Source organism: Haliotis cracherodii, unplaced genomic scaffold, assembly GCF_022045235.1.
Source record: "Haliotis cracherodii isolate W230 unplaced genomic scaffold, xgHalCrac1.p SCAF_11, whole genome shotgun sequence".
Taxonomy (NCBI): Eukaryota; Metazoa; Mollusca; class Gastropoda; order Lepetellida; family Haliotidae; genus Haliotis; species Haliotis cracherodii.
The window spans coordinates 21,088,977-21,161,065 of NW_027266266.1; the positions used below are offsets into that span (position 1 = coordinate 21,088,977).

Here is a 72,089-nt window from a genome sequence, read left to right on the forward strand (position 1 = left end):
AGAACATTCCGAATTCCAATCCGGACAAATATGAATATCACGACTACAATTATCACGTGGTATGTTTGAGCAGGTGACAATAACAGTGTACATACACTGACACTAGGGCCATGAAATTAACAAATTGTCGTCATACACCACGTGACCACAGTTTCCTGACACCTATATCCTTTCGCGTGAAATATGCAATGATCTTCGGACATACACCTGGCGTTTCCATAGAAACCATCCGGGATGTGTCAACCGATACCACGTTCATCATGAAAAGCACGAGAATCGTGCCTGGGGTTTGACGTCTACGGCTTGAAGATGAGTGACAGGATGATATTGACAAACTGGTGGACGGAGTCACCTGACGACATGCGGTAAGTGGTAGTTCCTTCAACGGTTTGTTTATAATAATAATAATAATAATAATAATAATAATGATTCTTTGGAATAGGCCCGTATACAGTTTCAGACGTATCCAGGCCAACAAACCTGATTTTGTCCTTTTTGATAAATCCAATGAATGACTATTATTGAATTTTCTGTCCCTTTTGACACTAATATGATTGACAAGATTCGGGAAAAACATTGCAAATATGCAGACCTCGCTTTCGAAATGTCACGCTTGCATCCCAAGTACCAAGTTGTCCGACTCCCCATTGTTCTCGGTGCCTTAGGTTTGGTACTTCCCAATCTGTTGACTGGCATTGAGAGTGTACCCGGGTTTGCTACCAGGAATACGACCCTTCTGAAATCTGGGTGATGCAGAAGGCTGCAGTGTTAGGGAGTCTTCACATACTCCGAAAAGTTCTCCGTGTGTTTGAAGAGGCAGCGCTTCCTGGGAGAAGTCCCATTCGCTGTCTGGGCTGCGTGTAGAGGGGGCTAGGGCCCTGAGCAGATGATGAGCCTAACCGGCCTGACTGTGCCAGGATCACCCAAACCCTCTTTGCTGCATTTTTTATTTTAATCTGTACACAATAAAATGCAGTAACAACTGCTTACATAACCATACACGTCTCGGAACAGTGTATGTAAATATCAATATTATATGTTGGAAGAGGGCATGTAGGCAGAATTGGTTAAAGCGTTCTCTCGTCAAAAGTCCCGAGCTCGAGTCTCCCCATGGGAACAATCTGTGATTACCGTCTCTAGTGTCCCCCGGTGGAACAGCGGCTTAATATGCTCGTATACTCACTTACAGCTGTTGTTTCACCCAAGTGCGATTAGAGTGTTGGCTAAAGCGGGGAAAGGGTGGTTCAAAACAATATTTTCTTGGCTGTATTCCTACCTCTAGCATTCGCTTGTCAGGCAGAAGGCCCGGGTCCGATTCCCCACTTATGTGAAGTCCATTTCTGGTGTCCCCCGCCGTGATATTGCTGGAATATTGCTTAAGGCTGCGTAAAAGCATACTCACTCACTCACTCACTCACTTGCTCGCTCACTCACCCACCCACCCACCCCCTCACTCACTCACTCACTCACTCACTCATATGCCGAGGAGAGTTGTTCATTCTGTTAACCACTAATTTGTCTGGCCCAGACACGAACACCGGTAGGTCGTCGTGATTTACTCAATGACTGCATCGTAAACAAACTCTACTCACTGCCAATCAATGAAGTATTCGATTGTTGGGGTTTACTTGGTTATGTATATAGGCTTGCATGCCTTTGTATAACTGTGATATTGATTACTTTGGCGTAAAACAACATTCACTCACTCATATTCAAATACAGTTGTAAATACCATAAAGACCGCCTCCACAGTCTAGTGGATCTAACCAGAGATCTAGATCCCCTGGCGGCGTCTCGCTAAAAAAAGTATAAAAGATAATTTTTGTTTCCCTGCCTGGTGGCCAGCATTAAGGGGCTCAAACAAGGACTGGTCGGCATTATACTGTATCTGAGTGGGGTATCTACGTTAAACTGTCGCATGGTATCTGGTACAAGTAGCCACACCCCCTAACGTACAAGCACAACACAATATATAAGTGCAATAATCTTGAACGCGACGTAAATCCCCATTCCACTTCAGTTCATAGGGTTGGGAGGGGTATACCAACTATTCTCTCAGAGTGAGTATGGTCTTACGCCGCTTTTAGCAATATTCCAGCAATATCACGGCAGGGGATTTATCTCAGAAAAAAATCCCACTTTAATTTTTTAAATTTTTTCTTGATTTATTTAACTGAACTAATCCGCATTAATATGTATCATATGAACAATGAAAAATACGTAGAAATCTTTATTTTTAGCAGTAAATTAAACAAATATAACTCCAATGGTAGCGGTATTTGCTGTATACCAATTAAACATATTACACTGCTGCTAAGGGTTAAGAACCTCTTGGTAACCGTAGCCATGTTCAAACAAAACATTCAATACACGATCGGTTTAAATACGCAGGGCAAATAAACTGAGTCTTAACCTCACGGCGAACGGAACAAGTGGCGAAACAAACTAGGGCCGTTTATAATGCGCTAACGCAATCTCAATATCAACACCCTATACAGGTATTTGTTTGCCGATTTGCTTACAGTACTGATAAGAACATTGCGTGCACAGAACATGATACAATGTAACTTGGTAATACATATACCGTTATGTGTATGCTTGCGCAACAGGATACACGTGGTTCGGGGTACCGCGGCCCGTGAAGATCCGGGATAGAATAGGTCTTCAAGCAAGCCATGCTTGTCGTAAAAGGCAACTATGCTTATCGTAAGAGGCGACTAACGGGATCGGGTGCATGGTCAGGGTCGCTGACTTGGTTGATGCATGTCATCGATCCCAATTGCGTGGATCGATGCTCATGATGTAAATCACTGGATTGTCTGGTCCAGACTCGATTATTTACAGACCGCCGTCATATAGCTGGAATATTGCTGAGTGCGGCGTTAAACAACAAACCAACAACAACCAACAACCGTGGTAAGACGGTGGAGAAACCTCGTGGTTAAATGTTCGCTAGTCACCGGGTTCGATTCCCCGCGTGGTTGCACTGTATGAAACCCTTTCTGGTTTCCCCCGTCGTGATATGGCTGGGATAGTGCTAACAGCGGCGTAAAAATACATTCAATCTACGCTCACGACGTGGCCACAATTTCCAGTTGGAGTAGTGCTTCTTAGCCCTGCTCCAGGATCCACTGTGTATTAATGCCTTCCTCTGTCCCATTTCCCCATACCCAGGAATAGGTGCAAACGTGTTGATGCTGCCTAAAGCACTATTTACCCACTACTACTACTACTACTACTACTACTTCTACTACTACTGGGGCGGTCGGGTAGCCTAGTGGTTAGAGCGTTCGATCGTCAGGCCGAAGACCTGGGTTCGATTCCCGACATGGGTACAATGTGTGAAGCCCATTTCTGGTGTCCCCCGCCGTGATATTGCTGGAATATTGCTAAAAGCGGCGTTAAACCATACTCACTCACTCACTCACTCATTCTACTACTACTACTACTACTAAGCAAGGACTGGGCGGCCTCGGTCAGTATGCTGTTCTGGGTATCCATATATGTTAGTAAGTAAATTAGTGAAGTTATACGCCATTTTTAGCAATATTCCCCCGCCGTGATATTGCTGGAATATTGCTAAAAGCGGCGTAAAACCATACTCACTCACTCATCATGTTTTACCAATGACGCTTATTGTTAGAGTAAATATTTTAGGATTACAGACGTTATTTTTTACTTAAACTATAAACCGCCTGTAAATTGATATGGCGAAATGGAAAACATGCAGATCTGTCAAGAAGTACTGTTTGTAAGGACCGGGTGCTTGTTTTTTTTATTGCGTTCCATCAACCACTGTCCAGTCGTAGACTTGCGGAATGGCTCCCTAACCGAAACACACTAACACAAACTGTGAACAACACCTTAAGCCGACCCAGTCTAAACATTTCCTTCACATACAAGCTCTACTAGTATTTGAAGCAACGTCATGAACTACACGCGCTACACGAAAACCCACGGTTTTAAAAACGTCACAGCCAACGTGACACCGACGCCATAAAACCACCTACCCTGTTTCATTAATCAGCGTTGGGGGTCTATGGTCGTTCTATTAGCCCGGAAATAGGCTCTGAAATTTGGTATTAATGATTGGTCAATGTTTAATGGCAATCGATGACGATCTATTTCTGCCAACCCTCTCAAGCATTGCAGTGGTCTTCTCGCTGACCTACGTTGTGACGGATGATGTTTAAGCGTCATCTATCTGGCAATAAACATGAAATGAACAAGACCTTCTCGCAATCTATCACGGAAATACACACGAAATGGACATTAATTACTCAGGTATTAATCACATGCGAGGGAAATCGACCATTGTTAAGATAAGGGGTACAGCAAGCGAAGCTCTCTGCTTAGCGGCATAGAAATCTTGTTTTAACTATTCTTGACTGGGGCCGTTTTTTTGCCCTGACGGAAATGTTAACGATGCTATTCCAAGTTAATTTGCACACTGTGGGATATTTGCTCTCGATGTGCCATTGAGAATCCGATTGCATTTTAGAACACGTAGCGACTCGACAAACAAATATAACATTAATAGTATTTTGTTCGCGCTGCAAGCAGTGATCAACCATAGTAAATTATGATATAAAAACCTTTCCTTGTAGTCAGACCAGGTTAAATTGATTAGTAGATCTGTATGCATTTTTAATTAAAACAAGTCATTTTATTTTACATATAGAGGGAGGATATTTGTCTCTGCTTGGCAAATTAGCATATGTCCATGAATAGTCTTGTAACTTTTTTGAATAGTGACTTACATTTTAAGGTCCCATCGGCAATATTTCAGCCTTAATGTGACTAGATAAAGTAATGAATTTATATTTTCTAGAAATCCGTCATTAAAAGGCAGTAAAATAACTAGTAACATCACTGATTTGTATTAAAAAACGAGTTTAAAAAGAATATCAATAGTACAACACAATATAAAACTCAGGTCATAGATCACAAGCAACCAACAGAAGGCCACGTTACTTCATAGGAGACCAAGGGCAGAGATACAGACAAGCAGCGTATTTGCGTAAAATCCCCCCCAAACTATTTAAAACTCAATTACTTTCAAGTACATTTTACCTTGCGCACAGAAATGCATGCATTAAATGAAGTATTTTCGGCATGCGTTCAACGGAGCTAATTTCCGAAATACAATTACGAGCTAATTTACTTTCCGAGTCAAGCCTATAATTAGGACCGTTATATACATCTAAAACAATATTTCATTTTTTTTTAAATCTCCAAATGCTTACTCATTTTGGGGAAAACCCAATAGAGTAATGAACAGAAAAAAAATATCTGTTACCCGATTAAAAATGTTAAAACCCAATTAAAATAGAAACCTTCGAGTATAATCTCAATTCCTCAAAACGTTATCTGGGGCTCTGCATGAGGACCCACGGTACCTCTGTTACCTGCATCTATACCAGTGGGATTCACACCATACCTCTAGCTGCTGGCGATTGTTTTGCAAGCTAAGCCAAAAAAATGAGAGAGAATAAAAACTACTCATTTTATTCACCACAGTCAACAAACTACTCATTTTATTCACCACCGTCAACAAACTACTCATTTTATTCACCACCGTCAACAAACTACTCATTTTATTCACCACCGTCAACACACTACTCATTTTATTCACCACCGCCAACAAACTACTCATTTTATTCACCACCGTCAACAAACTGCTCATTTTATTCACCACCGTCAACAAACTACCTATTTTATTCACCACCGTCAACAAACTACTCATTTTATTCACCACCGTCAACAAACTACTCATTATATTCACCACCGTCAACAAACTACTCATTATATTCACCACCGTCAACAAACTACTCATTATATTCACCACCGTCAACAAACTACTCATTTTATTCACCACCGCCAACAAACTACTCATTTTATTCACCACAGTCAACAAACTACTCATTTTATTCACCACCGTCAACAAACTACTCATTTTATTCACCACCACCAACACACACACACACACACACACACACACACACATATTAAAATCCTGATGGCTCCCTTATTCTCGCACAAAATCGTGTGCATCCAATCCTCTCTTTGCACTGGGAACTCAACGGGTAAATAGGACAGATAGAATTAACTGTTTGTTTGTTTGCCGCACTCAGCAATATTCTAGCTATATGACGGCGGTCTGTAAATAATCGAATCTGGACCAGACAATCCAGTGATTGACATCATGAACATTGATACATGCAATTGGGATCGGTGACATGCATCAACCAAGTCATCGAGCCTGGCCACCCGATCCCGTTAGTCGCCTCTTACGACAAGCATAGTCGCCTTTTACGGCAAGCATGGGTTGGTGTAGACCTATTATACCCCGATCTTCACGTGTCAGGATTTACTGTGACTACACTAGCTTGGGAAGGGCGAATGTTTTTCTTCTATTATATATGCCCTGGTCGAGATTACTCATGATTTTGTTTTTCATGTTATTTTTCAAATTACATGAGCTGAATTCAATGTCATTAAGACGGAGTTAAACTGTGGTTGCGCATGCGTGCAGTATCATATCGCGATGAAGATAGTTATTACACGTGATTAGTTTCACAGTCCTTGAAAGCTAGAAATGAAATTGTCGAATTAATTATTCATCTCTGACATATGCCAGCAAGACGTCAGAGCCAAGGACACCGAAGGTCGTTTCCCACGATAAACTCGCATATTGATTTTGAATTTGTTGAGAACACATAGGTCAACCCAGCAACGTCCCCAGTCTCGATACCGTATTTCTGGAATTTGCTGGGGGCATGGGCGACCCAGTCGTTCGAGGCGCCGCAATTCGTTGTGCAGAGTTGTGTCCCTTGTGCACGCCAGAAACCTATGATCGTGGGCTCGAATCCCGGTTCGCCCCGATTATGTTTCTAGGTTTTAACCAAAGTGGTGAACGTCTGAGACCTGCATCACTTCGGGCTTTCCTTTCACATCAAGCTGACACGCCGTGGTATAACTGGAATACTGTTCAAAGCGGCGTTTAACCATTTCACTCACTCACTCTGGAATTTGCAACCCGTTTTCAAGAAATCAGTCAAATCAGACGTCGCATATTGATTTCGTTGAGAATCTGAAGGTGAATATGGCAAAATACCTAATCTTGATAATGAGTTTCTACAATTTTCTATCAGTTTTCAAGTCGTTGTCAATGACATTGTGTCATTGTTTTCTGGCCGTTTCCGTAACCGTCATTAACATTTGAGTGAGTGGGTAAGTGAGTTGGGTTTTATGCCTGTATGCAATATTCTAGCAATACCAAGGCGGGTGGACACCATTCAGTGAGTGAGTGAGTGAGTTGGGTTTAACGCCACTTTTAACAGTATTCCAGTTATATCACAGCGTGTCAGCTTAATGTGGGAGGAAAGCCCGAAGTGATGCAGGTCTCGGGCGATTACCACTTCGGTGAAACCCACGAGCACGGGGATGGACACCATTCTGTAATGGGCTTCGGGGGCACGCGGGGCCCAGTCGTCTAAAGCGCCGCGATTTGTTGTGCAGAGTTGCGTCTCTTGGACACGCCAGAAGGATTGTGAGTTCGAAACCCGGTTCGCCCCAATTATGTTTCAAGGTTTGTCAGCACCATACCCGTGCTCGTTGGTTTCACCGAAGTGGTAAACGTCTGAGACCTGCATCACCGGGCTTTCCTCCCACATTAAGCTGACACGCCGTCATATAACTGGAATAATGTTAAATGTGGCGTTAAACTCACTCACTCACTCACTCACTCACTCAGTAATGGGCTTCACATGGGACATGTTGCATATTTTAATATGTATTTAATAATAATTATGCTTGAAAGGTCACAGCGAAACCCCGTTAAATCGGACAGCGTTGTCGTCTGGAAGAACGAGGTTCTCAATTAATGGTTCTCTAAAAAATAATAATGTTTGTACCGTCGTCATCAAAAAGTATACAAAACTTCGTCATACCGGACGATATGTCCGGATTCACATGGTTCTTCTGTGAAGGAAGTTTCTCCGCCACATTGCCTTCAGCAGTAAACACACGGAATATTGTTAAAGCGGACAAATATCCGGATTGGCAAGGTATATATTATTTGACGTCCATGCACCACGTGTATGTCTTTACCTTCCAGTCGGCAGTAAACAAACACGAATCGTTAATCCATGACCCGAATTTCACAGGTTACCTCAGTTCCTTGGCCACGACGGCGGCCCATCACGCAACGTCGCTCATTGACTTGTGTGCACTATCCACGCCGCGACCCCGGCTCAGCATTTCCGTTTACCTAATTTATAGATGGACTACTGGGTACAAAATGATTAGATTTGATCATTTTCGGATTAAGGCTTGTCAGATAAAAGATCCGCCTGATTGCTTCACTGTTTTAGACGTGATCCGGACGGGGATAATCAACGAACCAAATTACATGAGAACATATTTCGGGTTGTAGTTTGTGGTTTTAGTTTTGAGCGGCGCTCGTTTGGGGGATATTTTTGAACTTTTGAAATTCAAAACACTTTGTTAGAGGTTTTTTGTTTTCCAGTTCCAGCCGTGATCATTGGCTGATCAAAGTAGTAAAACCTTTGCACGGTAAATGTGTCATTATATGATTATACATAAGTGAATGGGTGAGTGCGTTGTGTTTAATTCCTCTGTGAAAAGTTATACTTTTACACGAAATGGTTAATTTGGAAGAACCCATAAGGTTCCCTGACAGTGGGTTCGAATCCCAAATTCACCCTGATTATGATTCTTGGTTATCAGCAAGGGACACAGGTGGCCCAGTAGCCCAAGGCGCCGCAATTCCCTGTGCAGAGTTGCGCCTTTTACGCACGCCAGAAACCTATGATCGTGGGTTCGAATCCCGGTTCGCCCCGATTATGTTTCTAGGTTTGTCATCACAGTGTTCGTGGGTTTACCGTTGTGTTTGTTTGTTTGTTTGTTTGTTGTTTAACGCCACACTTAGCAATATTCTCGCTATATGACGGTGGTCTGTAAATAATCGAGTCTGGACTAGACAATCCAGTGGTGACATCATGAGCATCGATCCATGCAATTGGGATATGATGACATGCAGCGAGCCTGACCACCCGATTCACTATTGTGGTAAACGTCTGAAATATGCATCCCAGAAACCTATGATTGTGGGTTCGAATCTCGGTTCGCCCCGATTATGTTTCTAGGTTTGTCAGCACCACACCCGTGCGCGTGGGTTTCACCGAAGTGGTAAACGTCTGAGACCTGCATCACTTCGGGCTTTCCTCCCACATTAAACTGACACGACGTCATATAACTGGAATACTGTTAAAAGCAAACTCACTCACTCACTGAAACAGGCATCACTTCGGGCTTTCGTCCCACATTAATCTGAAAGCCATGATATAACTGGAATACTGTTAAAAGTGGTGTTAAACCCATCTCACTCACTCACTTGACCCGTGAAGATCCGGGGTAGGATAGGTCTTCAGCAACCCATGCTTGCTCTAAAAGCGACTATGCTGGATTGTCTGGTCCAGACTCGATTATTTACAGACCGTGGTCATGTAGCTGGAATAGTGCTGAGTGCGGTGTTAAACAACAAACAAACAAACACTCCCTTAGGTATCAGCACCATATGCTCGTGGAACTCACAAAGTGGTTAACATCTGAGACTTGCATCACTTTCATCAAGCTGACACGCCTGAAATACTATAACTGGAATAATATTCAAAGCGGGGTTACACCTAACTCACTCGCTCCTTCAACTGATGACTTGTTGATGTCATTGTTGCACCAACCACATCCATAAAGGTCAAACATTAATACTGTGGGTTTGAGCTCAGTTAAAGACCAGTGCCCACTTTCACAAACCGACCATACTTTAACATAAGCTTACAATACTCTTAGCTCTAAGATCGCTCTGTGCAAGTAGACCCATATTCTAATGACACGCACCCTCGATAATCACCGTTTTACTACGATACTATGACTTTGTTCAGGATGTTTATCCCCCATCTCTTTTACTAGTAACTTTGCAAGGGATGTCTCTATCTCATAGAATCTATATTATATAGATATACATACTAGGTATATACGTCTTTGGTTCCGGGGGCCGGTCGGGTAGCCTAGTGGTTAATGCGTACGCTCGTCACGCCGAAGACCCGGGTTCGATTCCCGACATGGGTACAATGTGTGAAGCCTATATTTCTGGTGTCCCCCGCCGTGATAATGCTGGAATATTGCTAAACGCGGCGTAAAACCATACGCACTCACTCACTTGGTACCGGTAGCTGGAGTCGACGGCTATATTAGGCGCGTCGTGCTCCTGGAATCGGTTTCAAAAAGATACTGTGGTGGCTAGTAAATAGGTACTAGTAATTGTCATAATAGAATGGGGGTATAATCACGTGACTCTGGATGATCAAGGGTGAACGCACACCCACACCTATTCTCTACTATGTCGGTAATTTAAAAAACCAAAAACGTTTCCTGATTTTTTTTAAAGACAGGCAACACATTGTGAACCATCTTGAAAGTTTCAAAAGTAAATCCTCCATGAAACGAGTAGGTCTTGAAATCAGAAAACAAAAAGACCTGATAATCACGTCACAGTGTAATCGCTATGCGTCATGTTCTCAGGCCTTTGTTGTCGACCTTGTTATATATTTTAATACATATCATTAAAAAATATTTATTAAATATATTATTAAATGTGTGACAAATACAATTGAATATAGATCTAATCAACTGACTGACTGAGTATGGTTTTACGCCGCGTTTAGCAATATTCCAGCAATATCACGGCGGGGGACACCAGAAATGGGCTGATCTAATCAAACAGACATGTCTATAATGAAGTGAAAGAATGACAGTAATTTAACGTATTCATCTGGAATAAGAAGTAAAACTATTCATAATTCAGTTGAATGATTGCTTCTCTAATTGACAAACTGAGAAACACGAGCATGTTATCGCCATCTATCAATTATTTACGGCCTGTGAAGATGAAAAATAAAGATGGCGACGAAACCGGATCGTGAAACCGAAACCAGTTCCAAGTGAAATTGAATCGGCTATCCACCCAACGGGATGCACAAGATCTCTTGACTTGTGTGAATAATTGATACTGATCACCGAAAGCAGAATCTCGTATTCCATAGTTAGCTGGGATACCAAGCAGCTAAACACGGACAAATAGCGGGGCACGTTGCCAGGTTCGAAAACAGATATAGGGGAAAATATTGTGTTCTCGTTAGAAACAGAAACCCAGAGAGAGAGGAGAGAGGCAGTCGGCTGTATTCTCTGATAAGATTTAGTCGTCAGTTACCATCTGAACTGAGGTATGTAAACGCTATACATTGTGTAGTTATATCAGAGACCATATAATAGATTATATTCTATTTATGGTCTCTGGTTATTTGAAGGTGTGTCCTTAAATGTTTTTTGAAAATATTAATTGAAAATATTATTTCAATCTGGAAAACAACTTATTGTATCAATGACGATTCATAATTTAAATGTATTCGTAAAAGTTGGAAGCACGGAATCGAGAAATGATTGAGATATTATTTGTTTTATCCTTGTCTTGATTTTTGGTGAAGAGAAATATGTTTATTTATTAATTATGACTTTAGTTCAATATGTGACGACTGTTCAATATGTCAAATTAAACATTAACATTGTCAGTTATAAATTTGTTAGTTGTATTAATTGTGTATGAGAGAAAAATATGATTAGCTCATGAATGACACATTTATCAATGATCTGGTGATTTTCAATTTGGTTTAATTCAGTCTTTGAATAAACACAAGACAGGGTATATTCTTCCTAACAATAACCCACTAACTGGTTATGATGTTGATAGCTCGCTCATCCATTTATATCAAGCAGAAATAATTTCGTTTAGATATTTCAGAAGTCAATTTTCAGAAGACACCCAGACACCATATACCTAGGCTATATAATTAACTACATTCAATAACATCGCGTTGTCATGGCAACTGAAACTCGAGTCTAGTACCTATGACTTATTGACTATTAATGATGATGAAATATTCACATGTATATAGAATATTTTCACCAGAGAGACATGGATACTAATACTGTTCAGGTTACTTGTCTTGATTTTGCTTCTTTGTATAATTCATGCAGTAATAACTATTTCCACAATACAAATGATTTTAAGAATCACGGAATTTCAAGTAATATTAATATATTTAGTTTTATTCTTTAAAAAAAATGTTTATAAAACTATTTAAAATAATTTGCACAAGAACCGACAATGGGAATCCATTTGACATATTTTTTAAAAGGTTTAGTGGCTGGGATTTTTTCAAAAGACACTGTCAGTCTCCGAACTTCATAGCTGTAACTAATTTGATATGCTGTCGCATGTTCAAATTATATTTGTTATCGATTACTGGGCCTGAGACAGTATTACTGAAATAATTTGATTAATTAGTTACTTTAAGGTGGCCACAATCTATCATACTCTATCTTGTAGAGTAACGTGTTGCAACTCAAAATTGCAAGTCATTTTCAAGATCAAAATAAATTATGTTCATTTTTATGTTCGTGTAAATATTGCGTCAGTTTGTTGTTAGAAAACACAGGAAGGCGTCAAGTGCATTAGGGGGAGCCAGCATTCTCAAGGACCATGAGAAAGTTCAATGTTGGAAAATAAATCTTAATTCCTTACGGGTGGGTTGTTGACTATCATAAAGCCCATGGGAAAAAACTTATCAGACGGTTAACTAACAATAATTCTACAAGGATACCCTCACACATTAGGGACCCTCAAATCTAAGAATGGGACGAGTACAGGCTGCTAGAGCTGAGAATGGGACAATTACAGGCTGATAGAGCTGAGAATGGGACAATTACAGGCTGCTAGAGCTGACAAGGGGACGAGTACAGGCTGCTAGAGCTGAGAAGGGGACGAGTACAGGCTGATAGAGCAGAGAAGGGGACGAGTACAGGCTGCTAGAGCTGAGAAGGGGACGAGTATAGGCTGCTAGAGCTGAGAAGGGGACGAGTACAGGCTGCTAGAGCTGAGAAGGGGACGAGTACAGGCTGCTAGAGCTGAGAAGGGGACGAGTACAGGCTGCTAGAGCTGAGAAGGGGACGAGTATAGGCTGCTAGAGCAGAGAAGGGGACGAGTACAGGCTGATAGAGCTGAGAAGGGGATGAGTATAGGCTGCTAGAGCTGAGAAGGGGACAAGTATAGGCTGATATAGCTGAGAAGGGGATGAGTATAGGCTGATATAGCTGAGAAGGGGACAAGTACAGGCTGATAGAGCTGAGAAGGGGATGAGTATAGGCTGCTAGAGCTGAGAAGGGGACAAGTATAGGCTGATATAGCTGAGAAGGGGATGAGTATAGGCTGATATAGCTGAGAAGGGGACAAGTACAGGCTGACAGAGCTGAGAAGGGGATGAGTATAGGCTGATAGAGCTGAGAAGGGGACGAGTATAGGCTGATAGAGCAGAGAAGGGGACGAGTATAGGCTGATAGAGCTGAGAATGGGACAAGTACAGGCTGATAGAGCAGAGAAGGGGACGAGTACAGGCTGATATAGCTGAGAATGGGACGAGTATAGGCTGATAGAGCAGAGAAGGGGACGAGTACAGGCTGATATAGCTGAGAATGGGACGAGTATAGGCTGATAGAGCAGAGAAGGGGACGAGTACAGGCTGATATAGCTGAGAATGGGACGAGTATAGGCTGATAGAGCAGAGAAGGGGACGAGTATAGGCTGATAGAGCTGAGAATGGGACAAGTACAGGCTGATAGAGCTGAGAAGGGGACGAGTATAGGCTGATAGAGCTGAGAAGGGGACGAGCACAGGCTGATAGAGCTGAGAAGGGGACGAGTATAGGCTGCTAGAGCAGAGAAGGGGACGAGTATAGGCTGATAGAACTGAGAAGGGGACGAGTACAGGCTGCTAGAGCTGAGAAGGGGACGAGTATAGGCTGCTAGAGCAGAGAAGGGGATGAGTATAGGCTGATAGAGCTGAGAAGGGGACGAGCACAGGCTGCTAGAGCTGAGAATGGGACAAGTACAGGCTGATAGAGCTGAGAAGGGGATGAGTATAGGCTGATATAGCTGAGAAGGGGACGAGTACAGGCTGCTAGAGCAGAGAAGGGGATGAGTATAGGCTGATAGAGCTGAGAAGGGGACGAGTATAGGCTGCTAGAGCAGAGAAGGGGATGAGTATAGGCTGATAGAGCTGAGAAGGGGACGAGCACAGGCTGCTAGAGCTGAGAATGGGACAAGTACAGGCTGATAGAGCTGAGAAGGGGACGAGTACAGGCTGATAGAGCTGAGAAGGGGACGAGTACAGGCTGATAGAACTGAGAAGGGGACGAGTATAGGCTGATAGAGCAGAGAATGGGATGAGTATAGGCTGATAGAACTGAGAATGGGATGAGTATAGGCTGATAGAGCTGAGAAGGGTATGAGAATAGGCTGATAGAGCTGAGAAGGGGATGAGTATAGGCTGCTAGAGCTGAGAAGGGGCGAGTATAGGATACTAGAGCTGTGAAAGGGAGGAGTATAGGCTGATAGAACTGAGAAGGGGGTGAGAATAAGCTAATAGAACTGAGAAGGGGTGGTATGGGGTTGGTTTACAGGTCTAAACGTCTTCCATCCATCTTAGGGAATTACAAGTCCATTTCAATATCAGCTCTGATCGTCAAATGTTACTCAACGGCGTCTCAAAGGTATAAACTCAACAACCGCGTAAGCTCTGACTTACCGCCATATTTATGAATCTTCGTGAAATAGGATTCGCTTTACAAAATATTTGGATTGTTTTATCCTGCACTGAACTTTTGAACGGTTCCCGAAATACACACGTACTCTGTTGAACAGAGGGTAACTCTACACTAAGTGCCTCTCGGCGACTGCGTTAATAAATTATTAAGATTCTCAATGAAATTTGAGTAGCCACTAAAGTACTTTAATGGCTTAGCAAGCACAGCAAAATGAAATGTCCTTTAAGTAAACCATCCGCGGTATATATCAAAACAATATGTATGCATACACTGTTAAGGAGGCCCTGAATTGTTAAAAATAGGACTCACAGTGAAAATAGACCGTACAGTGAAATCTAACAAACAATAACTGACGTGGAATAACGACAGCGCATGTCCGCCATGGACCGTCATCCACAAGATGGCTTGGTCTTCAAATACTACTGGGTCTTAGGCGTGTAGATAACGGTAATACATTTATAGGTATGTCTGTTTCTATCAATATATTATGCTAAATTTATAATTTGTAGGTCGGAATCGTCCTTAAGTCTACCTTAATAGCTTATTTTTAGACGCTTGATTGCCTGTCTTGCTTGAGAATGACTTGCATCCTATACGTGTGAATGTTGGTCTGTTTCGAAGTTGGTATATATTGGATTGTATTGGATATGTATTGGATGGCATATAAAATGTCAAAAATGTTAGAAAGTGAGTGAGTATGGTTTTACGCCGCTTTTAGCAATATTCCAGCAATATCACGGCTTCACACATCGTACCGATGTCGGGAATCGAACCCGGGTCTGAGGCGTGACGAGCGAACGCTTAAACAACTAGGCTACCCGACCGCCCCTGTTAGAAAGTCATTGGGTGTTTTTCAACTAATTTAAAAAAACACTGTGGGAGTTGTCCCGTAATTTCCGTTATCAGCTAATCCTGCTAATTTACGATAAGTGTTAATAAAAAAGTTTCAATTACTAGTTTGCAATGCCACGCGTCATGTTTTATTGGTATAGCCTTCGAGTGAGTGAGTTGGGTTTAACGCCGCTTCAGTTATATGACAGCGTGTATGCTTGATGTGGAAGGAAAGCCGAAACTGGGGCAGGTTTTAGACGAGCTCGAGTAATGGTGCTCACACACAGAAACATAATCAGGACGAATGTGGGATTCGAACCTGCAATCCCAGCGCCTTGACTGGATACTATACCCACGTGTGAGTTAGTTTGGTTTTACGCCGCTTTTAGCAATATTCCAGCAATATCACGACGGGGGACACCAGAAATGGGCTTCACACATTGTACCCATGTCGGGAATCGAACCCGGGTCTTCGGCGTGACGAGCGAACGCTTTAACCACTAGGCTACCCGACCGCCCCAATAATGAATAAAAAAGTGTAGCTTTAGACGTCATCATTTATGTGAATTTAACTTATTTGTTTGGTTTCAGACAAGCAGCATATTTGCGGGGCAACGAATCTTTCCAAAATGGCACCATCGTGGAGGAGGATGCTCCCCAACCACTGATACTGCTTCCTCGCTGTGTGGTCCCAGAACACCTGCCAGCCATGACCAAATCCCCACCCCGTTCAATCTCCAGAGACAAGGTGCTTCTGGGGATCACCCCTGTCACCCATGAGTACTACAATCAATGGGCACGAAATCCTAAACTCCTGGACTCCAGTTCTTCAGACCCGGGCCAAAGCACATCGGAAATGACCGTCAGTGAAACTCGGGCCAAAACGTCTCTACCAAGAACTGGAGGTCGTATGACGATGAGCCGATCAGATCTGAAATCAGCCAATCCTCGGGTCATCACGTGTCGGTCCACCATCCCGTCGGTAAACATTGAACTTCCGCCAATGCCGTCCTTCCGTCGCTCGGTGACGGTCGTTGGAGGGGAAAGGGTTGCTTCTGTGTGTGCAGACAGATCAAGCTCGGTTTTCCTACCAAAGAAGGTCCTGCCGAGCAACCAAACCTTGCCAATGAGCCAGGCGGTGTTTCTTTTTAAAGGAGACACGTTCATCCACAATGCCCCCTTTCTAGGTGACCCGAACCGCCCTAGTCGGTCAATAAACAGGTACCCGTCGTGCGTTAGCTCCAGCCAAAGACTCCCATCTACCAAAACTCCCGGCAGGGTCACGCTGAAAGGGGAGGTAACTCGCTCAAACGGTTCTCCTCCGGTACAAGTGGCTAAAGTTCAGTTCATTGACTTCTCCGATGTAAAATCGTACGTTAACACACGCCGAGATGTGGCCCGACCCAAGAAGCAGCAGAAGGACAAGCAGTTCCTCCCGCTCAGCATCCCCTTTGGGATCAGCATCTCTTGAGGCGGTGCAGCCGAAACTTCAAGTGCTATCAATGTTGTAAAACATCGACCGTGGTGATATTTTTTCTGTTTAGGGGAACTCGGTGACATCATGACTTTTGATCCGTGGTGCCAAAGTGCGTTTGTGCATTATATCAGTGCTCTGCATGAAATTATCTATATAGGTATAGGGTAACTAGTTTGGAGTAGATCATCTAAATACAAAACGCCAATGACAGAGAATAATCAGTCTCGATTATCTGCCGAAATAAATTCAATTGTGCGTAAAGGGCAAAATAGCAGTGACATTTATATGAATGGATCATTCAAAATCAGTGATGACGCCATGTGCTCGGTGAACAATTGTTGTGCATCTTCCCGAGACATAGGAGTTAACTGACTATAAAAGTCCAGTTTCCACCCTTGTCGAACTAGACTAGAATTTCTGGGCTCGATATTAGCGCCACCAGTGCTTATTATGAGTTATGTCCCTCTCCTATTGACCAATCAGATTCGACCTCTTGTAATCACTTGCATTTACTTCAAACAAAATGGCGGCGCCCATTCAAGACGATGTGATCAATAATCAAGATCTATATTGTGATAAAACGGGTCTTACATCGCAAAGTGCATAGAATCACGTGAGCACCTTGATTAAAAACATGAAAAGATTTGGAAAATAACTGCTGACGCCGAGTTGGCAGTGTACATCGTTTGCAAATCCTGCAATCGACTGAAATCTGCATGACAGTTTACAAACCCGATTTCGATTTCGTTACGCGATTTTTGATTGGACTATGCATAGACTTGTTAGTCCAGCCAAAATATAACTCCATAATATCAGCCTAGTTCGGCAAAGGTTGAAACAGGACTTTTAAAGTCAGTTAACTCACTTGCTTCGGGAAGATGATTGTTGTAAAGAAGCCCGGTGGTAAAGTGTTCGCTTGTCATGACGAGGATCGGGTTCGATTCCAGACAGTGTATAAGACCTTCATATACTTCGTGTCCCTGTCGAGGTAATGGTGAATATGACTCAAACAGGCAGGGGATACATCAGTTGTGGTTATTTACTGATTGAGTTGAAATCTGCTGACATTGCATATTGCATGATCGTGACTCTATCATTGCAGCTATGGCAACCTTTGTACTGAATTTGACAAATTATTACCAATATCTACACACTGAAAACAATCATGGAGGTAACAGTGTAGTTACACATTGATGTGTGGGCCATGCCTTGGCCGTTTCAAAGACGTATGTAATGGGCAGACAACTCCAAAATGATGCTTGTGAACTGTTTGAGTTATTTGGACATCAGGCATGTCAAACAGGCTACAATCTGATTTACTAAAAGGACGAGGTAGTATAAATATGAGTGGGTCCTTGGCCCAAGATTAATGTTTAACCATATGTTTGTAATGTTTTTTTTTTTATGTACTTCTGTGAACATCAGCTTGGGCCAAAGATTAGTTCATATTCAAATAGTGGAATTTTGTAAATGAAAACCTCTAAAATAGTCGTTTTTGACAGATTTTAGCCACATGTGTTTATCTGACCACGTAAGAAGTCCAAATCCCAAACAATTACTGAAATAGAGTTAGTTCTCATTCATATGAACATATACCTGATAATCTTCATAACAATTTCTAAATGTTTTGCTAAATTCTTAAATTATGCAGATCACGTTGACCCAATATAGGCCTTTATCCTACCTCGTCCTTACAACCTAATGGACACTATGGACTTGAATTGTGCTTAAGATTCAGTTTCTCCTTAATAACTGCAATGCTCATCAAATACATTGTCATAACACGCATACCTATTAATGAATGATAGAACTTCATCTTTCTAACATGTTCATAACATTCTATATGACGAAACCAAAGATTTCATTGATGTCCTTTCTGTGCTTGACCAGTCGGCAGTACCTGTAGCCGTAACAATGCTAATGTGTTACTTTCTGTGCTTGACCAGTCAGCAGTACCTGTAGCCGTAACAATGCTAATGTGTTACTTTCTGTGCTTGACCAGTCAGCAGTACCTGTAGCCGTAACAATGCTAATGTGTTACTTTCTGTGCTTGACCAGTCGGCAGTACCTGTAGCCGTAACAATGCTAATGTGTTACTTTCTGTGCTTGACCAGTCAGCAGTACCTGTAGCCGTAACAATGCTAATGTGTTACTTTCTGTGCTTGACCAGTCAGCAGTACCTGTAGCCGTAACAATGCTAATGTGTTACTTTCTGTGCTTGACCAGTCAGCAGTACCTGTAGCCGTAACAATGCTAATGTGTTACTTTCTGTGCTTGACCAGTCAGCAGTACCTGTAGCCGTAACAATGCTAATGTGTTACTTTCTGTGCTTGACCAGTCACCAGTACCTGTAGCCGTAACAATGCTAATGTGTTACTTTCTGTGCTTGACCAGTCAGCAGTACCTGTAGCCGTAACAATGCTAATGTGTTACTTTCTGTGCTTGACCAGTCGGCAGTACCTGTAGCCGTAACAATGCTAATGTGTTACTTTCTGTGCTTGACCAGTCGGCAGTACCTGTAGCCGTAACAATGCTAATGTGTTACTTTCTGTGCTTGACCAGTCACCAGTACCTGTAGCCGTAACAATGCTAATGTGTTACTTTCTGTGCTTGACCAGTCGGCAGTACCTGTAGCCGTAACAATGCTAATGTGTTACTTTCTGTGCTTGACCAGTCAGCAGTACCTGTAGCCGTAACAATGCTAATGTGTTACTTTCTGTGCTTGACCAGTCGGCAGTACCTGTAGCCGTAACAATGCTAATGTGTTACTTTCTGCCGTAACAATGCTACTTGGCTACTTTCTGCTCTAACAATGCTACTTGGCTACTTTCTGCTCTAACAATGCTACTTGGCTACTTTCTGCTACAAGTATCCTAATTTGTTACGTTCTTCTATAACAATGCTACTTGGCTCCTTTCTGCTGTAACAATGCTAATGTGTTACTTTCTGCTACAAGTATTATTATGATTTGGCTCTTTCCGCTATAAACAATGCTACTTGGCTACTTTCGGCTATAGCAATGCTATTTTGCTACTTTCTACAATAAGTATGCGATTTATTTACTTTGCGTTGCTTTATCGCGCTAAAATTCGCCAAATAATCAAGGTGTATGCATTGGGCAATCACAAATTTGTTTCATGTTGAAATATATTGCAATTGTTAAGCTTTTTGTTTTCTTACTAAATGTACAGTTACAGTAACAATTTCTTCACAGAGCCTATTAAAGTGCATCGACAATATCACAGCGTTAAAAAAACAACGTGTACAGTGAGACAGTAAGGTAAATATCTCTGATTTATCAACATGGATGCACATAGGTCAGATGTGTGACATCCTCGATTATCCAGGGTATTATAACTCCTTTATGTTATGAGAGAAACCCAGAACCCATACGTTAATTAGCATTAAAACTGTCACCCGCGACATTTACTCGCTGTTGGTGGTAACAATGCGCTTCTATACGTTACAAGACGAATTTTGGAATGTAAAACTATTATTTGTTAAATAGTTCACTAATAAAATATATTTTAAAATTATGTGGCTAATTTCGGCACGAAAACGATTAGTGGAGGTATTTCGATTTCTTTTTCATTTCTTTTCGTCAAAACTGTTTCAGAGAACTACACAAGAGTTACAATAAACAGTATTTCGGTGCTTATACCAAATTTTATGTGATTTGATTATTTACTTCACGAGGCTACTAGAAAATGGTTATGTATTTTAACGAAGCGACCGCTGATAACTTTTGATTCATTTTTTCTTTACATTTTATATGACGCTGTTTTCTTTTCTTGAGACAGAGCTTTATTTATTTTACGATTGATTTAATTGTTTACGTTATTTAGTTATATTTTTTGGTTTTATTTTATAAACAACGTCTACTGATATACCACAAGCTGAAGGTTTTTTGCTAGCGTCCGTTTTCGCTCCGTTTCGTTGAAAGGAACCAGCAAGAAAACCAAACAGTTTCGACTGTGGTACGTACATATGATGATTGTGATGATGATGATATTGATGATTATCATCATAATACCTATACTGATAATTCTCGATAAACACCCGCAACATGGACATCAAGAACTGTTTTGGCTATTTCATGTTTTCTGTTTTTGAATCTTTAGATAAAATAGATGCTATTGATAATTGCTTTTGGTTCCAAGATTGATAGTTTCATACTTATATTTTGTTCAACTAACACATTTGCAATTACATTTAACCATAATACCGTTGTTATACAATGGATTGTGTCATCATTTAGTGAAATGTAAAGCTCACGTAGGGTAGTGGGACTGCCTAGTGGTTAAAACGTTGGTTCGCTAGTCGAAGGGTTCGATTCCCGACATAGGTACAATGTTGGAAGCCCGTTTCTTGTGTCCCCCGCCATGATATGGACTAAAAGCGGCGTAAAACCATACTCACTCAAGCTCATGTTATTTATACCATGGGTTGTTGTGGTATGAACTTGTTTGAAGAAGATATATATTTTGCATCATGTCACAGATATGTCAAACTATATATATTGTGAATGTACGTGTATTTATTGATTGTGATTTAAGAATAATGTTGATAATGTGCAATGTTCATAATAAACATCAATACCTAATACGGAATGTTGTTTGTCTTTATTCTCATCCATGGTTAGATATGGTTATGCGTCCCCGTGCTGTAGTTGATAGATCGTCGGACCAGTGGTTCGAACCCCGACCGCGTCATAGTAAAAGGTGGTACTTGTTGTTACCCTGTCAGGCGCACGACACTAAGGGAGAGAGACTCACACACCTTCTCAAAACCCTTTTTTTACCAGGACAGGTAGTAAACTAACTAAAAGCTCGGTGAAAACTGGGCTTTTATAGTCAGATATTATAACTCCCTTGCCTCGGGAAGTTGTATAAAACGGGCGGCATTAGTCCAGACTAGTACAAGCAGCCTACCCGTGAAGATCCAGGTTAGAATAGGTCTTCAGCAACCCATGCTTGCCGTAAAAGGCGACTACGCTTGTTTTAAGAGGCGACTAACGGGATCGGGTGGTCAGGCTCGCTGACTTGGTTGATGCATATCAATGTATCACAATTGCGTGGATCGATGCTCATGATGTCAATCACTGGATTGTCTGGTCCGGACTCGATTATTTACAGACTGCGGTCATATAGCTGGAATATACCTGAGTGTGGCGTTAAACAACCCAACACCCCCAAAACAATAACAAAAACAAACAACAACAACAACAACAAACAAACAAAACACACACATGCGTGCATGCACGTCACTATTCAAGTGCAAGAATCTTGAACGAGACCTTTAATCCGACTTCACGGCACTTCCTCAATGTGGTTGTATATATTTGCAGAATAGGCTACAAGGAACTACATCTATCGTCGAGTCTTTGCGAGGAAATGTCAACTTAAATTCACCAGGTTGTTATTGGTTTTCAGCAACACATGCTTCTCGTTAGAGGTGTCTAACAGGATCGGGTGGTCAGGCTTGGTTGATGCATGTAATCATATCCCAATACACAATTGGGAAACGTCTGGTCCAGACTGGGTTATTTACAGACCGCCGGCTTATAGCCGCAGCGTCAAACAAAACGAACCACACAAAATGCATTGTGGGAGTCGCACGTAAAATCTGCGGACACGGCTTCGTCTCTGTCGTCATTTCAATCTTCAACTGTACACCAAGCGCGGATGCACCTTTTTAGTTAAGGGTTGGGTGTAGTAGGATGGGTTTTGGGGAGAGCGAACCCCTGATCTTCTCTTTAGGTCCGCGTATGTATACATTGTATCTAGTTTGTTATATAGTAGAAGGGCAGTGGGGTACCCTAGTTGTTAAGCGTTCGCTCGTCACGCCAAAGCCCCTGGTTCGATTCCCCATATGGGTACAATGTGTGTAACCCATTTCTGGTGTCCCCCGCCTTGATATTGCTGGAATATTGCTAAAAGCGGCGTTAAACCATACTCATTCACTCACTATGATAATAGTCTTTAGGTATCATCCAGGTGTATCAGCACCTCTAAATTGAGTGAGCGAGTATTGTTTTCAAGGAACAAGGGGTATTAAGTTGACACTACCATAGTGCCAGTAATAATACTGTTGACGTTGATATATCTACAGTGGTAAATATATTAATATTTTTTCATAATTAATCTTTTCAAAGTAATAGCTACATTGTTGTAATATTATTTTATAATGAAGTAAATCACCGAAAGTGAATTCGGCATGTTCGGAATAAGGATATCAGAAAAGAACGGTGGCGTTTTCGTAGGGGTCGCCATCTTGATTTCCAAAACCTGTACCGTCTGCATGGAATCCATATTCAGAGTTCACGTTCGATGAAATAAAAGTATACGTACTTCGAGACAAGTGAATGAGGAAGAGATTGGTGTGTAGATTTTAATGATTTGTAGCCAACCGGAGAACTACAGAAGAGTGCTGTAAATCCCACAGCACATATTGGCCGACTTTAACGGGTAGTCCCACGAGACATACACAAAACATAAACAATGAAACAGTGAACGCACACATTATCTTTACAAAACAGCCTGATTATTGCTGGCTGCAGCGTTCCAACAACAAACAAACAAAAAAACAGTTATCGTTCTTTAATCCGGCCGATCGAATTCCATTGGAAAGGCACCGTCTGGATTAACGCGTTTCACTGTCAACAACCACGTCAGGTGGGATCACGTGTCACACATAACATGATGAAGGTGATGCAGGTGTAGGTGTAAAGAACGTGGTAATCACTGGGATGGACCCCAGAAAACAACAACCTTAGCTGGAGTTACGTCGATGTTCCATACCCGGGATTACGGGAGATCAGGGTGGCGAGGGCAATAACAATATCGGATAAACGTTAATACACACACACAATACAGGTCCTTGTTCGTGAAGTTACACAGGTGAAGGGTTCACCCATTAGAGAGGGGTGAGTGAGTGAGCGAGTGAATTGGGTTTAACGCCGCTTTTAACAGTATTCCAGTTATAGCGCGGCGTGCCAGCTTAATGTGGGAGGGAAAGCCAGAAGTGATGCAGGTCCCAGACGTTTACCACTTCGGTGAAACCCACGAGCATGGGTATGGTGCTGACAAACCTAATCGGGGCGAACCGGGATTCGAACCCACAATCATAGGTTTCTGGCGTGCCCAAGGGACGCAACTCTGCACAGCGAATCGCGGCGCCTTAGACGACTGGGCCACCCGTGCCCCCTTTAGAGAGGGGACTTCTTAATAAATCAAACGTCGTTTTTACATGTGTCTGTGTGCTATTTATTTAGCATCCTTATCTTTTGCATATATTCTGTTCTATTATCAGACAGACAAGTTTATAACCGTTTTTTATAAAGAACCCCCGGTCCACTGAGTGAGTGAGTGAGTGAGTGTTTTTACGCTCTTTTAAAAATATTACAGCAATATCACAGCGGGGGACACCATAAATGGGCTTCACACATTGTGCCCATATAGGGAATTGAAGGCCCTTGGAGAAACGAGGGAACGCTTTAACCATTAGACAACCCTACCATAACGATTCGAAGGAGTAGCTGAAGATAACATAAATGTTGATCACATCACGTGACTTGATGATAGTTATTGAAAGCTGTATAATTGTGTTTTTTCTTAAATGTTGTCACTTTGTGAATTCACATTGGTAAATTAATAAGGTCAGGGAGTAATTAATAATCAATAATTAGTAGATTTACGATGGCTTGGGCGCCGAGGAGACGGTGGACGGTTAATTGTTTGTTATAGAAAAAGAACACACACACACACACACACACACACCTCATGGCTATTATAGTGAGTGAGTGAGTGAGTTGGGTTTAACGCCGCTTTTAACAGTTTTCCAGTTATATCACGGCGTGTCAGCTTAATGTGGGAAAGCCCGAAGTGATGCAGGTCTCAGACGTTTGCCACTTCGGTGAAACCCACGAGCACGGGTATGGTGCTGACAAACCTAGAAACATAATCGGGGCGAACCGGGATTCGAACACACAATCATAGGTTTCTGGCGTGCCGCAACTCTGCACAGCGCCTTAGACCCCCCCCCCCCCCCCCCTCTGCACAGCGCCTTAGACGCCCCCCCCCCCCCCCCCCCCCCCCCCCCCCCCAAATGGCTATTATATCATTGCTTATACAGATTCTTTCATAACGGCTCAGTACCAAAATAATACATTTTGAACAGTTGTTCTACTCTTTAAGCCATTTAAATAGCACCAACCATTATCTTCATTGATCAAATAGCTTCAGAGGCCAACATCCGTTAAACAAAAACAAACAAACACAGGCTAATGCCCAAGTTAGCAAGGCGACTCGCTACAAACATTTGGCAACACTGAACACCTGTTGTTTATCAGGCGCCCTTGTCTCAAAGGTAGAATATTAATGCAGACCCTCCACATAAAGTCGGATAATCAGTCACGTGATGTTTTGTTTTATCTTTGCCAGTTATTTACACACGTGAAATTGATCAGATTGTTAGTAACTCTCAAGCAGTCAGAGCGAATACAGGTGGGTTTCACTTGGACTTCTATTTTGAATTGTGGAGGAATAGCAATTAGATATCAACGAAAGTGTGCATGTTTGCAGACGTCACTTGCGAGGGTATTCAAGTTATGGCAACATCACTATACTTAGATCTTTTACTCTTTTACGCAGAGAGATATTGTATCCGAGTCAAGATACTATTTAGCCTTTGAAATTCGTTGCTCTTTCCAAAACTAGTCCAGAAGAGTAGTGTAAATTGTATTTCACCAGTCTTCAGAGTTTGTACCTAGTGCTGCCTCAACAGGACGAATTTGTTAACTATATTTATATTTACTGTTATTTTTAATTAGCTCCAAAGTTTAGGAAAAAATGAAGCACTGAAAATGGATTCAACATTTTAGTCCTTAAATGCTACTAGTCAGTGAGTGCTACCATGCATACATGTACTTAGCTTGTCCTCAGCACAATTTAGTTGTCTCGGGCAAGCGGACGCGTGAATTTAGAAAGTTCAATATTGCGATACTATTGTTTGTTTGATATTGAACGGGTCATCATGATATGTCATTGGACCATGGGCAATTGCAGTGCATCAACAGTCGAACCACCCGTTACATTCCGATGAAATAAGTTGGAAGGAATATTTGCAGGTGTTGTTATTGTATATGTGACGCGTGCGAATTTGGATCGGTAAGCATTTACTTTCTCAAACAGTTGCGATACACAAATAGTGTGACTTTGAAATTCATCATGTGTTTCTTTTGAAATCTTTTTTGGGGAATTACCGAAAAGCATTATACATGTAAAACAAAACAAAAACGTGTGGTAACAGTGATCTTGGTGTGTAAAAAACAATGTATAAAATATGTTAAAGGAATATTTAAATTTCAAGAATGTGATATATATTACGTACCTTTTACATTCCTCTTATAGCGCAAAGCGAAATTAAGTATTTTAAAAGCATATTCGAGAATTAACAGATCCGGAGCATTCAAACTACATTCACGCCTCCTTGGGAAACATGTGTTCGTAACTCTGTATGTATGGAATACAAACCTTTTTATAAAAAAATAATTATCTTTGAAGAAAGGTAATGTTTTGATAAATTAATATATCAATACGCCATTTATTTTCAGACTTAGGAGGGAAGAATCCAACAAAAAAGGACTCAAGGCAAAACGTCTTTGCGGGAGGTTCTTCATTGAACAACACAGAGGAAGGTTAATCCACGGATACAAACAGCCTAAGTCTACTGGAGCCAGGATTGGATTTAATGTCGTGTTGAGCAAGCTAAACCGAGACAACTGATACAATTGCCCAGGGGTCGCTGCAGAGATCATCCTAATCCGATAATCCATGGAGACGTGTGTGGAGTCTCTGTATACCCTTGATGGCGGGGCCACTGATAAAAGAAAGACGCTGGCAATGATACGGATTCTGAAGGGAGCAATCAGTGTGTCAAAAAGCAAAACGGGCGAAGCTATCTATCGATATAATAAATATGAAAAGAAAGCATTGAAGCGTCAGTTGACTCTGTTGGACATCGACGCCTCCCGGGCCAAGATTGATGTTGAAAACCAGAAAAGAGTTATCTTAAGAAAATGGTCAATGGCTTTCGAAAATCAGAAAAATATCACTGATTCCTTGAAACGGTTTGACGATATGTTGCGTGTTGCTATTGCTGACACGACCAAGGACGACGATATCGAAGAAGATGATGCAGAGGATGAAAAGCCTGAAGAACGTTTTCCTGATTGTACTAAAGGGAACAGAATTCTTAATCGTGCAAGAGTCACAGACAGAGACAAAAGTGACTTGTCGGAAAACAGATTACACAATCATCCCGTTATGCCCAAACTACCAAACAGTGGATTTCTGGTTCAAACAGGAATTTCGAAATCAATCGAAGAGAAACATAAGGCAGATGACAAAAACGGTTCGGATGTCATGAATTACTTCCCTTCGTTTGACAAATCTCTTGTGAATGACTTTCTTGAAGACCAGAAACAAATTCAGGAGCAGCTATTAACCCGCAATAAACTCTGTAAGCTGCAGAAGACAGTGGAACGTGAGCATACTTTCTACAAATTAAGGATGAAAAATAAACTCCCTGTTGATCCAGCTTCCTTGGTTCTGAAGATCGAGCAGAACCGCCTCCTTCCCAGGAGAACCCCTGACCGTCACTTCCGGTCCCAATCGTTTGACAATCTAGGGGACATAACTCACCGCAGTGGTGTGCGTTTGGAAAGCAGGTCGTTGATTCATATACCACAAACAATTGATAGGAGAAACAGTGAGATATTTGATCTCAGGAGGTCGAAAACTGTCCACATGTTTTAATATGTGTCATGAAACAGTGAGAGAGTCAACGAAATAGGGCTGAAGGTGTCATTGGCACAGGTACAACAGAAATCCATCTCATTCATATCAGATCTTAGTTCTCGCTACTGCTCAACAAGATCTGAGGACATCCCATTAGACATTCCAGAATTTTCTTTTGTTCAGGTTTCAAATTTTTAATTGAGAATTTGTCCAAATATGTTTCAAAGCGTTTTTGATTTTGGCTAGGGTACATTTCTGTAATACCTGTGCTGACAACGACACCTTCAGGACTCTAAAGTTGTGGAAACCAAAATATTTTGATGATTTTTTTCTTGCCTAAATGTTACATATTAGCTGACAGAAGAAACGTATTTGTTGCTCGGGTTTGTTACGTCAAGTTCATTAAACAATCGTTTGCAATCTTTTGTTCTATGATCATGATCATCAGATACTTCAGTATCAAGACCTCACAGACCAGAATACATTGACTGAATGGTGTTTTACGCCACATTTAGTAACAGTCCAAGGATACAACAGAACCCCCAGAAATGGGATTCACATATTGTACTTATGTGGGTAAACAAGCGTTAACAACTAGGAGACGACGGCTTGCGGTATTTACAGTTTTACTTTATACATGTAGATATATACATACAAAAGACACTATGTGCCAGGTCAGCACATAGTGGTAGTGGTTGGTGTCTAGGTGCCCCGGAGAACCCAGCCTAACCCTAGCTAGGCTAAGGGTAAGACCTTTCTTTCCTCCTCAATCTCTCTGGACCAAGGCTTATATAGCCAAGGTCACCTGACATTTGGTAAGTAATAAATATAAATGTAAACAGTAAATCATCAGTGACATACTTGCACATCTCGTTCAGGATGGCAGACGGTTGATGTACACAAAAATGGGGATTAACAAATAGGATTAGCATCTTATAAATAACAGCAATTAAGTGTTTCAAGGCATATAGATGTCATGGCTCCAGGGTAATGAGCCTTTGCAATTAAATGTTCTTCAGACAATGGGTGTCGTACATCAGTCGCTATGACACATCACTATACCTCAAAATACACAATTAACAAACTTACAAAGCGACAAAACCATTTACATATTCATAATAAATCTCTGTGGAAAGCAGGGTTGATTGCACTTTTTCCGACAATATCATATGCATGTGTTTATGTATCACTATCAAATAATGATGATACCAGGTGTTTGTGAACTGGTGAGCATATCCTGCCCCTCCGATGACACCCGTCACAAACACATGCAAATCAATTGTTCTCATGGAAAAACATGGGAACATATGGTTCAAGTCAAAAGAGGGAATTGCATCGGACATAATTTTTGTCACCTATGCATCAAATTGTGAAATGTCCTCTACATGTCTATCATAAGATGTTTTAAAAGCTTTACTGGGGCCTTAAATGTTGTAACCAATGCAGAGACATGATGTGTGAAGCATGAACAGAAAGTCATTTGGTACTGAATTAATCATGTTGGAATCACCAAAATGCAGCAACCACCTAATGCATGATAATTCAGAGAAGTAACACCACAGAGAATCACAGGATCGATGCAAGTGTAACAATAACAATAGGGAGATTAACATGGTCAGTTCTTGGTTGCTAAAATGTTGTCTGTCAAGAAGATTCTGGGTAGAATACATCTTCAGCAACCCATGCTTGCCGTAAAAGGCAACTATGCTCGTCGTAAGTGGCGACTAACGGGATCGGGTGGTCAAGGTCGCTGACTGACTCGACGTAACACTAAATTGTTCTTCAACAACCTATGCTTATACAGTTCTTTTTACAAATATAGATCAAACATTTTTATGTGTCAGCCATCTGATCATTTGGTGATCAAACATCTTCCTGAGGCAAGGGAGTTAACTGACTATGCAAGTCCAGTTTTCACCCTTGCCGAAAAGGGCAGGACAGGATAATGGAGTTACATTTTGGCTGGACTAATGAGTCTATGCATAGTCCAATCAAAATGACGCACTGAAATTGAAATCCGGTTATTAAAAAGTTGTGCAGAGTTCGGTCGATTGCAGGATTTGCAAAGCATGTGCACCGCTAACTCATCAACAGATAATGTCCAATTCTTTTCATGTTTCTAATCAAGGTGCTCACTTGATTCGATGCACTTCGCAATGTAAGACCCGTTTTATCACAAAATAGATCTTGATTATCAATCAGATTGTCTTGACTGGGCGCCGCTGTTTTGTTTGAAACAAATGCAAGTGATACGAGAGGTAGAATCTGATTGGCCCATAGGAGAGGCTTAAAAGGGACATAACTCATAATAACCATTGGTGGCACTATGATCGAGCCCTGGAATTCAAGCCTAGTTCGGCAAGGGTGGAAACTGGACTTTCAAAGTCAGTTATATCCTTGCCTCGGGAAGATGGTGATCGAACAGATGTCTGGTTCTTTTAAGGTACCAGACCACTTATGTCCATGTGTCATTGTCTATACAACACTGGTATCCTTTACCTCATAAGCACATAATACTAATACCGAAAAATCAACATTAATTAGGGTACCAAGAGTTATAATCACAGCGCCTCAGCTTAGTTTAGGAGGAAAAGACAAAAAACACAGGTCGTGAAGGTTTACCTCTTTGGTGAAATCCATGACAACTGGTATGGTCAGAGCTCAAGATAACTTTTTGAGCAATTGAGTTTTTACTCTAGGGTTTCTATTTTAATTGGGTTATAACATTTTTCATTGGGTAACCAATATTATTTCACTCATCCATTTATCACTCTATTGGGTTTTTCCCCAAATTAGTGAACATTTTAAGATTTAAAATAAAATAAAATAATATTTTAGATGTATATAACTGTTCTAAATATATAGGCTTGACTCAGAAAGTAAATTAGCTCATATTTGTGTTTCGGAAATTAGCTCTGTTGTATGCATGATACAAAAGCTTCATTGGGTATTTATAAGTGCTGTTTTTACACATTGGAATTTTTCATTTAATGCACACGTTTTTATACGCAAGATGATTGAAAGAAATTGGGTTTGGAATATTTTGGGGGGAGTATTTTACATAAATACGCAGCTTATTTGTAGCTCTGTATGGTGCTGGCAGACCAAATATCATAACCTAGGACGTGTGGATCCTGGCTTATGTAAGGGAGACAATTTCCACTGCTGGGCTACCAGTTCTCCACATGGAAGTAGAAAGTGTCTATAAATGATTATTTTCTACTGACACTTGCATTTTTTTCCTAAGTTTTGCCTTAGCTGTGTTCTTGTGTGAATGTTCCTGGGCTTTCCGCTCCCTCCACTCACACACATCAGCAAAGTCACATCGCTGACACTTCCACGAATCCTCAATCTCGACACCTTCAACCTCACGTTGTCCTTGCCAGAATTTCAAAAAATGTTCAAATGTTGCTTTCAGTTCATTGTCATCATACTCCACTGGATTCTGAGACAAGCTTTCATTAGTGTCTTGGAGCACATACTCGATACTTAATTGGCTAATACATGTTAATGACTGAATTCGTATGAAAACAAAATCCAAAAGTCCATTTAAATTTTTAGCGGTGAAAAATTTAGAATCAAGATGACCCATGACGTCTTCCCCAAAAGGTTTCTCAAGGTCTAATCTTAAATGTTTAGCAACAGTTTCTTTTGAAACTCTGCCTTTGACTAAATCATCAAACAGTTTCTTGTACAGCATAACTTGCAGCTTGTTTTGATTCTGTTGGGCTATCTTAGGACATGACCTTACACTCCTTGTCTTGAGTTCAAGGAGATCAATGGTGTATGAATCTGGGTCAAATCTCAGTTCATCTATGAGTCCAACGATGAACACATCCTTGTCGAATGGAGCACCGAAAATTGGAATTTCTCGGGCTACTTTAATCCCATTGAGAAATCCTTGAATTGTCATGAACAGGTTGATGACCTTAGTAGCCCAGATGTCCTCGTTAGAGGTCACCTTGACCTGGACAACACTATGGACAGCAAGTTCTGAAAAATACAACATTTAAAAATGAACACACAAAAAAATTGCAGAAATGAGAGAAGGAGAAAGAGAGCATGGTTTCATGACGTTTTTTTCAATATTGCAGCAGGAGTCACCAGAAACAGGCCTCACACCTTGTACCCATGTAGGGAATCGAACTCAGGCCTTAATCATGATGAGCCAACGCTTTAACCACTAGGCTACCCCAACCTGCTAAACAGAAATGACTTAATCTTTCAACATTTCTTGGATAATGATATTAATAACAATAGTGATGAATAAAATGGTTTGATATAGCAGTCAGACATATTTCAGCTATATCACAGCAACCTGTAGATAATTAGGTCTTGGTGTGGCGAACTAGTGGTTGACAGCATGAGTAAAGATCCACAATGACTGATTATCAACCAGGTCACACACTGTAGCAATAAAAGCATAATTTGTTTTAGTCAGCTCTTGTGACAAGCCTGGTGGCACATGGTCCTGTGCACAGGGCATAAAATCAGGTGAGGTTAAGCAGCTTTGGTCAAGGAAGGTAGTTATATGGGTGACTGTGTGTCACAGCTTGACTCATGAGAGTTTCTAGGGCTTAGGTCCTGCCCAACACTGAAGCACATTTAATACATGTGAATGTCTCCTCAGGCAAGTATCTTTGTTCAAATTATGCATCTGTTCACCCAGCAGTGAACAGATACATGGTAGGATGAGAAGGTTAGGTGACCTTATGGCGCCTTACAGGCAGCTTGGGTTGTATACTCCCTAGGGAGCTGAGAAAGAAAATTGATGACACACTGATCCATTGGGCAGGGTAATAGTGTTGTAACCACTTTGAGCAGTTTCAACAGTACATTAGAAATATCCATTATTATTATCCATAAACACAGTGAGCAATAATGAGGTTAATAATCAAACCCATAGTGAATCATGTAGGCTAAGAGTTCCTGATATAAAGTTATGAATCATGCTAACTGAAGACAACCCTATAAAGAAACCTGCAAGTATAAACAATTTATGAAACCTCAAGTCTCAATCTTCCCGAGGCAAGAGAGTGAACTGACTTTAAAAGTCCAGTTTCCACCCTTGCTGAATTAGGCTGGAATTCCCGGGCTTCATGGCAGCGCCACCAGAGTTATGTTATGTCCCTTCTAAGCCTCTCCTTCAGACCAATCAGATTCCACCTCTCATATCACTTCCATTTGCTTCAAACAAAACAGTGGCTCCCAGTCAAGACGATCGACGAGGTCTATATTCTGATATTGTGATAAAATGGGTCTTATATGGTGGAATGTATCCAATCACGTGAGCATCTTGATTAAAAACATGAAAAGATTTGGAAAATATCTGTGGACAACGAGTTTGCGGTGCACATGTTTTACAAATACTGCAATCGACCGAAATCTGCACGACAGTTTAGGAACCGGATTTCGATTTCGTTGTGAGATTTTGATTGGACTATGCAGACTCGTTAGTCCAGCCAAAATGTAACTCCATAATACCAGCCTAGTTCGGCAAGGGTAAAAACTGGTTAACTGGTCAGTTAACTCTCTTGACTCGGGAAGATGGTCTCTGTTCAGAAAAGGGGATGAGTTTGGGCTGTTAGAGCTGAGAATGAAAAGATATTAAATGGAAGAGGGTATTTGTTTATCAAATGTATTCTCTGGGGTCTGTGAGAAAGACTATGAATCCCGAATTCTTGTTTTTTATACTGTCTGTAAAACTATTAATGGAATCATCACAATCACCCCCAATGAACCCTGTAACATGGCCTGTCCTGTGAAGAGTCGGGTTAAAATTGGTCTTCAGCAACAAATGTTTGTCGTAAGAAGCGACTAACGGGATCAGGTGGTCAGGCTCGCTGACTTGGTTCATGCATGTCATTGTATCCCAAATGCGTGGATTGATGCTCATGATGTCAATCACTGGATTGTCTGGTCCAGACTCGATTATTTACAGATCGCTGTCATAAAGCTGGGATATTGCTGAGTGCGGCGTAAAACAACCATAACATGGCCCCATCACCTACCCTCTGGAACAATCACCATAACTGACCTCAATGCAAAGTAATACCAAGTATATATACCTCTGGCCAGATGAAGATTACTACCAGCAGTCATGACAGGGCTCTCTACTGGTATTGTGGGGACAGTGAAGGTATACAGCATCAGCTGCTCACACCAGTGCTGTCTTGTCAGGTCAGACACCCACAAATAGCCTGGTCGGAACTTCTGAAGTGGATTGCGTTCAGCCCAAGGCAGTCTCTTCACTTGAACTGTGCATCCAGAGTCTCTGCTGCTTGTCTGAGGATCATCATGTTCGCTTTCAGGTACTTTAGTGATCTCCGTGATCTCAGCGGCTTTTGATGCTTTGGCAAGGATTTCTTCACAAGCTTCTGTTGGAGAAGAAGGTGAGGTGAGGTGAGGTGAGGTGAGGTGAGGTGAGGTGAGGTGAGGTGAGGTGAGGCGAGGTGAACTGGGGTTAAACTGTGATGTCGCTTCAAGATTATTTCACTTATACACATGTGGCTGCTTGTACTAGTCCTGAGTTTTGCCGGTTTTACAGTGACAGACCAGAGATACCATGCAGAAATTTAACAGGGATACCCCACTCAAGACACATTATCAGTGTTCCCGTGTGCCGGTAATTACCAGTAACATTAGGTTTGAACTGGTAATTCATGTGTATGTGTAATAATTACCTTATATATATATGTTGTTGAACAAAAGATCGGAGCTAATCAATAAAATATATTTTCGAAGAAAGTCAGCTTGTCTTTTATCATCAGGGTTACCGTTATCTATGTTTAGTGCAAGGAAATGACATTTTGCTTGCTTCGAGAGTAAATATCTATTTGTAGCGACTTAGTCTCAAACAGAAGTGAAATATTCAACAAAAAAGAGAAAATTGTGACTGAACTTTGTGTTACTGACGTTAGATCTAAGTTACTTCAGAGATGACGTCATTGAATTTGTCAGCCATGAATATACACTGCATTGAACATGATATTTAAAGAATTAAAACCCGGTAAATTTCATACTTCTTCTCTTTTCACAGTTGGGACTGACAAAAATTGGGTCGACTGTTAATTTTTAGAGTTGCCAGTCCACTGGGACTGGCAGTTTCAAAAGCCAGTGGGAACACTGATTATACTGACTGAGCAGGCCAGTTCTTGTTTTGTCCTCCTTATACTGAGCCCCATGCAGGGTAATGTTCAACAAGTACCATCTTTTCACAAATTTTGGTATGATGTGGCCTGGGGATTGAACTACCGAACTTCTGCTCTCTAGGAAGAATCAATAAAAAGGCCTAAGAGGGGGACCAAACTCATACTACTGGCAGTCCTAATAAATATGATGCCGGTTCCCCTAACACCACTTCAGTTGTCAGCTAAGTCAATTAATGGGTTGTATCCGAATCTATCCGTTATACATGGTAATAATTACTTCAGTTCAATCAGCCCTTGTATTATGGTATTACTTACAGTAAAATTTAGTCTTTGAATATGGACCACTAATATATAAGCTGATTGTACTCATTCTGGTTTTTTTTCTTATGGGCTTTTTGTTAGAGACAGAATATGTTTACAGTCACTGATTCAAAACAAGGAGGAGCTAAACAATTTGATTTATCTACAAAAAAACATATTTTGTCAGGACAGCGAGCATGTGCACCGAGCCATTTCCTTTTGGTAAGACTAAGAGCTGAAGACACATTGATTGGACAGCATCATCTGCTCCCCCCAGCCCCCTCCAAGATCAATCAGTCGATCCCATTTGCAACGCCAACAGTTAATGACTCACTGAATACGGGTGTACTCTATTTATTTATCATTTATTGGTTAGTTAGGCTAATTGGTCTTTTCATAAACCTTAAAATTCTGCTTGGATGTCTCGATGCAAACCAAAGTAACCTTGATAGGTTGTGCATAGAAAACAAACTGTTGAAGCAAATATAGTCTACTGATTGTTACTATTAACCTTCTTCAAATATATTGTACTGATTTCGGCTGTTTATCGCAAAAAATAAAAAACACGCTGGCTGTGGTGCTCGAAAACTGAACAAAACAAACCGAATTATGATCTCGTCAAGATTTATCATGACATAGAACAAATTAACCAAAATGAGGTACTGACGAGTGTCAGAAGATGACGCAAGTAGGGCGTCATCTTCATCACTCCAAAGATCTTGTGAATCATAAATGTTTTCCGCCGGTTCTGCGGGTGCACTTTCCGAATCTCCCGCGCCGGCTTCCATTTTGAAAATAGTACGCCCTTGGATACAGTTTACCACTACGCATATTATGAATTTCATCTGAGAAATATACTTGTTTTCCTTTCTATCTCTTGGTGTATTATGTACCATTCATATGCCACTCGTACTCATAGGTGTGTTATTTACGGTTACGTTCATAATAAATCGCACCACTCTAACAGTTCTATTTTGAAACGCGGAGGAATGACGAAACTGTTGTTCGGCACTGTAAACATCGAAACGTGAAATGACAGCCGGAAAGCTACAGGTGTTATCATGCTGATCTCCTCTCGTTTATTCCGTTAGACCAGAAGGATGATACGTATGGGAGTCTCTCTAACTTGTTTCGTGTACTGTTTGTCAAATTCATAGAAAATGGATCCTAAACAAAGTGTCAAACTTGGTCAAAAGAAACTGACAGCTGACGGGAAACCTAAAAAGACGAAAAAGAAACGTAAAAACCGAAAACACTCCGGAAAATCGGAAGTGAAAGACAGCGATCCAAGTCCAGAAAACGGACTTGAAGTTGAAGGTGTACATATTCTTAACCATGCTACTCTTGGTAAGTATCTGCTAATACGACCAGAGTTCTGTAGGCTCTAAATTACAATACAGCTGATAGGCCCAACTGTGCTGTGCTGTCAAACGCCTTTTACAATAGCCTAATGATAAACCTTACATTTTGCAAGTATAAACACGATTAAGAGAGAAAGTTAAAGGCTGCAGAACCATGTTTTCTCACATTCAATAGGACTGGAGGAATTGATTAATTTACTCCAAAATTGAACTTTTGATCAGTTAAAATTCTTTAAAATGTTTGAAACATTGAGAATTACACATTAAAAACACACTCTGGGAAAAAAATTATAGAGAGTGAAGCGAGAGGTTCTGGGGGAGAGCATGAAACAAAATCATGTATTTTGAGGAAGGTGATTAAAGCAGTGGAAAGCTTTATTCCAATCAAACAATTTAAAATGTGCTGATGTTTGTGTTGGATGCTTTTTTGTCTTCTCAGCATTAGTGTCAGAGAGATGCTTGTGTAAAAAATGCCATGCTTATGACATTAATTTGACACGTTAGGAGGCCACCCAAAACACACCAAACCATATACTGGTCATGTTGAGAGAAAGTAATTTTTTCTATCTTCAAGTTTATGCTATATTCAAATAAAAGATTAAATTCATCAGATGATCAAGGGATGCTTGTCATATTGCCCACATAATTCATAATTAAATATTTAGATGGTTCCTTGATTAAATACTTGGAAAAGAAATTGTCCAAGAGCCCTGTTAACATGTTAACTTTAAACACTGTCACAGCTGTGGGGTCGTTTTGTGGTTTAAGTGTTTGCTCTTTATAAGGAAGGCCCGGGCGCGATTCCTGACAAGGGTACATTGTGTGAAGCCCATTTCTGGTGTCCCTCATGTTGATATTGTTAAAATTGGCATACCATTATACTCACTTAAACACTGGAAAGAATTTGCATGAGGACTGTTGCTATAATTATGTTATCATGACCATGGTTATGATATCATGAATATTAGGGCACACTTAGAATCAGATTTTTGTAAATAGAAGCACGCCACACAAAAATGTGCATCCAGTACTGTAGGCACAATGTATAGAATGGATTGTAAAAAAAATATATAATGCGTCCCAAGGCTATACAATACTATTCATCATAACAAATTCTGGAGATGATATTAAAAGTTCCTGCAATTAAGGTAATTGTTAAATCTTACAGTAAAGTACACTGGATCATTTCATTACTTTACAGAATCCTTATATTTCCCGTAAGGACCCTTGAAATTAGTATTTGGGGGTCCGCTGGATCCCTAGTTTTGTCGGTAAAGCCCTGTAGTAGTGTCTTGTGATGGGTTTTGTTAAGTGAACCTAGTGATAAATGAACTTCAAACCAGAAACCTGGACAAACATGTTGGAAATCATGAACATGTGAATTTGCTTAATGAACATAAATTCAATGAACCTATTTCCATTTGTCATTGAAAAGTATTCTTCCCATTCTAGAGGGCACACTTGAAATAAACTATATTTGTTTCTCTGACAGTGACAGTGATAATATCAATATAAATGTCGCCATGCCAAATATTTGCTGAATCTCATGTTTTTCATATCAAACATGAAACAGAATTGTTTTTGACATATCCAGAATAGTTTTCAGTATAATTTAGGGTTTATGTGCAAAATGTCATGAAGATTTCCAGGCTTTGAACTTAATTAAACAATGGTTAAAGATTACTGTACTTCCTCAATTAGACGTCTAGGCGTCTATTCATTTTGTGCAAGCCACTGACTCAGCATCTATTGCAGGCCTGTTTAATGCTGGCACAGTGGCAACTCACAACCTTACCCAATCCTAAATTCTAGTCGTATAAAGACACATGGAGATAACGAAAGTGAACATGGTGAACGGAAGTTTGTTTGTTTATTTGTTGTTTAACGCCACACTCAGCAATATTCCAGCTATATGACAGCGGTCTGTAAATAATCGAGTCCGGACCAGACAGTCCAGTGATTGACATCATGAGCATCGATCCATGCAATTGGGATCGATGACATGCATGAACCAAGTCAGCGAGCCTGACTACCTGATCCAATCACTGAATCAGTCGCCTCTTACGGCAAGCATAGTCGCCTTTTCTGGCAAGCATGGGTTGCTGAAGACCTATTCTACCCCGGATCTTCACGGGTCTGAATGGAAGTAATCATTACATGCCATAAGTTAATGTGATAGAGATCATTACTTTCACCAAGTGATGGACCCTGCCTCTATTAGTGACTCAGACTCTGTTGTTTGGACAGGGTGCCGTATGTGTGTGACGCAGCTTCATTTAGAGGCCAGCATGTTTTAGAGGCCATGCGTCTAATATAGGAAGTATGGTATTCACACTATGGCACAGTTGTGCGCAAAAAATACCCAGCTACATTGCACCAGAGACGCCCACCCAAAATTGAAGCAGTTTGAAATTAGCAATTTTCAGTAAAAATAGTAATCAGTATTACCTGGATTGATCATGTTGAATGTATTAGTTTGATGGAAAAAAGCATCTTTTGTGTAGCATTTTACTGCCTAAATCCTCAAAATCTGTCATTTTAACATCACATTTCAATGATTATCTATTTGATCATGTTGATGTGATAATCATGATAATGGTTGCAACAATCCCCCAAACTAAGCGTCGTGATCGATGGTGCTTTTAACAAGTGAAAGAAGATTATGGTAATAAACTCTATTTAAAGCCCTGTCATGCAATCTTCACTGCAGCTTTATGTTAATAATATAATCATTGACCATTATTCGGTTATGTGGCTGTTATAGTTGTTGAGGCTCGTTTGATTTCTTTGAAATTGATGTACCATAGAATCTTATTTAGCATTGTTTGGATTCAAATCAGCATGATCATGGTGATTAGTGATTAAGCAGCGGTAATGTGGTATTTAATGTCATGTCCCAAAGTGTTAAAATAGTTTCTATTCATATCTTGTTGCTAAGTCTTTTTCCATGGGCGATGGAATTAGAGGTGTAACGATACGATAGTACGGTGGGGTCATAAAATACGTATCCCGATACTATACATGCTATAGGTGCGAATGATTGGTATCCTGATACAGTATTTTTATTTCTCAAGTTGATATTCTTTCATTTTGCAGGTGAATCTCAACCCTGAATCATTTGTTATTAACTTTTAGCAGTGTTTAGAGCAAAGATTGGATATCGTAGGGTAGGAACATTGGCACTGTTAATATTATGCTATTTTTATCCAACCATGAAATACTAAAGAATCTGCATATTTTGGATGATAATAACATAATTAACCGAGGATTCCTGTAACATTTTTATTTGGAACAGGTTTCTGGATTTGTATTCTTTGGCTTGTTTATTGTTTTCAAGCTAAAGACCCTGAGTTTGAGATTTCATCATAATTGGCACGATCATGACAGCTAGTGGAAGTACCAGAACTTGGTCATGAAGATATTGCTGCAGTATCTTGAGAGCATCGTACTTAGTGTAAAACATTTCTCACTTGTCACTTGTAAAAAAGGTGCTGTCGATAACAACATGGTCAAGATAGAAAAAGTATGTTTTTAATCAAGTTTATTTTACCATAACTTTGTATATATCATGTAGGGCTGGGACGTGTCCGAATTTACTACCCGGGTACCCACTCCCCTACCCGGGTAGCCACTGTAGGCCTCAAGAGATAGGTACAAAATGTATGATTGGACATTTTTTACCATAGCCCTGGCAAAACATGTTTAGATACATGTAATAAACGATCTGGTCATGCATACACTGAACTTGAAATAACATTGCTTTAGTTATATCTTTATTCAATCATATGAAAAGTCAGTAGGAATGGGGGAATAGTCAGAAAGAAATGTGAACATTTATATGTGACTTGTAGTGTAACCATAGAGTTCTTGATACTTTTTGTCATTAAACAATATATCACGTGACTAACCACGGGTCCGGGTAGTCCTGTGGGTACCGGGTCCTACTCAGTACCCAGCCGGCCCGGGTACCTGAGTTACCTGTCCCAGCCCTAATATCATGCTAATATCATGCTCAAGTTGTCAGTGTCTATAAAACCAACATTAGACCAGGCTGGTACAAGCAGCCACACTCCGACATACATGCACATTCATACATAAGTGAAATAACCTTGAACGTGACGTTAACCCCTGTCCACCTCGATCCAAAGACTGCACAGCATGATCATTATGTTCAGGTGTATTTTCCTATGCATCATAAAATACATTATCCCTGTGATATGTACATGATATATACATGATACTGACACATGTCGGTGACCAGGTACACACCACTTGTTATTCAAATAGACAACATGACAAAGAGTTGTCTATTGCGTATTGACAGGTCTTTGAAGTAATGTTGATTTGTTACAAAGGTTACTGAAGGTCAGTATGGAGTCCAATTTATAGGCTTGAAATGATTTTTTGAGTGAAATTGAAAGACATGTCTTTGATCACAAATTTCGAGTTTGAAGTTGTGTGGTTGTCGACCTGTCTGGAAGAACACTACCGTAGTTATTCTGTTAGGCAGCGTTAGAAATTGGCACTAGTCCTGTAGTCCTTACCAAACTACCCAATAGTAAAGGTATCCTAAGGACTAGTAGAAATTGGCCTGTTTTGAGGGTTTTGCTATATGTTATCATTATAAGGACTAGTGGCCAAAAACTGTTTGTTTCTAACCCTGTTAGGCCACATGAAACAAGGTCTTGCTTCTTGTCACCTGTTGGGGGGCATCATTCAATCACGGTTTTATTTGCCTTTTGCAAAACCTGGCATGTTTAAGTGTTCAGGGAAATGTGGACAGCAGAAAGGCGATTAATGTTTTTATAGTTGGTTATCAGAATTTTGTTTTGTTCTTACAATGTAAGTGGTTGAAAAATATAAATTGTCTTTAAACGAATGTCTCAATTTCATGGATTTATGCCCCTTGACGGCACTCACAAGGCACAAGAATGTTGTCATTTTCCCACCTAGATGACGGAGCAATCAGATATGTTTTATTGAAGGGCTGATGCTTGTATTGGTCTACATTGCTTCATATTTTGCAGTAAATGTATTTTGTATTTCACAATGAATCCTTTGTTCAACACTTGTTAACTTATTCTTTCATTTCTTTTTTTAATGCCATTAGAGTCGTCAGTATTACAATGTCAGAAAAAGCGTTCAATTTGTCATTTTGTTATTTTTCATGTCAGCGGATCCATACCCCCTTAACCACTCCCCTTTCCCCCAAATAAAAAAATTATACACCTAATCAGTGAAATTCACCCCAAATCTTCAATATATGTAAAGACAGGTCAAATTTCAAGTGCAACACCACATCTCGTGTTCTTATACTTCAACATTGGTAGTTTCTGGGAGAGTGGAGCTATTACGGTAGGACCTATGTGTTATAAGCTGGCTTATCAGTCAAGTGGCACAATAGTCTGTTCAATAACCTGTCATACATTATAAATCCCTTTAACAAACACCAAGCCAGTCTTAATCCATACTGGAAGAGCTTCAGGGGTAGTCATTCCTTGTTGAAGGTTGGGGTCAGTAGGAGGTGAACAGTGTTAGTAGTCATACTGTCGCTATTGTTTTTTTTATCTCAACACAGTATTCATGGTATGATCAACACAGTATTTATAGTATGATAAACACAGTTTTTATAGTACAGTGTTAGAAATTAGCACTAGTCCTGTTGTCCTTGCCAAACTGCCCAATAGTTAAGGTAACATGCATGTCATAAGGACCAGTAGAAATTTGCCATTTTTAGGGTTTTGCTATATGTTATCATGATAAGGACTAGTTGACTAAATATGTTAGTTTCTACCCCTGTAGTATGGTCTTGAATACTGTTTATAGTATTATAAACACAGTATTTATAGTATGATCAACAGTATTTAAAGTATGGTAAATAGTATTTATGGTATGATCAACAAAGGATTTATGGTATGATTAACACAGTATTTATGGTATGATTAACACAGTATTTATGGAATAATTAACACAGTATTAATATAGTATGATAAACACAGTATTTATGGTATGATTAACACAGTATTTATAGTTTGATCAACACAGTATTTATAGTTTGATCAACACAGTATTTATAGTATGATCAACACAGTATTTATGGTATGATAACACAGTATTCATGGTATGATTAGCAGTATTAATGGTATGAATAACACAGTATTATTGGTATGATTAACACAGTATTTATGGTATGATCAACACAGTAGTTATGGTATGATCAACAGCATTTATTAGGGCTGGGCCGATAAACCAACTGTGCGATCCACTACAAATCAGGCAGATTGAAGTATGGTACAACAAATGAAAATATTTATGTTTTCACTATTAACTGGCACTTCTGATTAGTGTTTAGTGGAACAGTTTTTGAAGCAAACATTTAAGGTCAGAATCGATATTATTTACTTAGTGTGTGACTTTGGTCGATACTTGTATCGAGTAGTAAAAAGTCGTGATACACCGGTGTATTGTCCCACCACTAGTATTTATAGTATGATCAACAATATTTATGGTATTATGAACACAGTATTTATGGTATGATATGTATTACAAGGATACTGGTTACTGGTATTACTGGTACCCGGTATTGGTGAATCACAGTACAGCGAACATAAGAAGCATGCTGTGTATACATGGTATCTGAGAAACTTCATTAATTATAGTTAAGCGTAGCCTGGAGTCCTTGAGCATGTTGAGAAGCATCAGCGTTCATAAGTCATGACATTTAGGAGCACGTCTCAGGGCAGTGTGAGGGCACCATACCCAAATAACTTTATTCTGCACTAGGGCTGCAACGAATACACTATGAGGTGAATACGATTCATATCATGAATATAGGGAAACGAATAAAAATATTTATTCACAATTACAATAAGTCAGCAGTTGATGTACAATTTATTATATTCAGTTAAAAATAACAACATTAATTATTTGACATGGTTGGTTAATTATTAATATATTATATATTCATATACTGCATTTATCCAGGTACTAGTATCTGCTCAAATACCACAATGACCGATGACCACAATACCGTAAAATTTTATATATGAGTGTTGTCTTTAAAGAAATCTGTGTATATAATATGTTCTTATGGATATTTTTAGGTACAGGGTATGTAGATGCACATGACTGCATATTCTTCATGATTCATACATGTTCGATTCTAGTGACCATGAATAACGAATTCAATTCATGAATGGATACGGTTCGATTCACCGAATATGTGAGTGAATCGTAACAGCTCTATTCTGCACCAAAACACAAAAACATTCTCTAAATTTAGATTATATTCAGGGATGTGGAAAGTCAATCCATGACTTGCCAAACTCATCACTTGAAATCGCCAGACAAAAATATCAGCTTCAGTTGTCTGTGGACAATCTATAGCTCAGAATTTTATTCAATTTTGATAAATCATTCGTAACTTGTACTAAATATAGCTTTAAACAGTATGACCAATCCAACTGATGGCAGTGTATTGTTTTGCTTGTCCTCATTTTTTAGGACATGCTCCCTGATTGGTTGATCAGTCTCAGTGCCATGTTGCCAGTGCAATGTATTGTGAGAAACCAAGGCAGATCACAGTGTCTGCTCGATCATGGTTTTTGTTTTATTATGCCCCGGCTGAATTCATTATTCATGGTGGGAATAGCCACGGAGATACAAAAACAGGTTTAAGAATTTCAAAACAAGAAAAAGACCGATTTTGTGATTAAAAGATAGATTTTAGTATGTAATCTTCATCCTTTTTCAATGTTTTTTTGCTGTGTATTTGTCCAGAGACAAGGTGATGATTTTGATATTTCCTGATCCCTGATTATATTGGATAATGATGATTAACTAGAATATCAACATTGATTGTGGGTTCGTATCCCGGTTCAACCTGATTATGTTTCTAGGTTTGTCAGCACCATACCCATGCTCGTGGGTTTCACCGAAGTGGTAAACGTCTGAGACCTGCATCACTTTGGGCTTTCCTCCCATATTAAGCTGACACGCTGTGATATAACTGGAATAATGTTAAAAGCGGCATTCAACCCAACTCACTCACTCACTCTGGTTATCATCGGGGGGCAAGGGGGGCCCAGTCGTCTAAGGCTAAGTCATATTAAGCTGACACGCCGTCATATAACTGTAATACTGTTAAAAGCGGTGTTAAACCCAACTCACTCACTCTGGTTATCATTGACATGTGTAGTACTGGGTTGTACTGACAAAACAGTGCTCATAATCAGGGTTAATCTGTGAACCCATCATCTAACATGTCTAAAGATCATGGCACACCTGGGCCAAACATACCTCTTATATATTTAATGCCTTAAAACCATTATCTTTTATGTGTTGAAAAAACATTGTATATCGCATGTTAAATTATACAGTGGTAAAGTAAGGGATATGTATCATGTGTCAATAGTGTCATGTCTGTCGTGTCTATTGTTCTGTTTGAATCAATTGTTCAGCAACATCACATTTACAGCATGAATGTGACGAACACCATCCCTTTCATTGCCTTTTCATGTGAATTCAGAGCTCCATATAAGATGCGTATCTGCGTAAAATACGCATCAGAAATGCAGAAAAACACTCGTTGATATATTTGATATCAAAAGGCATGAGGGAGAGACTCTCTATATATCCAAATCGAGCCCAGAACAATGGTTAATTTCAGCTGAGGAAATCAAGACATGCCCAATCATTCTAGACTTGTGTTGGATTATTTCTTAATGTATTCTGTAGGGACTGGGAGACAGACTAAACAAACAGCAACCGTTCTGAACACGTTGAGAAAGAAATAGTCCACCTGTCCCAGACAGCATTTGGCATCAGGTTTAAGAGAAAATGTCTGTGCGAATACAGATCTAACTTGCAAAGTGTCTGAATGTACAGATTATAAACTCTAGGCCACTGTCAAATTATTCCTTTCAATTCAACATCACACTCAATAGTCCTCACACTCGGCTGTAATTTCTTTCGTCAATTTCAGGCAGGAGACATCAAGTACAAATCAAATGTTTTCAAGCGCTGACAGCCATAAATTCCACTCCAAGTTTGGCTCTTATATCAGGTTTATGTCTGTACAAATACTGCTGAGTGTTTGAGCGTGCTTGCTCTCTCGCGGACTTGTATGTCCATATTTAATCATGGTTGTAGTTCCTATTGATAAGCGACAGATCCCACATCGAATGTACATTAAATGTAAGAGGTAGGTGTGGTAACACATAGCAACTATAGTCATTGATAAACTTACTGGAAATCAAATGTTATGTTTTGGGCTTTAAGTATGAAAACATATCAAGTTCTTTTCAAATAGACAAAACAGGAGAAGAGTTTTTGTTGTCTTTTTTGTCATGTTTGTGAACATAGACTGTGTAGACCGCTGAATTAATAGGGGAAGAGTCACAGAGTGAAGTACTCGTTAAAACCAATTTAAATTTCTCACTTTTTAAAGTTTTATTTTATTTTTTTCTAATTCCAAATTGTGACATTCTTCTGTATACCATGGTATACACCTGTATAATTCTCTTTTTAAAAACCTAACTTAAAAGATTAAGTTTAATTTTAATTTTTATATATTTTAACCAAAGGTTTTAAGAAAAAAAAATATCTGTAAACTGACTAATGCTGTATGTAAAACTGAATTGGCTATCAACAAACACATATCAACATCACAGGAATGAAAACTTTAATCATGTTAATGTTTGGATATTTTGTATAAGAAGACTATAACAACAACTAGTGTTTGAAATTAAGAATTAAGGCCAAACGGTCCTCGTCTTAATCCAGGTGTAAAAAGAATAAGAGGCCCCCAGATACTAATACTGTTGTAGGAATCTGGTATATGCTACCTGAGGTACATGTACTTCCTCTGTTGATCCCTGAAGACCCGGGTTAAAATAGGTCTTCAGCAATCCATGCTTGCTGTAAAAGTCAACTATGCTTGTCGTAAAAGGCGACTAACAGGATCGGGTGGTCAGGCTCGCTGACTTGGTTGATGCATGCCATCGATCCCTATTGAGTGGATCGATGCGCATGATATTAATCACTGGATTGTCTGATCCAGACTCGATTATTTACAGACCGCCGTCATAAAGCTGGAATATTGCTGAGTGCGGCGTTAAACAATAAACCAACCAGCCAACTTCCTGGTTAGTGAGTACATTTACCAAAGGCAAGAAATATAGGGGAAGGTTCAAGATTTATCAGCAGTAGAAACGATAAGGATGATAACAGCAATTCTCTAATACAGGACTAGGCTGTAATATTGTTCAGGGTAGACACAATCATGTATACTTTAATTCTTAGTCTCTGAAAATATTATAAGTTGTAGCAGTATCACTTGGGGTCATGTCATCTTTCCCTTTTACCGATAATTACCAGTTTTTTACTGGTAAAATTAGGCTTGGACCGGTAATTCATTGACTGCCACTCCCTGTGGACCGGCAAATAAAGTACCTTATAAATCTTTGTTGTTGAACAAAACATCAGTGATTTTCATATAAGCAGTGATAAGTACATTTTCGAACAAAGTCAGCTTGCCTGTTACCACCATTTGTAGCGACTTTGTCTCGAAATATAAAAAATAGAACGAAAATTGTGACTGAAGTTTGTGTGAATGACGTATAGATCTAACTCAAGTTACTTCAGAGGGACGTTAAATCACAAAGAACTATGAACATGATGAAGAACAAACTGTGGTTTATTTCATGGTAAAACATTGTTCTATTATGACGCCATTTCTGGAGATTCAAACGTACCCTCGTAACTTCATGACGTATATTGGACAAGATTTCCTTAGCGAATTTATTGTGTCAGTCATGACTCGTATCAATCATTATTTTAAAGTATTTCAGGATATTACTACATTAAGTATGCATGAATTCGGCATGATGTAAAACCCTGTCATTTTGAAAAAATGTTCACCAAAAGATTCATGAAATCTAGCCTCATAGCAAGGAACATTTTTGGAATTTCTTGAACAGTTAATGAAGGTTATAAAACATGACACTGATATCACATCAGGCCCAGACAGGTAATGGTATGTGGAACAGGTACACCAAATGAATTACCGTATTCGAAATAATAAACACGTAGCATGCAAGAATAACCCTACTTCCCCTTTATTTTAGTTAGGGGACCACAGGCGGCCCAGTCGTATGGGGCACTGCCAATTTGCTGTACAGAGTTGATCTCCTGTGTCAGGATATAACTGGAATACTGTTCAAAGAGGCGTTAAAAACCCAACTCACTCACTCACTCCAAGGTAAACCCCAACTCATTTTGAGGTAAAGCTTCTGAATACTTATCAGGATGCAAAAATGATTTTAAAAGCCAACCATGCCAGCAAACAAGATTATTGTAGGTAATACTGTAAATCGTGAAATTAATGCGTCTCCAAAAGAATGCGACCGATGACCCCTAGCCCAAAATGTGACTCAATATGAATGCGACACCCCCTTCCTCGTAATCATCAGTGGATTTATATCTAAAGAAAATGTCCTCTGTCACGTTTACAGGAGAATCCTCACCTTGATCCAACCTTACATTAATCCAATCACACACCAAATAGCACCTCTTATTAGCGCTGAGTAGAGTACTTCCGCTAAAACAGTACATGCGCGCTGGCTCATGTCGGTCTTTGACGCAGTCGGAAAGAACAAAGACGCCGTGTTGCATGTGTTGCGTCTGTCTGGACTTGCAGGGGGCGGTCGGGTAGCCTAGTGGTTAAAACGTTCGCTCGTCACGCCGAAGACCCGGGTTCGATTCCTGACATGGGTAGGATGTGTGAAGCCCATTTCTGGTGTCCCCCGCCGTGATATTGCTGGAATATTGCTAAAAGCGGCGTAAAACCATCTTCATTCTCTCTTTCTCTCTCTCTCTCTGGACTTGCAGGTGTGGTCAGTGATGACATAAGTGAGTAGAACTCTTGTCTTGACCACAGCAGTGACAATTCACAGAATGTAATTAATGTTTGAATGACATTGTTTATATACTTGTTACAAGTGCTGCTCAATAAACAGTGGTGTGGAATACATAGTTGTTTGTTTTCAGCGTATGTCTAAGTTCTGCTATCCAAAATGTCTTATTGTTGATGTAAATGCAATTTAATAATGCGAGCAAAGACCACTCGCATTTTTGAGGTAGGATTCTTAAGCCTTTGAATACGGTATATGCACGTGTGCCTACCGACTTATGGGGTACATGGTTGTCCATTATTTATCAGTAGGTGACAGCGTGTTATTGAAATAGACAATCTGCACAGATCAGTCAGACAACAGGGAAGATCACCATTGTGTTGCTCTGTACATTTGAAAAGCATGGTATGGCTTGTGGTGGTATTTTCTTCCCACTTAATGTCACCAGGGAATCTGTTATGCATAGCCACTATTCAGTAGTGACAATATATTTGTTTATTGCCTAGACAGTGTGTTGTACTAAGCACGGTCTTGTCTAATCTTGCAGGTAAACTTGCATTGAGCCAAGACCACCTTCCTTCTTCTTTGTTTGTTTTGTTTGTTTGTTTAATACAGCACTCCGAAATATTCCAGCTGTATAGCTGTGGCCTGTAAGTAATTGAGTGTTGGCCAGACAAGTCAGTGATTCATGTTGTAAGCAGTGTCCCACTCTGTGGGTATATGATTACATGTGATAAACCTAGTCCAGTCTGTGCCAAAAGGTTTTGGGTCTGACTGGCCTGAACTCATCTTCCTGAGGCAAGGGAGTTCACTGACTGTAAAAGTCAATTATCATCCAAAACTGGCTCCCACAGGAGATATTGCTTGGATTAGATCAAGCGATATCTACACTGTAGATATCACTGCAATGAAATTACATCACAGTGCTTTGCAGACCATTGGGACGTCACTGGTTACCATGACATCACAATCAAATGACATCACTAATGGCTCTGCTTCTGAAGCTGTTAGCAGTACTTTTTACACTGAAGACACTGCTAATTACTGTCTACAAATTGAAAAAGTTGGATGAATGATGTTGGATGATAAATAAAATCTTACCCTCGTTTCTTTTGATATCAAATATATCAACACTCGTTGATAAAAGTGAAAAAAATCCTTGGCAAGCCTCGTGTTGATATATTTGATATCAAAAGACACTCGGGTGAGATTCTCTATGTTTTCACCTTGGCTGAACTAGGCTGGAATTTCAGGGCTCGATCGTTGCAACCCCAGCATGGCCAGTGGCTGTTATGAGTTATGTCCCTTCTATGTCCCTCCTACTGACTAATCAGATTCCACCTCTCATATCACTCACTTGCATTTGCTTCAAATGGTGGTGCACAGAGACAATCTGATCAATAATCAAAATCTATGTTGTGATAAAACGGGTCTTACTTGGCAAAGTGCATCAAATCATGTGAGCACCTTGATTAAAAACATGAAAAGATTTGGAAAATATCTGTTGACGTCAAGTTGGTGGTACACATGCTTTGCAAATCCTGCAGTTGACTGAAATCTGCACGACAGTTAACGAACCTGATGTCAATTTTGTTAAGCGATTTTGATTGGACTATGCATACTCTTTAGTCTACGTCATAGCATGCTTGGTATACCATCAACATTAAACAAACGGATGGCACCAGTAGGCTTGTGCCAAGCTGATCCCTTCAATGTTAGACAAAATATACCTGAATTGTGTGAAAAAAATCTTTATTGCATAGAATCAAGCTATGTTTGTCAACCACTGCATTGTATGCCACATGTTTTTGAAACCAAATTCATTGCAAACTAGGGATTACTTTGTAGAGAGTAACATTGAAGTGATGAAAGACGTTATCCAATTATTGAACATATTGGTTTCGCCGTTACCAAACTGTTCACTGTAGGCCAGCATAATATGAATATGATGAATGGGTTGAGTTTGTTATTAATAAACTCAATAACCGTATTCCTTTTCTGGATATCATATATCATGTGTATGTGTGTGGTTTGCTTGCTTGGATACAGATACTTTGTGCTGGGTAGTGTAGACATGTTTGAAGTCATTTACATTTAAACTGTCACATCTTTAATTAAATTTAGTTGGAAGGGGTGCCAAATTCTATAGATGGGAGTTTTTGTTCTAATACCTGAAAGTTGATCTACGATGTCTGTGGCTTCAGAGACCTACAATTTCGTGAATATAGAACAGTTGTAGAATAATATTAAACTTTTGAGAAATTAGCATCTTTCTCCAATATCATGATACTATGACTGTAGAGACTTAAAAATATGTAACAATGTAACTTCATGGTGAAAATGTTTTCATAGAACAATCCTAACTATTTGCAATAAATCTGCCTAATATTGCAAGGTTTCAAAGAAATACTGCCAGTCATTATGTATAAAAGTCATTTCTATCACTCTAACTTCACATTGGGAGAATTAAGATTTGCAAACCTACTAATGCTTATAACCAGTTAGCCTTGCTCCAAGGCTGTACTGAAAGAAAAGTCCATGGATGGGAAGTAATTCTTTCCTCCTAACAGGCAAGTCTAGATATGTGGACAGTACATTAAGCACTCCAGTCTCTTATACATGTTATAGGGACAACTTGCTCTTATTATTTACATAATCTAAAGTTATGATTTAAACTAATAATTATTGCCTAAGAGACTTTGGCAAGTCTAATGACCAGTGACTGAGAGTCAAGTGAACTTATGTTGTGGGCAAGTTGTCACTCATCCTTTAGTTTGCTTGTCAGTTCACCATTAACTTTTACATCAGGAAATTACAAAACTGAAACCTCGCAGGTATTATCCCAGCTATGTTGTCTCTAAATATTGGGAACATAATTCTAATCATGCCTATTTGATTTTATACAAGACCATCATATTAAAAATGTTATTAATGGTTAACATGTATTTTTAGCCCTCTGAATAGCCAGTTATGTATGTATCATTGTGTAATTGAGGATATGTGGAGACTTGTGCTATTTCTTTTGCTTATCTAATGTCCTTTGTAACCCGTGAAGGTCCGGGTGAGAACAGGTCTTCAGCAACCCATGCTTGTCGTAAAAGCGACTATGCGGTGGCTTACAGGATCTGGTGGACAGGGTTGCTGACTTGGTTGATGCATATCATTGTATCCCAGATGCGCAGGTCGAATCTCATGATGCCAATCACTGGATTGTCTGGTCCAAACTCAATTGTTTACAGACCTCTGTTATATTAGCTGGAATATTGCTGAGTGCAGTGTTAAACAACAAACAAACAAATAACAAATTACCCTTGAATGACCTTTCTGATCTAAATTAATATTCCAGAAAAGCTACGGACCCTTGTGGTTCTATTTGGTTTGTGCCTTGTGGAAAAAGTAGTACATCCAGGCATGACTTCATTACTTGGTGGACAAAAGGCACACGCTCCTTTCAGGTGTCTACATTATGTCATAGTTAGATAGGGATCTACTAGCTTGGTATTGTGCTACTAACATTGTCCGATAGGCAATAAAACATAATTATTGAGCACTGTGATAACGCAGCCCTCTTTGGAAGGTAATTTATTGCATTCCAATAGGGTGATTAGGGTGTGTGTTACAGGGGGGTGAGATGGGAATGTGGACTGGAGATAGTTGGCTAGGAACACTCATGGACACTGTGGTAGATACTGACTTTAGTTGACTAGGAATGCTTCCTGGACACTGTGGTAGATACTGACTTTAGTTGGCTAGGAATGCCTCCTTGATACTATGGTAGATACTGACTGTAGTTGGCTAGGAATACCTCATGGATGCTGTGGTAGATACTGACTTTAGTTGGCTAGGAATACCTCATGGATACTGTGGTAGATACTGACTGTAGTTGGCTAGGAATACCTCATGGATACTGTGGTAGATACTGACTGTAGTTGGCTAGGAATACCTCATGGATACAGTGGTAGATACTGACTGTAGATGGCTAGGAATACCTCATGGATACAGTGGTAGATACTGACTGTAGTAGGCTAGGAATACCTCATGGATACTGTGGTAGATACTGACTGTAGTTGGCTAGGAATACCTCATGGATACTGTGGTAGATACTGACTGTAGTTGGCTAGGAATACCTCATGGACACTGTGGTAGATACTGACTGTAGTTGGCTAGGAATACCTCATGGATACTGTGGTAGATACTGACTGTAGTTGGCTAGGAATACCTCATGGATACTGTGGTAGATACTGACTGTAGTTGGCTAGGAATACCTCATGGATACAGTGGTAGATACTGACTGTAGATGACTAGGAATACCTCATGGATACTGTGGTAGATACTGACTATAGTTGGTTAGGAATACCTCATGGATACTGTGGTAGATACTGACTGTAGTTGGCTAGGAATACCTCATGGATACTGTGGTAGATACTGACTGTAGTTGGCTAGGAATACGTCATGGATACTGTGGTAGATACTGACTGTAGTTGGCTAGGAATACCTCATGGATACTGTGGTAGATACTGACTGTAGTTGGCTAGGAATACCTCATGGATACTGTGGTAGATACTGACTGTAGTTGGCTAGGAATACCTCATGGATACTGTGGTAGATACTGACTGTAGTTGGCTAGGAATACGTCATGGATACTGTGGTAGATACTGACTGTAGTTGAGTAGGAATGCCCCATGGACACTGGTAGATACTGACTGTAGTTGCGTAGGAATACCTCATGGATACTGTGGTAGATACTGACTGTAGTTGGCTAGGAATACCTCCTTGATACTATGGTAGATACTGACTTTAGTTGGCTAGGAATACCTCATGGATACTGTGGTAGATACTGACTGTAGTTGAGTAGGAATGCCCCATGGACACTGGTAGATACTGACTGTAGTTGCGTAGGAATGCCTCATGGACACAGTGGAAGATACTGACTAGTTGGCTTGGAATGCCCCATGGATACTGTGGTAGATACTGACTGTAGTTGGCTAGATACTGACTGTAGATTCTGACTAGTTGGCTAGGAATGCTTCATGGACATGGTGGTAGATACTGACTTTAGTTGGCTAGGAATGCCCCATAAACACAGTGGAAGATACTGACTTTATTTGGCTAGGAATGCCTCATGGTAACAGTGGAAGATACTGACTGTAGTTGGTTAGGAATGGTTCATGGTCACAGTGGAAGATACTGACTGTAGTTGGCTAGGAATGCTTCATGGTCACGGTGATAGATACTGACTTTAGTTGGCTAGGAATACCCCATGGACATGTTGAAAGATACTAAGTTTAGTTGGCTAGGAATGCTTCATGGACACAGTGGAAGATACTGACTTTAGTTGGCTAGATACTGACTGTAGATACTGACTAGTTAGCTAGGAATGCCCCATAGACACTCTGGTAGATACTGACTTTAGTTGGCTTGGAATGCCTCATGGACACTGTGGAAGGCACTAGCTTTAGTTGGATAGGAATATTCAAGACAAGTTCAAATAATCCATGCCATAAAATTTTGTTTATTTGTTACATTTATTTTCATGTTGATGCACTTCATGGGATATGTCAGGCTTGCTGACTTGGTTGATGCTCATGATATTAATCACTGGATTGTCTGGTCCAGACTCGATTATTTACAGACCACTGCCATATAGGTGGAATATTGCTGAGTGCAGCGTTAAACAACAAACAAACAAACAAACATTCATTAGGAAATGAATGCAATAACACATGACCAATTCAGCTAATCAGAATGCCAGAATTACAATGAACACAACAAATTTGATTTGTCAATTTAAATGTTTACTCCTTGTAATTTCAGGAGCAGACTCGGACTCATCACTGCTTACATCCCGTAAAAAGAAATCGCTTCCAAAAATTCCTTCTGACGACAGGGACCTGCCATCGCCAGTAACCAGGAAAGGTGCTAAACATTTAAACCTCAACTCCACCAGCAAGGACCCTTTGCCAAGGGCAAGATCCGAACCCAATAATTCTGGTGTCCTTGATATAACAAACAGGATATCCACAGTGACAATAAAGACAAAAAGTAAAGGCGAGAAATGTTCTAGGACTAAAGGCCATCTGGGATCAAACCGGGCCAAAAGTTCAAAGAAAATCGAACAAAATTTTGTTTCTGTTTCAACGACAATCAACAAAATGCCGTCGCCTCAGCCATTCAATGAAAGTTTACGCTGGGAGGATATACTGGATGATCCTGAGGCGGAGCGTGAGAGGATAAAAATATATAAGATAAACCGGCGGAAGAGATACCTTGCTGCAGCCCAAGCTAAGGGTTTGGGCTGGGTGTCGGACTATGGTATGAATGGGTCGCCACTGTCAGAGGATTCTGGCATCGACTCTTTACGAGACTCGCGTCTTTTAACTGATTTTAGTACACTACGGGCACTGCGTCCAAGCCAGAGTCACTCAGCGCTCACTGAAACAGGGCTTATATAGTACTAGGCTATTAATGTATATACTGGTGTAATTGCATCCCTGATTTATGATCTTGTGTATCATGTCTCCATTATATTTGGATAGATACCCATTTGCCACCACAGCTTCATTTTGGGTCTGGTTTGAATGACATGGAAGGTAAAAATAGCTGTGAAATTGGGGCGATGTCACCAGTGCTTGAAATGATTTGGTGTGTACCATCTCTACAACTGGGAACGCCCTATAGCATGAGACTTTCCTGCCTTGTCTTATTACTCAGGGGGGGCACGGGTGGCCCAGTTGTCTAAGGTGCCGAGATTCAATGTGCACGCCAGAAACCTATGATTGTGGGTTCGAATCCCGGTTCGCCCCGATTATGTTTCTAGGTTTGTCAGCACCATACCCGTGCTTGTGGGTTTCACCGAAGTGGTAAACGTCTGAGACCTGCATCACTTCGGTCTTTCCTCCCACATTAAGCTGACACGCTGTGATACTGTTACAAGCTGCGTTTAACCCAACTCACTCACTTAATACTCAGGAAACGCCTTTCACAGTTAATAGATAGATATCAGTCTTCTGATTCAATAATATGTATGGTTTGCCCTTTTGAGGCTGAAATTCTGAAGTCACATCTTTGCTGAACTCTTGTTCAAAAGGTCATTTCGTTTTGTTGTTTATTTCAAGATCATGAGTGAGGGAAACTGTGTGCTAAGATGGTAAAAGAGATGGAGCTGTTGTGGCTGTTGAGCTGTTGTGAAGCTTTTGTGGCTATCAGGTCCAGGGTGTTTATTAAAATTGAATGGAGATATGGTACACTAGATAATTAAGGATGGTATAATGGCTGAATGTAATGTAATCTTCAATTGTGTGGCCAGGAGACAGTGAAACCTTGTAATTCTGGACCCGCTTATTCTGGAGACCCTCCCTGTTCCTGGAAAATAGGGACCTTACTCATGTTACCATGGTTACTAGGTGTTCATGATTTGTTAATCTGGAAATTTGTTAAACCAAGCAACTGAGTGGGAACAGTACTGGCTGGATTAACAGAGTGACACTGAATAGGGATCACGTGGGCATCACGTGGGGATCGTTCCACAAAGAGATCTTAGCGCTAAGATGATCATAGCTCCCATACTTTAAGAGACCAAACATTTGATATTAATTTATTCACATTTATGAGCCTGAATTTGTTTTAAGTAAAACACCTTGCAACAATGTAAATTTTGTGGGAGGCAATTTCCTTTTTCTCCAACACTCTGAGGCATAATTATTATTTTCAAGAATTTTCTCTTTTTTTGGAAAAAAATCCCAAGCCCCTCAGAAAAGCAAATGGTTGGTCCTTTACATAGGCTCACGTTAGCTAAGTGCTAAGATGATTGTAGCTCCTATACTTTAACATATAGGCTTACGATAATCGTAGTACTAAAATGATCGTAGCTACCATACTTTAACATATAGGCTTACGATAATCGTAGTACTAAGATGATCATAGCTACCATACTTTAACATAGGAATACAATAGTCGCGCTAAGATTGCTTTGTGGAACTGAACCCTGTTTATTGTTATATGTATTTTGGTTTTTAATTCATAATTCACAGTGCTTGATGGTGCTTTGGAATTGAAAAATGACAATGTTTGTTCCTTAAAATGAGAAAGTTTGTTTCAGCTGAACAAGGATATGGGTAATTACTTGTGCTTGGCGTGGGTGTATTTGCGTTCTTGGTGGCAGAAAATTTGTGTTCTTGGTGGCAGAAAAGTAAACGTGATTACTCATCTCAGCAGTTAAGACTTGGCACTGCTGTTCTATGAACAATGGTGAAAAAGTGTTCCATAATTGACATACATGTATTCTTGGAATAATGGTTTCTGTCATCACTTAGCACCCATGTTATGTTTTACCTCCTCTTCAAGTTCACGCAAATATATATGTTTCCAAATAATGCAGATGGATTTGGACTTGTTGGTTTGTTAAGCCTGTATTGTTTTATTACAATCTCATTTAAATCAGATCTTAGTTCTCGCTATCACTAAACAAAGATCTGAGGACATCCCATTAGGGGTCATGTTACAACGACCTTTCATCCGACCAATCGCTTACCAGATCATAAAAGCAACAGTCGGAATGTGATTTCTAATCATGCAACCACGAGAACTTTAACACAGGGTATTCCGAATGATAGTTACGGGCTTAACGACTGAATCCATACAATCTAGACCACCTATTAGCCATTCGAAAATGTTCTTATGTTCAGGTTTCAAATTTTTAAGCGAGAATTTGTCAAAATATGTTTCGAAGCGTAGTTGCCAATTTGAAATTAGTGCTGTAAAGCACAAGAAAGCTGCCTTCTGAATGGTTAATGTAGACTTCTTGTCAGTAATTCCTTTGGTGGGTCAGAGTTTCGCGAAAGGTCGGTCTGACGTGACCCGTATTGGGATGTCCTCAGATCTGATTTTAATGAGATTGTGTTTTATTACTCCTTTTACAAAACCATCCACCATAAACAAATGACATCTGAATGATGAAAAAAAGTAAAATGACATTTGACAATTTTTGAAGGCTGATCTGTGTTTTACAATTAGGTTTGGTCCCAGGACCGTACAGTGGTGTAAGTTATTTTATAGCTGTTTAGAGGATGGAAACACTCACAGTTACCTTCCAATGGCCCCTAATACTACTCACTTTTCAATAATGATACTGGGATCTTTCATACTGTTACTAAACTGAAAACAACAGCTGGATATGTCTAATGTTCACTTATTATTTTTTAACTTGTAATGAGAAGGTTCCAAGGCAATATTGAATACCGTATTCGACGTAATAAGCACCCAGGGCGCTCTTAAAATTAGAAATTTTTCTTATTAGAATATAATTTTGGTGAGAAAAAAAACAGAGTTGAAAGATCGTAAATTTCGTAGTTTATGCTGACACTATAGTGACAGCCGGAAAGGACACAAAAGAAAAGCATGTGCATATCATACACGACAGATATATTTTCCAGAATTAAATTGCCCAATAATTTAGGGTGCATATAACACACGAGTGCGTATTATACATGAACAAATAAGTCATGTGTACATTGATCAATCGGAATTCGGATTGTTCATTAGCCAATATATTAGAAAATATCGCCGTGGGCACTTATTACGTCGAATATGGTACTACTTTGATGACAACTTCTCCCAGAGATCAGTCCCTGACTGGACTCAGAATATCCCTATCACAAGTTGAGTAGTATATCACAGCCACCAATCAAACACCAAACATGTTAGGGAATATGCAAAGGAAACAATCTGCTCACAGAACTCATTATCCTCTTCATAATATTTTCTGGACCACCTACATTAAACTTTGGGCCTATTTTGTAAACAAACTAAAACAATAAAGGCCTTGGGGATAGGTTCATTCATTTTATTCCAATTTTGAATGAATTACTTTTACATGAGCAAACAAATGAAATCAAATAAAAGTCTTCCCAATGATAAACTGATAAACATGTACATGAACATGGGGAAGTTAGGGAGCAGTTCAAAAGTTCAGCATATGTTCAGTGTGGTATGGAAGACTTTATCCTACCTCCATGTCTAAATGATGAGATCTGATTGGTTCACATGATCTTGATAAAGTACTATGTATCCTGCCCGGGAGGGAAATATTTTTCTGAGCGTGAGAATAAATCCCTTATACCCCGCCATGAAGAAAATAGGCTGCACGTGGATTTTTAAGCGTATGAAGTCATCCCTTATACCCACTTCGAAGCAAAAAGCTGCAGCCTTTTTCTGAGTCAAACAAAGTCACGTGATACAGACAAGTTCACCTCAGCTCAATTTGTTTTACGGTAATTCTTTTACAATGGCAGATCAAAACATGTCTGGTATGCAGGACACATAAACCCACATCACCTTGAGTGAAACTGCTACAAGTTATATAATTCATTAAGTTTTGGAACCATACCCCCATCTCCACTCAAAGAAACTTCTGGAAATGTTGACATCATGCGTAACAATGGTCAAATGTATTCTGCCGTACACTGCAGCTTTCAAGTACCGGTAGGTCAAGTTGGCTGCTGTTGATACCAATGATGGAGAGAGATGCTGTACAGAGTTAAAATATGGAGATTAGACAAAATTAGAGCAGCTGTTTATTGACTTGAACTGTAAATTCCCAGAAAAGTTGATTTTCGCGTAGTTTTGCGTGCCTGTTACCTCCCTCCCTGAGGAATTAAAATATTTATACCACATTGAACTTTTGAACTGCTACCATTGCCATGTGTTATCATTATGATGAAATAATTGTATGATGTTGGTTCTACTTTGCTAGCCTGATAAAGCTGCTGAAGCTGTGTTTGAAGCTACAGAGTTGCATGTGGCATCATTCTGCAGTTGGATTAAAATCTGATCTTTTTACCCAATACAAACTATGTGGGTCAAGATTGAGATGGGAGATTGTGTCAGGTGAACTTACTAATTTGCCAATCAGCATTACGGCTTATATATTCACAGTATGCAAAGTATAGACCAGCATGTCGAAAAAAAAAAAGAATTTGACGGACAGTTCGGAATGTAAATAAAAAAGATAGCACCATCATATTGTGGATAGTTTATATACCCTGTGGTTTCTGAGTGCCATGGCATCTTTACCCAAAAGGGAGTACCACTCAAGGAATAATTGTGTTCCTGTGTGGCTTTTATCGGAGTAAACATGGTAAAATATCTAATTGAATGAGATTGCAGGATCCTGGTACAGCATATGTTTGAAAATGCTCCTGCATTTTGTTTGCTAATTTGTCACATTTGTTGAGTATTATTTTCACTGTATTAAAAGATTCAAAGATGGAGACGTATCTACTCACTGACCAACGTAGATAGATATTTTCTTATAACTATAATGCTCAACGGGAGAAGGGAGTATGGTGTTACCATGGTTACTCTCAGTTGAGAGAATCATTTAATCAAAGTGTGTAAGCTCCAGACTAGTATCTTGTTTTAAGGCCACACCAGTGTGTTATCTTGTGTCATGGATGGGTCTTCCCTACATCTTGCTGAAGTAAAACCAAGCATAATATTAAATGTGGGTGGTTGATTGAAAAAGTGCTTTTTATGTTTGAATGAATGATTATTTCAAGAGCTTCTTTTAACATGTTTTGGAAATAATCGTCAAAACAACTTGACATTTGTTTCATTTTGTTTCCCGCCTCTTGGCATATTGACAACAGTAGGACAAGAAATAGGTTAGTCCAGCCTTGTTGGAGACAATAGACAGACAAGACTTAACATCCCTCGGATTGTTTTTCCACGTTTCTTTATACATTTCAAATCTTTTTTGGGTGTTTCTTTGACATGAATGTTGCAGAAAATGATAATAATTATTTTTATGAACATTTAGACATATCATCTATATGTGTGAGTATTATGTGTATGATCCATGAATTTGTTGATTTTATTCTGTTTGTTTTTGTTTTGATTTGTAGAATATTAAATACCATATTTGGTTACTTTGCTTACACATCCTCCACCCCTTATAAACAGGAATGTGGAAAGAAATTAAGATTCCATTTTAGAATTGTTTTCCTGTTACCATGGTTACTGCTGATCCTGACGACACACTTACAGAAGAAATTGACATTTTTTCCCCCTGTCTGTTGTTTTCTGTTACCATGGTTACTGCTGATCCTGATGACACACTTACAGAAGAAATTGACATTTTTTCCCTGCCTGTTGTTTTCCTGTTACCATGGTTACTGCTGATCCTGATGACACACTTACAGAAGAAATTGACATTTTTTTCCCTGCCTGTTGTTTTCCTGTTACCATGGTTACTGCTGATCCTGATGACACACTTATAGATGAAATTGACATTTTTCCCCCTGCCTGTTGTTTTCCTGTTACCATGGTTACTGCTGATCCTGATGACACACGTACAGAAGAAATTGACATTTTTCCCCCTGCCCGTTGTTTTCCTGTTACCATGGTTACTGCTGATCCTGATGACACACTTATAGATGAAATTGACATTTTTCCCCCTGTCTGTTGTTTTCCTGTTACCATGGTTACTGCTGATCCTGATGACACACTTACAGAAGAAATTGACATTTTTTCCCCTGCCCGTTGTTTTCCTGTTACCATGGTTACTGCTGATCCTGATGACACACGTACAGAAGAAATTGACATTTTTTCCCCTGCCTGTTGTTTTCCCACCACAGTTTGCATGGTTAGTGATGTGTATTAGAAAGTGATTCATTGTTTGTTTTTAATTAGAAAAAAATCAGATATTTTAAATAATATTTTTTATTATGTTGAGAATGATACAATGATAAGGACATCTATTCTTGAACTGCCTCGTCAATCCTTCTCTTATCATTATAATGATTATTATTCTACAAAAAGTTTCCATTTTTATTTTGGTTGCTTTAAAAAAGGTAACATGATGAATGTCTACTCCAAATTTCAAAAGGGAAAGAAAAAGTCATATTTGATGACACATTAACATTGAGGACGTCCACTACTCTGTTCGAGAAGTATTTAGCTCTTTCTGAGATCGCTGTTTCTAAAATGTTATTTATTAAATCTTAACTGTTTAAATGAAAAAAGAAAAGTGTTAATGTGTATGTTATTGCACTTAGGGCACTTGTTAACTGCTGCACCAAATTCACACTTTACTGTAGAGCCAAAATTAATAAAGTGAAGCATTCACTGTGTTAACAGTTTCCTTAGGCTAATGTCTAGTCTCTGAAATGAAAATATTTTACAGTAAAAACAGTTATCTTAATAAAATATACGAAAAAGGAGCCCAGAGACTCTTCATTTTCAGAAGCTGGAGTAATCTAGACTTGCCAACTATTATGAATTTGCTTGGGCTAGTTTGGATATATTTGTTTTAGGATCTGTATGACAGACTACAGTTTCACTTACTGGTAAAAGTAAGGATTGAAATATAATATATGGATGAAATGTTTATCTTTAACACTAAGTGTTTTATTCTTTAAACATGTTAAATGGTTCACATTATTTACCTCATACAGCAACAATCCCTTGTCATACAGTTCTGTGAGGGGGTACCAGTGGCCCAGTCGTCTAAGGTGCAGCGATTCGATGGGCTGAGTTGCGTCCCTTGGGCATGCCAGAAACCTACTGGGTTCGAATCCCAGTTCACCCTGATTATGTTTCTAGGTTTGTCAGCACCATACCCGTGCTCGTGGGTTTCACCGAAGTGGTAAACGCCTGAGACCTGCATCACTTTGGGCTTTCCTCCCACATTAAACTGACACGCTGTGATATAACTGGAATAATGTTAAAAGCGGCGTTAAACCCAACTCACTCAGTACTATGATGTCAGGCAACGACATGACGTGTTAGTTTAAGATATGTTGAGGCAATATGCGACAATATCATCAAATGGGAAATAAATCCTTTTTTGTTTTGATATATAACCCTATATCATTACAAGTTTAGGTTTATGATTCTTGGATTTGTGGAACAGACTGACTTGTGTTGTTCAAGTACAAGACAGTTTGAGTTTCACTGTGATAACAAAGTCATACTAGCAGACATCCTTGAGCAAAGTTAATCAGACTTACTGTTAATGGTGGTGCATCAGTGAATTGAGATATTTTACTTCACAATACAAGTATTCATCAGTCACACACAAAGTAAAATATATTGATTCGCACCTTAAATGTTTCCCTTGTAAGTGTTGCACCAAACACTAAATAGTAGTGAAAACATTACTAGTGAGAAATTAAATATTTTCATCCATTGCACCAAACTTGACACTGCAAGCTGTAAATCGTCAGTGTACCAAGTATTGACTATCCATGTCGATGAAAAAGATGCTTATGCACCAAAGATAAGATGACATACAAGTATTGTGATATGTATCGGATTGTGAGTGAGTGAGTGAGTTGGGTTTAACACCGCTTTTAACAGTGTTCCAGTTATATCACGGCGTGTCAGCTTTAATGTAGGAGGAAAGCCCTACGGGTATGGTGCTGACAAACCTAGAAACATAGTCGGTGCAAACCTGGATTTGAACCCACAATAATAGGTTTCTGGCGCGCCCAAGGGACGCAACTCTGCACAGCAAATTGCGGCGCCTTAGACGACTGGGCCATCCGTGCCCCCTATCTGATTTTGAAAAAGGTATCGTGATTATGTATCGGAGTGCACAGTTTGTGTGTCGTCCCATCCCTACAAGTTAATCCGTTACTTCTCTCAGTATTTTCTGACAATGATATAGATTTCTTGTTTTCTAGTCTGGTGTAATTGTTTGACATCAGCAGGAACTGTATTAATGTCTTCAGCAAAATGTTAATCTGGGTTGTTTTTGTGCCAAATATTTTGTTTTTTTGTGTAAGAAGATGCCAGTTTAATAATGCTGGTGTTTAGTATGCTTGTTTTTATTTTAATGTCAGACCAAATCAACTGAATAAACTATAACCACAACGTCTACCTTTGTCCCCTCATATTTGTCATTAGTGCTATTTATAGGGAAGAAACACTGGACTGAAATGGTCAAAGATATTTCTGCAAATATGTAAAATCATAGGAAAGTCCTTTGTGTATATGGCAGTGGTATTGTTGTAACCTTGCTGTGATATTAATGTGGTATTGGTGTAAAACGGCTGTGCTATTGTGTAATATTACAGTGATGTGGCTGGGATGTGGCTGTGGTGTGGTACTATGATATTGAGGGAATATTGCTGTAATATGGCAATACTTTGTTGGAATATTGCTGTTATGTTGCTGTGATATGGTGATAGAGCTGGAATATTGCTGTGATACAGCAATGATATTGCTGGAATATTGTGGTGATGTGGCAATGATGTTGCTGGAATATTTCGGTGATGTTGCTGTGGTATTGCACTATTGCTAGTATATTGCAGTGATATTCCTGTGGTATGGCTATGATATTGCTGGAATATTTGTGATATGTCAATGCAAGGCTAGTTCAGCTTTGAAAAGGCCTTGAGTTTTAAGGACACTCTTGAAAAGCGTTGATTTTTAGTGACAACCTTGAAAAGCCTTGAATTTGTCCAAAATGAAATGACATATACTTGTTGAAGAAAGTATTCAAATTTATGACAGGTTCTGAAAATAATTCTTGTTGGAAAGTTTGTGATGTTCACCCTGCTTGTTCCTTCTAATATGTAGTATGCTGGATTGAAAACAAATATTGACAGAGTAAGGATAATAACCCAATTAAAGCCTTGAAAATGACAGTTGAAAGTCTTGAAAAGGCTTTGAATTTTAGTGTTCTATATCTGCATGAACCTTCTATGATATTGCTGGAATATTGTTGCAATATGATGATGTTATTGCTGAAATATTGCGGTGATGTTGCTGTGATATGGCGATGATATTGCTGGAATATTGCTATATACTAGTGCTGGTCAAAAAGTTCCAAGTCTAACAAACAAAACCAACAATTGTAAAAGTATTTTTAATTATAGTTTTCAACATAACTCCCTGCTTTTTAATACACTTCTCATATCGATAGTGAAGCTTTTCAATTCCAGTCAGGAAGAGGTTTTCTGAAACCACCCCGAAAAACCCATTCATGGCAGCTTTGAGAAAAGGCTCTCTACGAGCTTTATCATCTTGCTTTGAAGATATATTTTCCCAGAATTTAATTGCCCATAATTAAGGGTGCATATAACACACGAGTGCGTATTATACGCGAATAAATAAGTCTTGTGTACATTGATCAATCGAAAGGGCTGCTAATTGGGATTGTTCACTAACCAATATATTAGCAAATATCGCGGTGGGCGCTTATTACGTCGAATACGGTATATACAGTGATGAAAACTATATGAATGGATCTTTGAAAATCAGTGATGACACCAGATTTTAGCGAAAAGAGCAGCATGTCCTGCTCTAGGCTAGGACCCGCCACTCACAATTTTCATTAACAAAGTGTCAGGGGAAGTGTGAAAACTCCATGTCAGATATAGTAAAGTTTATAAGAAAAATGTGTCTTGCCGCGAAATATGAATAAAATTTACTTGAAGGGACATTGACGCATTGTCGCGCCTTGGTTAATTTTGACACTTCCTTGCTTGTTTTTGTAAGTGCGACAATGTCCCTTCCAGGATCCCATACTTTCCTCGTGATATGGAGATTGACAGAGACTTTTGGTGTTGGTGTTTTACAGAGCGAGAGAGAATCTTGAGTTGTATTAACCACAGTTGGAAGACAGTCCTGTAACTGAACCCGTCCTTGAGGATAACTTGTGATCATTCTACATCAACATTACACGCCAGAACATTCCACATTCCAAATTGAACCATCTTGCTGGACACGTGCCATTCACCTTGACGGCTTACATTGAAGATTTTATGTGCGCTTCAAAAAATGTTTGTTTAACGGAGCATTCCAGATTTTTGCCCACTGCCTGTAATAATTTAGTGTGGACTTGACAATCCAGTGATTTATAGTATTTCGGAGTAAGAAGCCAAGCAGTGAATTATATCACTGTGTCTGATCACCCGTACTCTGTTCCACAAAGTGATCGTAGCGCTACGACAGTATGTCTGTGAGATTTTTCTAACAGATGCGTCATGCCCTCCAGATGTCCACTACAAGATAACTTTGATCCAAAGGATCATCACGGCGCAAAGACATTGTGTAGCATACCTATCTATTGCTGCAAGTTTTGTTTGTTTGTTTGTTGTTTAACGCCGCACTCAGCAATAGTACAGCTATATGACGGCGGTCTGTAAATAATCGAGTCTGGACCAGACAATCCAGTGATTGACATCATGAGCATCAATCCACTCAATTGGGATCGATGACATGTATCAACCAAGTCAGCGAGCCTGACCACCCGATCCCGTTAGTCGCCTTTTATGACAAGCACAGTCGCCTCTTACGGCAAGTATGGGTTGCTGAAGACCAATTCTACCCCGGGATCTTCACGGGTTTGCTGCAAGTACCTATACTGTCATAACGCGCAGATGTGCGGCCCAGAAAATAAACAAATTATAATTGCATGTGGTACGTTCAGAATCAGGAATGAGAACATGGCACATTTCAGTTTAAATATTTATGTAATATAAATGTAGAAAACAAACATATTATGAAAATAAAATTGGCAATGTTTTCACAAAAATGCCTCCCTGAAACATTTGTTTTCAAGGAGTGAGTGAATGAGTGAGTGAGTGAGTTGGGTTTAACGCCGCTTTTAACTGTATTCCAGTTATATCGCGGCATGGCAGCTTAATGAGGGAGGAAAGCCCGAAGTGATGCAGTTCTCAGACGTTTACCACTTTGGTGAAATCCGTGATCACGGGTATGGTGTTGACAAACTTAGAAACATAATCGGGGCGAATCGGGATTTGAACCCAAAAACAGAGGTTTCTGGCGTGCCCAAGGGACGCAACTCTGCACAGCAAATCGCGGCGAGTCAAACGACTGGTCCACCCGTGCCCCTTTCAAGGAACAAGTGGTATTAAGTTGACACAATCATAGCTGTATACATGATACTGTTGACATAGATACATCTACAGTGGTAAAGTTATTAATATGTTTTCATAATTACTCCTTTTAAAGTAATTGCAACATTGCTGTAATATTATTTTATAATGGTGTAGATCGTGTGGTCGGGGATCTTGGTTGATTGCGTATCATGCTACGGTGGACCCTCTCGGAAGGCGTGGGACGTCCAAAATATCAATCACTGGATTGTCTGACACAGCTTTGATTAATTACTGGCCGTTGTGACATAAATGGAATATTGACGAGAGCGGCGTTAAATAACAAATTCATGTAATAATGTCATATCAGTTATATATTAAAGGTCAATGCTAGAGAAAAACCAGTCTCGAGTTTCCAACGAATAGATTCAATTGGGCATGAAAGGCAAAATAGAGGTGAAAATTATATGAACGCCAGCACACTTCAGTAACACCACTGTAGTGCTTGGAGTTCTGTCATTCTGTGATATGATTCAGGTCATGTCGATGTGACGTTGAACTTAACTCATCCACCACGGAACGTCAAGTTTCCTCGTCAGGCAACCAACCAACCAAAACGACCTTTTTGACATTTCTGCATGGGATGTCGAGTTTGTTGATCAACGAAAATAGTTTGAAGTCGGTGGAGTGTCGAGTTGGCTCTCAGATAGTTAATCTAAGCGGATTGGCTAGACTAACATCTAGTCTCTGAAATGAACATATCGTACAGAAAAACAACAACAGTTGTTAAATTATCTTTAAAAAAATCACAAAAAGGAGCCCAGAGACTCTCCTCATTTTCAGATATTGCAGAAATCTAGACTTGCCAAACATTATAGACTTGCATGGGCTTTATTTGATATATTTGTATCAGTGTCTGTAAAACAGACTACGGACTGGCATGAAATGTCTGGTACACTGAGTTTGCTCTTCAGACAATCAACCAAACCGACCTGCGTGAGACTGACTCTCCGATATGTCAACCTATGTGGCGTGAGGTCTTAAGGACATCGAGTTTCCTCTTCAGATAATCCATAAAAGGGCCTGCATGAGATTGATTCTCCGGTATGTCAACCAATGTGGCGTGAGGTCTTAAGGACGTCGAGTTTCCTCTTCAGATAATCCATAAAAGGGCCTGCATGAGATTGACTCTCCGGTATGTCAACCAATGTGGCGTGAGGTCTTAAGGACGTCGAGTGTCCTCTTCAGATAATCCATCAAAGGGCCTGCATGAGATTGACTCTCCGGTATGTCAACCAATGTGGCGTGAGGTCTTAAGGACGTCGAGTGTCCTCTTCAGATAATCCATCAAAGGGCCTGCATGAGATTGACTCTCACTAATGTCAACCAATGTGGCGTGAGGTATAAGGACGTCGAGTTTCCTCTTCAGATAAATTGCAAAGAAACGATATATTTACAGGACTACGAGAATGTTCACTGGTCACTAAACTACATTTTTGTAGTTTCATTAACGGGCGTGACAGTGTGATTAATTACCTTTAGGAAATAAACATTCCGATGAAACATATAAACCTCACCATGCCAACCCGTTAACCCAAGCGTCCAAATGGCCTAATTAAATGAAGCGAGTCAGGTTGAGGTTAGTTTCAGGCTAAACGAGAGCTGACATACATCACGAGTAAGTAGTTTTACCGAGTCACCGATTTCGAACATAAAGGCATTCCGATCGAACCATAAGGTCAACGACTGGTCAAATTGAGGAAGATGAACATTATCAGACTTTGGGCATGCTATACTCTTACTAAACCGCCTACCACTATGGGAACCGATACTAGTAATTGAACTGGTGTTTTAAAACGTGCACTACTACTAGTACTACTACTACTACTACTGTGTGTACCGTTACTGCGCTAGACTCGCAATGGACCCATGTGCACTCGATTTTCATTATCCGCTCACTGGGGAGTCTACAAATAATAAACGTTTACCACGGCTGTTCTGGGTTATGGCCCCCTATCCTAGTCGTGTGCGGTTACAAGCAACATATCGCCACAAACATAGTATTTCGACAGTCTAAAATGAGTTAGGGTGGACCGCTTGATATGTGAAGAAGAATGATTGAAAAAGGAATTCAATGTTTTGCCTAAAATTATTAAATGTTCGTTAACATGCAGGATGTCCTGAAATATCTTGTGCAAAGAGTGTTTGGTTTCTCCTTGTACAGGAATATATTACTTGTTTTGAAGCACAGACCGAAAATATATCCTGTCCCTTACACAAATCACAGCCTCCTAGAATATTAAGTGATGTGTCCTTCAGTCAGTATGGCAGAAAACACAGTGCACCCATTTGGTGAAAAGAACTCTGGTTCACAGTTGACCCAGAGACTATATACCCATCGGGGTATGGTCAATGGCGCGACGAACGAATCACAGGATTAACAATAGGGGTATCCGAATACCCCTATAAATAAAGATGATTATCTTGAAATTTCTAGAATATTTTTTTTTTTAAAACAAACGGCCCTAAAGGCTTCCGTAGGTTACCGCTCTTCAAGACCTTTTTCTGCCATGTTGAATTTCATGCAAATGACGGCGAGGTTTCTATCATGCACCCATGTCACATACACGTAACTATTATAATATCAAGACAGCCAATCTGAAAAAGAAATTTATCAGACTGGTCAGAAATATTTACTTTTCCCCACTGTATAGTTATCGGCGTAAGACTTCTGACGTTTAGTCCGCAACGGAAGTGTTTTGTTCGAGTTTTGCATATTTCTATCGACCGTCTGTCATGACTATTTAGCACGGAGCAAGAGACGAAACGACAGTGCAGATTGTCTTTCTGTTTATGATGCTGATTTACAGATAATATTCAAATCTAAGATGTGGAAAGATAGCTATGATCGTTAATATTAAGGTGTATAATGTATATTTACGGGCAGGAAGTTTCACATGCCCGAAGTGATCGACAGGACACGTTCATAGCTGTGCCGTGATTTCTTGTCGACCAGTTCTCTTTCATGTTCGAAGCATGTCATCCATCCCAATTGCGTGGATCGATGTTCATGATGTCAATCACTGGACTGTCTGGTCAAGCCTCGATTATTTACAGACCGCCGTCATATTGCTGAATATTGCTGAGTGTGGCGTTAAACAACAAGCAAACCAACCAAATCCAAACATCATGACTTGCAAAATTCCCAGGTTCTTTACCAATCTCGAATTAAATGATTATCTGCGTAAGAGTTAGTCCGTGTCTAAAGTCACACAGTAACATATTCAGTGGTCATTATTAATGTGTATTCGATATTTATTCGCCATGCTGTCACAGACCTAAGGAGATCTACAAATGTAGACCCCCGGACTGACAAATGAACTTGTATAACTGTAATGTCACTAGAAGCTTTTGATTATTGGCTTGATGGCGATGATGGCGATGATGGCGTTTGATCCATGTGTAACCGGACATCTACATTTGATATAAAATACAGCAGCAAACAACCATTAGAACAATAACATGATTTACTAACGAAAGAACAACCAAGTGGGAATGAAAACAGGGAAGTTTGTCAATTCATGTGCCAAAATGTCCCCAAAAAGAAGAATGGTAAGTGGTGTTAAATGTCACTTAAACGTTGTCTTTGTTGGAGGTGAAGACTCTCTTGATCAGACGGATGAAGCGGGACAGCAAGGCTCTCAGGAAGGACTGGGGTGGGAGGGGTTGTGTGTCTTCCTCACGGCCGAGATCTATCTCCACAAAGTCAGTGTCAACCATAATGACGTGGCCGGTGATGTTGACAGAAACAGAGACAGGGGCTGGGTCGGGGACATAGGTGGAGGAGGTGGGGAGGGTGGACAGGGGTTCAGGGCGGTACACACAAGGACGCTGGAGAGGAGGTGCAAAGAGAGAAGTGATGAGACAAGGGTGATAGGTAAGGTTAGTTGTGAGCTGGGTTAGGAAAGATTGGTTATACAGGAGAAGGATATGGAACAGCACTAGACTTAGACAGGAATCGGTTGCAAAAGCAAATACTGAGAATATTAATGTCACGTGTTAAAATAGCAGTTTTATTCTGTTTCTGGTCCTACAACCCTAGCACACCTACTCGACGTGGGACAGGAGCGGCAGCAGGGGTGAAAGTCTGGTGAAACATTCTCTCTGTGTGGGGGAGAAACGAAGCGATAAGAATACGTTAAATAGTGAGTGAGTGAGTGAGTTTGGTTTTACGCCGCTTTTAGCAATATTCCAGCAATATCACACATTGTACCCATGTCGGGATTCGAACCCGGGTCTTCGGCGTGACGAGCGAACGCTTTAACCACTAGGCTACCCGACCGCCCCCGTTAAATAGAGAGTACACAGGAAGTCATAATCAGGTACAAGTAAGCATGTAGACATACGTATACCTATGTTTACTTTTGTGTTTTTGTATCGTGTTTATATTTGATACAATAAAGAATATAGTGGACATCTATCGGGCCAGAAAATTTACATAAAAACACAAGGAACACGTTTAGTACATCCAAAGAAACGTTTCAGTAGAACTGTACCTTTATCAACGTAAAATTGTACGGGGTGTGTTCAGTTCGTTATGAACAAAAAGGACAATAAAACACATCGGCCTGTCACACCACATTCAACAACAGATTGAAACAAAATCATCCTAAAGCTGTGATATATTGGTACCTTGAACATAACTACTTGACTGCATCTTGAAAACTCAAGCGATGTTCAAAATCGAAGGTAGATATAGATTGACAACAGAGAGATACAGCAGATGCAGTAGCAACAACAATGGCGTCGTTTTGCTGAGATCGGTAGCTAGGCAACGCTCGGCACTAACGGAAGGGAGATAACTCTCAGTTTCCTAGCATTCTTACACCGCTAGTGATGGTTGCGAGGTTGGTTACCGCAACAACAACTAACAAACAAATCTTTTATGTTCCCCCGTTTCGACAAATAACTGCTGCTTTTTTCATATGAAATGACCAAGAGTCATGTGTGACTGCTCAAACTAGCTGACCGTGTGAATGAATTGTCCTAACCGTTTGACATTTTGTGGCAAAAGGAGATTTCAAAAGTGTGGCCACAACATCTAACGTGTGTCGACGCCATATTGTAAACAAATTGTGTCAAGGTCGGTTTCACATATGGTATCTCGACCCCCGTTTCTGTCGATGGTACACGCGATACAAACATAATACAATTATTGAAAACATCAGCATAACTTCTAAAATGATGAGGGGCGGTCGGGTAGCCTAGTGGTTAAAGTGTTCGCTCGTCAAGCCGAAGGCCCGGGTTCGATCCCCGACATGGGTACAATGTGTGAAGCCCATTTCTGGTGTTCACCGCCGTGATATTGCTGGAATATTGCTAAAAGCGGCGTAAAACCATACTCACTCACTCGCTCACTCTAAAATGATTACAGCAATACCTTTTTGCATTTGGTTTAACCGCTTAGGATACTATGTGCTGTAAAGTTCGATTTCTATTTATTTTTCCTTTTATTGAAACTGTGATAATGGCGCTATGATTGGTTTGCTGAAATGGTATTATCCGTGAGTCTAATGTACATGATAGGCTGTGATTGTACAAGATGATTGACAACCAATTGTATATAGATGTAGAATGTACTCCCGATTAACGTATCATAATCTATTGCGAGTCT

At 39.9% G+C, this 72,089-nt stretch overlaps 5 protein-coding genes across 5 annotated transcripts; 3 read left to right on the plus strand and 2 right to left on the minus strand.

Moving 5' to 3' along the window:
• The first annotated feature begins 309 nt into the window (after positions 1–309).
• Positions 310–17,043, plus strand: LOC139455868 (uncharacterized). Its single transcript, XM_071237410.1, has 2 exons — positions 310–365; positions 16,164–17,043. Exons 1-2 carry the CDS (start codon positions 310–312, stop codon positions 17,041–17,043), a joined length of 936 nt encoding a protein of 311 aa, XP_071093511.1.
• Positions 17,044–26,882: 9,839 nt separating this feature from the next.
• On the plus strand, positions 26,883–27,866 carry LOC139455558 (uncharacterized). Its single transcript, XM_071237108.1, has one exon. The coding sequence runs from the start codon at positions 26,883–26,885 to the stop codon at positions 27,864–27,866; it is 984 nt and encodes a 327-aa protein (XP_071093209.1).
• Positions 27,867–31,050: 3,184 nt separating this feature from the next.
• Positions 31,051–36,144, minus strand: LOC139455559 (exonuclease V-like). Its single transcript, XM_071237109.1, has 3 exons — positions 35,967–36,144; positions 33,917–34,225; positions 31,051–31,841 (listed from the first exon to the last, which is right to left on the minus strand). Exons 1-3 carry the CDS (start codon positions 36,142–36,144, stop codon positions 31,051–31,053), a joined length of 1,278 nt encoding a protein of 425 aa, XP_071093210.1.
• A 188-nt stretch (positions 36,145–36,332) lies between these two features.
• On the plus strand, positions 36,333–55,549 carry LOC139455560 (uncharacterized). Its single transcript, XM_071237110.1, has 2 exons — positions 36,333–36,646; positions 54,387–55,549. Exons 1-2 carry the CDS (start codon positions 36,460–36,462, stop codon positions 55,022–55,024), a joined length of 825 nt encoding a protein of 274 aa, XP_071093211.1. The 5' UTR covers positions 36,333–36,459; the 3' UTR covers positions 55,025–55,549.
• A 14,499-nt stretch (positions 55,550–70,048) lies between these two features.
• LOC139455561 (uncharacterized) lies at positions 70,049–71,132 on the minus strand. Its single transcript, XM_071237112.1, has 3 exons — positions 71,108–71,132; positions 70,527–70,579; positions 70,049–70,306 (listed from the first exon to the last, which is right to left on the minus strand). Exons 1-3 carry the CDS (start codon positions 71,130–71,132, stop codon positions 70,049–70,051), a joined length of 336 nt encoding a protein of 111 aa, XP_071093213.1.
• Between the last annotated feature and the right edge of the window lie 957 nt (positions 71,133–72,089).

Excerpts from the sequence above, each read along its gene's own strand:
- LOC139455868 (XM_071237410.1), top strand. The coding sequence starts at position 310 with ATGAGTGACAGGATGATATTGACAAACTGGTGGACGGAGTCACCTGAC. Across the intron at positions 366-16,163 it reads GAGTCACCTGACGACATGCG|ACAAGCAGCATATTTGCGGG; the intron begins GTAAGTGGTAGT and ends GTTTGGTTTCAG.
- LOC139455558 (XM_071237108.1), top strand. The coding sequence starts at position 26,883 with ATGGAGACGTGTGTGGAGTCTCTGTATACCCTTGATGGCGGGGCCACT.
- LOC139455559 (XM_071237109.1), bottom strand. The coding sequence starts at position 36,144 with ATGAAATTCATAATATGCGTAGTGGTAAACTGTATCCAAGGGCGTACT. Across the intron at positions 34,226-35,966 it reads TGCGTCATCTTCTGACACTC|AAGCTTGTGAAGAAATCCTT; the intron begins GTCAGTACCTCA and ends CTTCTCCAACAG. Across the intron at positions 31,842-33,916 it reads TAATCTTCATCTGGCCAGAG|AACTTGCTGTCCATAGTGTT; the intron begins GTATATATACTT and ends TGTATTTTTCAG.
- LOC139455560 (XM_071237110.1), top strand. The coding sequence starts at position 36,460 with ATGGATCCTAAACAAAGTGTCAAACTTGGTCAAAAGAAACTGACAGCT. Across the intron at positions 36,647-54,386 it reads TCTTAACCATGCTACTCTTG|GAGCAGACTCGGACTCATCA; the intron begins GTAAGTATCTGC and ends TTGTAATTTCAG.
- LOC139455561 (XM_071237112.1), bottom strand. The coding sequence starts at position 71,132 with ATGCAGTCAAGTAGTTATGTTCAAG. Across the intron at positions 70,580-71,107 it reads GTCAAGTAGTTATGTTCAAG|AGAGAATGTTTCACCAGACT; the intron begins GTACCAATATAT and ends TCCCCCACACAG. Across the intron at positions 70,307-70,526 it reads CCGCTCCTGTCCCACGTCGA|CGTCCTTGTGTGTACCGCCC; the intron begins GTAGGTGTGCTA and ends CCTCCTCTCCAG.